This window comes from Adiantum capillus-veneris, chromosome 8 (assembly GCF_014529385.1).
Source record: "Adiantum capillus-veneris isolate H3 chromosome 8, ASM1452938v2, whole genome shotgun sequence".
Taxonomy (NCBI): domain Eukaryota; kingdom Viridiplantae; phylum Streptophyta; class Polypodiopsida; order Polypodiales; family Pteridaceae; genus Adiantum; species Adiantum capillus-veneris.
Window position 1 is genome coordinate 109312262 of NC_140938.1, and position 72089 is coordinate 109384350.

Consider the following 72089-nt stretch of genomic DNA (forward strand, 5'->3'; position numbering starts at 1 on the left):
CTTTGAGAGAGATGGCTAGATAAATGCTAAATCAATTAATTAAATCTCCTAAATTATCATTGGACCCCTTGGGTGGCCAACCAATAGGCTTCAGGCACACCATGAGGGCAACATGAGGAGGAACTTGACAAGTGTCCCTTTTGCTTTCTTTGTACCATGCATGCCTTGTGTGAGTGTGTGGGTGTTCTCTCTCATCCCCCCTCATGTAGGGCCCGCCCCCTCCTCGTAGGGATTGAATATTTGAATTTTTCACACCTCAAGCCCCTCATGCATAGGACCAGTTCCCACCACAAGCTTGGCTCTTAAGCACTTAAGCTTGGGCTGAGTTCTCACCTCAAGTGCAGCCCTAGCATCCCAAGCATGTCAAGCACCTCAAGCATCTCAATCATTAAGCACCTCAAGCACCTCAATCATCAAGCACCTTAGTCATCAAGCATGACAAACAGGACACGCACCTCGAGCTAGGACTTTTACACACATTATTGGAGGTCTTCAAAGAAGCTAACCCTAAGGTCTTATGCTCCATTTGTTAGCCTTGCTCTTTGATAGACCATCTCTCATTTGGGCCCCTTTACCATTGGCCCCGTGTTGAGATAGATCTATAAGCACATGTCTATATCTTAACACTTGTTCCGGTTTATTCTCCCACATTAAGTAATTAGTTTAATATGAAAAACTCATTCAGGTTGGTTAGATATTAGATATTAGATTTTATGACAGTTTAAGAAGTGTGATGGTGGTATTGCCTTGTGTCAAAAAATTTACATAGAGACATTGCTATGTAAGTTTGGACTTGAGGATTGAAACCTATTGCCACTCCCATGGAAACAGGTTTGAAGTTGAGTTTACATGATGCTGGCGATCCTGCTGATGTCACTCTTTATCAAACTGCTGTTGGCTGCCTCATTTATGTATGCAACACGAGGCTGGATATTTAGTTTGCAGTCTCATAGGTCAGCAGATTTATGCATAGCCCAGGGTCTAAGCATTGGCAGGCTGTCAAGAGGATTTTTCGCTACCTTAGTGGCACGTTACATCTTGGCTTGTTTTATCCCAAGAGGGATCATTGCTGCCAGACTTACATGCTTTTTCAGACTCAGATTGGGCTGGTTGATTTGACACGCGAGTGTCCACAAGTGGTTTCTGTTTCATGCTTGGCAGTTCATGTATATCATGGTTGAGCAAGAAGCAACCTACTGTGTCCACTTCGAGTTGTGAGGCTGAGTACAGGGTAGTCTTCATAGCTACGGTTGAGTGTGTATGGCTTAGACGCCTTATGGATGATTTGAGTGTTGGACAAGACACTGCCAACACTATCTACACTGACAGTCAGAGCACGTTGGCAATTGCGAGGAACCCAGTTTTTCATGCTCGCACAAAGCACATTGAGGGGCATTACCACTATGTCAGGGAGAGGCTCTCAGCAGGAGAGATTAGCTTCGCTTATGTGCCAACACAGGACAACCTTGCAGATCTTTTCACAAAGGCACTATCTCGTGAGAAGCTTGAAGATTTCCGCAAAGCTTTGGGCTTACTCCCCTTTGTGGACTGATCATGTCCTCAGGGCACGGCACTTCCCTTTACTCATGTGCCAGCTCTCGTTCACCGCATCACTCCAGGGGGAATTTGTTACCATATACATGTGGTAGTGATGTGTGTGAACACACTAGGACCGTCAGGGCATTTTTTTCCTCTTTAGGAGGTTTTTTCCCGCGAGCATTGTATATACGCCTATCACTCTAGGGCTATCTATCTTTCCATTGCATACTAAGTAACACACTCTCTATTGTGTGCCTTGATCTTCCTTCGTCTCTCCAAGCTGTGTGCGTTTCTCTGCAACCCTAATTCCAACATACTCGTCCTCGTTCAGGTTCTCACCATGCATCTTACGCATCAAAATGTTATGCTTTGGCTATTTCTAGTTTATATGATGTGGAGGAACCTCTTTATTTTGATGAAGCACATAATTTTGAAAAATTGGTGGCTGCCATGCAATTAGAATATGATGCACTTATAGAAAATCACACATGGAATTTATGTGATTTTCCTCTTGGCAAAAGGGCATTGGTACACGAAGTGGATTCACAAGTTGAAACGTAAGTGGATGGTGAGATTGCTCACTACAGGGATCGACTTGTTGTAAAAGGTTATGCATAGCAAAAAAGCATAGATTATGAAGAGACATTTTCTCCCACTTGTCTATACTATTGTTGGTTTTTTGTGTTCATTGGCATCTCATTTTGGATGGGATGTACATCAATCATACATTGTTACAGCTTTCTTGAACGGTGATATATTTGAGGAAGTTTATGTAACGTAGCCTCACGGTTTTGTCAAAAAAGGAAAAGAACATAAAGTGTGCAAATGTAAGAAAGCTTTGTATGGGTTGAGGCAGTCTCCTCATGCTTGGTATGAGAAATTTGACACTTATTTGGTTAAACGAGGCTTTTGTAACAGTCCAATAGAAAGCAGGCTTTGTATGTAAAGCGTGAGGGTGATGTATTTCTCATCATTGATCTATACATAGATGATTAGTTGATTACAGGTCCAAATGAGACACACATTGTTGAATTCAAAGCTGATTTGAATACTACTTTCAAGATGAAAGACTTGGGGCTTTGCATCAATATTTAAGCATACATTTTAAGCGGCAGTGTGGGTGGTATTGCCTTGTGTCTAACAAGCTATATAGAGACATTACTATGTAATTTTGGACTTGAGGGCTACAAACCTATTGCTACTCCAATGGAAACATGTTTGCAATTGAGTCTTCATGATGCTGGTGATCCTGTTGATGTCACTCTTTATAAAAATATTGTTAAATGCCTTATTTATGTATGCAATACAAGGCCAAATATTCAATTTGCTGCTTTTTTGGACTCAGATTGGGCTAGTTATTATTATGAACATGAGTGCCCATGTAATTTTTGTTTCCTGCTTGGTAGTTCATGCATATCATGGTTGAGTAAGAAGCAACCTACTATGGCCACTTCCAGTTCTGAAGTTGAGTACAGAGCAGTCTTCACACCTACGATTGAATGTGTATGGATCAGAGTCCTTATGGCTCATTTCGGTGTTGGACAAGACACTACCAATATCATCTACATTGATAATCAGAGCGCATTGGCAGTTGCGAGGAGCCCAGATTTCCATGATCGCACAAAGCACATTGAGGTGCAGTATCACTATGTCAGAGAGACACACTCAACAAAAGAGATTAGCTTGGCTTATGTGCCAACATATGACAACCTTGTAGATCTTTTCACAAAGGCATTGCCTCGTGAGAAGTTAATAGATTTCTACAAAGCCTTGGGTTTTCTCCCCTTTGTGGAATGATCATGTCCTTAGGGCTTGGCACTTCCCAATACACTATGTGCCAACTTGTGTTCATCGCATCACTGCAAGGGGGGATTTGCTATCATATATGAGATAGTGATGTGTGTGAACACACTTGGGATCATCGGGGAATTTTCCCCCTCACTAGGAGGTATTTCTCTTAGTGCATTGTACATACGCCCATCATTCTAGGGCTAACTTATATTTCCATTGTGCACTAAGCATTACACTCTCTGTTGTGTTCCTTGAGCTTCTTCATCTTCTCCAAGATGTATGTGTATCCCTGCAACCCTAATTCCAAAAGCTAGGAGTTAGCCATTAAAGGATCCTAAGTCACAGAGTTCATTGACCACACAGTCACAAGCTCATGTCAATCCTAGACCCATTATTTGTGAATTATATTATACCATTCGTATGGAGCTAGCTGCCCCCCATTAGTTGTGCATTAGATTCCCCATATGTAGTGCTAGCCGCCTATGACCGTTAGACACAGAGCTAGGAGATTGCAAATTTTATTGTTTGGAGAGAGTTTTGATATCCCTCCTAGTTGTACTATATTTTCCTTGTGGATATCCAAGTACGGAGACCTTAAACTATAATTTTTATTTAATTTTTTTCACAATAATCCCAAGGCTATTACTGGCATGCCCGTTGAGGTGTAGTGCTCCTTGTTTTTCATTATTCAGTAGAACATTTGATGAATGCAAAGGGATGACATTGCCACTTCACACTTCATCAACTATATCTATTGGAGGAGATGTATCCCATGATTACATGTGTACTACTTCCTATTATTTCTCTTGTGGTTTTGGCATTTTGTATTTGACTTCATGGTTTTACATTGTTGATATTGACATATGTGTATTGTACTTGCTGGATAGATGCTTGTATGTTTTTGCACATGTGTAGCTTAATTAGTTCACTTGTTTTCTTATTACATTGAATTTAGATTAAGTACGTCTTGGATTTTTCCTGAATGCATGGTACTTCTCTTCATAGCATATTTTTAAAATATCTTGTAATGATGGAGACTTTGACTATGTCTTAGGTCTATTTAGGGGTCAAACTAAGTAGCACTCTTAGTTAATAATGACTAATAATGACTTAATCAAAGAATTGAAAGTTATAAAATGCTTATTTGTTGTTTATTATTAGTACCCACAAAAAGGGGCCGCTCAAATAAATTCAAGAAAAACAATAAATATACAGCCAATCAGAGTTTGCGTTATGCACAAGAGCCTACCACAAGAGTATCTACAAAATCCAAAAGCAAAAAAACAAAAGGATACTTTCATGAGCTTCAGGTATGGAATTATTAGTTGAGAGAGTCGTGAGAATCTGACCATTGAGAAAGCTTAGGATGCTAATGAATCCCATAATTATGTTATAATCCTTTGACTTTGCTATGAATTAAGTGCTCCATTTATGCTTGATTCTAAACATTTGACTTAATGTATTCAATAGGTAGACATTTGGATTAGTTAATCAATGCACATACATGCATTTTCCTCTGGCAAGTCAATGACAATATTTGCAAGTCACAAATTGTGTAGTTGATAATATTATTTTTGCTTGTATTTGTGGACCTGGATGCTTTTATCTTGATTCATTTCCTTTTGCAATCATATTGTTCAATGCTGAATCTTTACATCATGACATAGCTTTGTCAAGGATGACAAAGCTTGGGAAGGGGGGGGATGTTGGAGGCATCGAACACTAGTAGCCATTTTATCTCCTCCGATCCATGAGCATATTTTCACATTTCCTATGTATAAATTGCCAAAATTTGATCAATTTTAGGGTTAATTACACACAAAGTAAAGTGCAAAAATGGGATTTTTGAGACCAAAATCAGATAGAAAATGCACTATTTGGGAGATGATTATTGGATAATCGATATTATGTTGTGCAAATTTTAAATTTTTGATGCTTGCAAACTAAGTTGGAATGATGCAATTTTTTTGGTAATTATTGTATTAATTTGTATACTTTTTTGTAATTATTGCATTAATTAACAAGAAATTACATTAAAATTACCTTAAAGCCATAATGATGATCTTTGCATGCAAAAAGACCTTGAAATAGTGCTTCCCTTAATGACCGTAACGACCTTAAAGTTGTAATGGTGATCTTGAAATGGAAGCAGATTGGATGACATTTAGAGTGAACTTGAGCACACAAAGGATCTTTCAAACTAATTAGATATAGAGAAACAAGGTGTAATGGTGGTTCACAATGCAGCAACTACAAGCACATGATGTTGTCTATGGACGGAAGAACCAGAGAAAACTGAGAGATCATAGATTTGAATGATATTGTGGGGGAGAGAGAGAGAGAGAGAGAGAGAGAGAGAGAGAGAGAGAGAGAGAGAGAGCGCCAACACACATGTTAGAGAAAGAGTATAGAGAGAATGTCAAAGTTTTCTTTTGTGATAGGTAGAGGGGCAAATAGTGCTTCCCTTAATAACCTTAAGTGTGTGTTGAGAGAGAGTGGCTTCAATGGAAGAGAGAGAGGAGAGGGGTGGAAAAATGACAATCTAAAATTCTAAATCATATATTTAAAAAATAAGTTATCCACCTCTCTTTTTGGGAGAAAATGCCTATTTTAAAAGCCGAGATATCGAAAAAGATTTTTTAGGTTGGGTTCATACAAGCTGGCCGGCACACTGTAACATTTCTCTTTGCCTCTGCTCTCCACATTCACATGGGACAGTAGCATACAATAATAAAGCAATGGCACGAATAGCAGACAACACATGGTAGATAGTTGAGCAGTTGATTGTGAGGTTGTCACAATGTTGCACACAGTTCAACCCTCACTCTCCGGCTTTTGTGTTGAAAAGGAACTCGGCAGCAAGCTTCTTCCGACGATGGGGGGCTCACCCAAACAGTGGCGGGTCCCGAGAAGCTCCTCTTCTCTTTTGCCCAATGGACGTCTGCCAGGGAGGACAACATGCCTCTGCCCCTCACTCTACTGCCACCTCGTTTGAACCCAACCTTATATAGGCCCAACCTAGACCTTGTTCCCCACTACTTAGGTAGTCAAAGCTAACTCAAAGCTTAACACTAGGTTGGTAACCTAAAAGGACATAAAAGTGTCCTTTCAGGGTTTTGAAAAAAACCTCCAAAACCATAGTAGATCCATTCATTTTGTAAAATCCTTTCATGAGGTTATAGTTCAAGGCCTACATCACATGGAAAAAATAAGAAACTTGTAAAATTTATCATCTTTTGATCACACCAAGCCTCCAAAGTTGATGGACGAGTACATTTTCATCAAAACAGTCATTTCTTACGTTTTGTTGCATAAAAATAAGATTAGGGATTTTTGTAGGACTTGAGATAAATTCCCTAGTTAACTTCAATGGGTTGGTGATCAGAACATATGATTGCTTCTCACTCACTATTTTTTGTTTTGCCAAAAGAAATAGGTACAAAAAAGTTGAATTTTTACCATTCTACAAACCTATCATCAAAGTTTCTATAGCCACGTTCAATACAAATAATATATGCATGTTTTCTTAGTTTCCTATTGTCCTTTAGGTTCATAAGGAGCCATGGAGCATGTCAAAAGAATAATACATCTCTTACCAAGGGGAATCTTGGGGACAAAGATGAAGTGCTAAATACAGCAAACATGAAAAAACTGGGTTCAACATTATGAGTTGTAGAATCCCATAGAAACTATTCAATATCTAGCCAAATTTGATCCTTATGACTAGATATGGTTACTACCTACAAAATGCATGTAGTTGTCACAAGAAACTAGCAATATTGAAAAAGCTATACTTGATATACTAGAATGTTTCATTTTCTTCTCTAATTGAAAAAATCAACCATCGTTGTCTACTATGCAAAATAGGGTATTAGGTGCCCCAAAACTCAAGGAATATTAGCTTTATGTTACAATATGTGACATAGAAAATCAAAACTGCATTTGGATATCATGAAAGCCACCAAAAAAATCATAGAAGAGCTAAAATTGGCTAAAAACAAGATTTGACAATTTTTGTAATTTGGTCATAACTTACAACTTTAACATTTATTTCTCCCTAGAAGTATCAGGACATGTTGAGGACTACTAAAGATAGTTCTCTAGCATTATAGACCTCAAAAACATGAATTCTAGAGTGATATAGTTGCAAAAAGTTGAAAAAAACCAAAAACAGGACCCGTTTTTTCACACAGTTTAGGTTGTGAAATGTTGTGCAAGGACAAGGTTAAAGATGGAATTCATATTCCAAAAAAATGTCAAGTTTTTTTCAGCTAATGAGACAACTTTCTAGACAAATAGCACCTCAAAATCCATTTTGAAACTCTTGACATAATTCAAGGAAAATGGTCACTTAACAGGACGTAAAAGTGTCCCATTACCAACCTAGTGTTAAGCATTGCCAAATAAAAAGGCCCTTATATACCCCATTCACTATCTAATGAGATATGAAAGTTTCTAATATGAGGGTATATATCCTTGAGCCTAGAGTAACCCAAGCTTGCATACATGGGCATACATGGGGATTGCCACACCCATTTTATGAGATAATGAAGGAACGTAGGTTTGAACAAAAACATCATGTAGAGTAGAAATAAGGTAACATAGGGAAAGTGGACATATGAATTGTAGTCTATTGGAAATGCATCTCGCTTCATGTATAGTATTAGTTCTCTCCCCACCAAGTCCCCTCCAAGGGTAACATCCTTTCTTGTCAGCTCTATTTCCTCCCCTTTCACATCCTTGATAAATTTTTTCCACTTCGGACCCCATAGGTCAAAATTGTTCATGAAAGGGCTTTGCAATCCTTAAAAGGGGGAACTAGTCCTCACCTTTACACAATGGCAAACAATATGTAAATCCTATGAAATCGAGAATGTTCCACTAATAAAGTGATACAAGTTAGATTGTGTTAATTCTCCATGTAGAACTAGTACTGTACATCTCAAGTTACTTTGGGACAAGCTTGTATATCCTAAAGGTCATGTAACCATAGAGATAGTGATGTGTTTTTCTTTGTTTGAAAGATCCATATGGTGTTGTTGAGAAAGAAGAATGCTCATTGGCATGGCTCGGTGAAGAAACTCCACCACCTCTCGCATGGATGGACGTTGTCGTGGGAATCCACAAGTACAGAGGAGGGCAAGTTTTAGGACATTGGCCACGCTCTCTTTGTCAATGTCGGTCACCTCTAGGCGACAATCCAACACTTTCCAAAAATCCTCTTTGAATCTAGCCAACACTTGTGCTACCCATTTCACAAGCTCTATAGTATCACATTCTAATTCCTTACCTCCAGGACTTCTTCCTGTCAATAGCTCTAATAGCACCACGCCATAGCTATACACGTCACTTTTTTCATCCACTTGCAATGTATAAGCATACTCTGCACAACCAAGTAAACATGTTTAATAGGAGTAACCTCTATCAAAATGTCAGTAATTTGACTTCCATATAAACTAATCCTTTTTGCACTTGCTCCATTTTTCTAGTCGCATATTAGATGAATTAGGTTTTTAGACCTTAACTGAATGAAATTCAAATCAATACTTTTACACACTATCCTTTCTCATTTACAAATCAAATTTTTTGATTTTTCAAAAAAATTAAATTTGACCAAACAGAAGAGGCTAGTGGTCTGAAAGGCTTGGCTTTGCCCTTTGGGTAGGCCAAATAGTACATATATGTTTTCCTCCATACCTTCAAATTCTTGAATCTACCTTTGAGAGGCCAATGCTCTAGTGCCTAAGAGGCTCCCCCATCACAAGAAGTTTTGGACAAATTCTCACAATAACTCTCACATTGTGACTTACTTCAACATCATGAGCTTCTGTGAGGGAGGCACTGCAATATACCTAGCTAGCTAGGTTCGATTGGGGCAGGGGACTGCCGGCCCGGTGGGGGGGAGGGCGGCGGTCCCCTGCCCCCAATCGTACCTAGCTAGGTATACGGTGCCTCTCGAGCAGAAGCTTATGATGTTATGCATTGTATGAAAAATACTGAAAAAGCCTCTGTTTTCCTACATGAGAAAATTTCTAAATCTTCTTGTGCATGCATGGGCCCTCTAAGGGCACCTTTGGGGGGCGGCTTCATTCACCCAAGCTCGATTCACCTTGATCCCCTCTTGCGTTTCAATGACCTTCAATTGAGAGACACACACACACACACACACACACACACACACACACACACACACAGAGAGAGAGAGAGAGAGAGAGAGAGAGAGAGAGAGAGAGAGAGAGAGAGAGAGAACCTGGGGCAATGTATCCAAAAGACCCAACAACACCAGTCATGGCGGCTCCTTTAGCAAGCAGAGATTTAGCCACCCCAAAATCTGCAAGCCTAGCTTCAAAGGAAGTATCCAAGAGAATGTTGTTCGCCTTGACGTCCCTGTGCAAGATGGGGGGAACACAATCATGATGCAAATAAGCAAGCCCCTCTGCAGCCCCCAAAGCTATCTTGAAGCGGGTAGCCCAAGAGCACAACTCACTCCTAAAAGACTTGTGTAGCACATCCCCCAAGCTTCCATTGCACATATACTCATACACTAGCAGCTTTGCCTCCTTGCACTCACATGCACACATCAGCTTCACTATGTTTTTGTGCTGAATCTTGCCCATTGTCTCCATCTCTGCCTTGAAACAAAAGCTCTCATGATCCCTAACTCTCTTCTCTGCACCCACTCCTCCATTCAACGCATTCGCACCCGCTACTGCAACCGCACCCGTATTTCCGCTCAGCTTTAATGGAATCATCAGCTTCTTCACTGCCACTACCTGCCTCCCTCCCTTCAAGCTCACCTTATACACCCTCCCACTCCCCCCTGACCCTATCACATCACTCTTCTCTAGCTTCTCATATATCTCTGCTTCATCAAACCCTAGCCTTTGGAATGGCACAACCACCCACTCGGCGCTTGACGCCTGCCCTATCTTTGCCAACCCCTTTTTCTTTCTGTACACCCTCACCATTAGCGCTACACATAGCACGGTCGCGCATACCGTGAGCACCACAATCGGCACCACCAGATTTATGTTTAAGTTCCCATCTTCTGAATCTTTTGCACTTGCCAGGGAGCATGACTCTGCTGAGATACAAAGCTTTGGATTGCCCTCAAAACTCCTTGCACTGAAGTCACTTGCAAGCGGCTCCGGCACCGTCCCAGATAAATCGTTGTATGAGACATCAAAAAACACGTAGGTAGACCTTGCTAAGATAGTGGGTATGCTCCCATTTAGGTGATTCTTGGAGAGATCTATGTAGTTGAGATCTGGTATGAGGCTTAGCTCTGCCGGTATTTCTCCAGAGAGCTGGTTTTGAGATAATTCAAGCGATGTAAGGGCACGACAACCTGCAATTGATGATGGTATCTCACCAGAGATTGCATTGACTGAAAGGTTTAACACCCCCAGACGCGTCAGACTGCCAATTTCCGGAGGTAACGGCCCGGAGAGCTTGTTCTGAGCTGCAGTCAGCTTGGACAGATTGAACCAGAATTTGCTTATTTCACTCGGAATCGAGCCCTCAATTAGATTTGAATCAAGGAAAATTGTCTGCAAGTTGCCATTCCCATCACCACCGCTGCTATCGCTGAGACTAATCTTGCCAGAGAGGTGGTTGTTTTGGAGATCAATTATCTGCACGCTCGGTAGCATCCAAAGTCCACTTGGAACACTGCCAAAGAGCTCGTTTTCAGCGACCATGAAGCGTAAAACGCTCTTGCACTTTCCATACTCTTCAGGGATTGAGCCTTTGATGCGGTTACCCTTGAGAGAGAGGTATGCCAGACTGTGTCCGTTGCAAAGATGCGGCGGGAAGGTGCCTGTGAAATTGTTATTGGTGACATCAAATTGGAAAAGATTAGAGTGGAGGCCCCATTCAGAGGAGAGGGAGCCAGAAAGGTGGTTATCAGAGACGGCGAAGGTGGAGATTGCGGGGAGGGAGGCGAGGCCATCTGGCAAGGGGCCGGTGAGGTTGTTAAAATCAAGGTTGAGTGTTTGCAGAGAGGAAAGAGAAGCAAAGGTGGAGGGGATAGTACCTGAGAGAGAATTCTTGTGGAATTGGAGGTTTTGGAGAGAAGAGCTGTTGAAGGGGGGAAGGTGGCCAATGAGGTGGTTTTTAAAGAGATATATTTCTCTGAGCTTGGGGAGGTTAGCCAGAGATGGAGGGATGATGCCAGAGAGATTGTTGGAGGGGAGGTTAATGAACCACAAATGCGACAAGTTCCCGAACCAGGCCGGGATTTCACCCACGAGGCCGCACCCGGGCATGTCCCACTCTTGCAAGCTAGACAGATTGGCAAATTCTTGGGGGATTTCTTGAGGGGTGTAGGAATTGTAAGACAGATCCAGGATTTCTAGCATGGAGAGGCGGCCGAGCGACTGCGGAATGCGGCCGGAGAGCAAATTGCCACGCAGGCGAAGCAAGCGGAGCTGCGAGAGGTTGCCGAGGTCGGCGGGGATGCTGCCATTGAAATTGTTGCCCTCCATGTTGAAATCCTGTAGCTGTCTGAGGGAGGAGGTGGAGATGGTGCCCGGCAGCTGGCCGTAAAACCCGTTCATGCTGAAGTCGAGGACGGTTATCTGTGTGCAGGACTGGAGGAGGAAACCGGGAAAGCTCTGAATGAACGTGTTGCTGCGGAGTCGGAGCTCCGCTAAATTTGGTAGATCGCACAGTGGGCTGGTGAGCAGGCCGCTGACGTTGAATTCAGTGAAATTGAGGCCAGTCACAGTGGCTGCACCCGCGTCTGAGCAAATCACACCATGCCACGTGCTGCACACTCCCGCCAAATTGGAGGCGCTCCACCCGCTCAGCCGCTCCGTCTGGGTGAGTGAACTCTTGAACGCCAGCAGCCGCTCAGCCTCCCAAGTGATGTTGGGCGTAGCGGCGCTGCTACATTCGGCAGCGCTGCTAAATATGGCGGCCAACAGGAAGAGAGCAGCTAGCCCTGCCATTTTGCCCTTATCACAATTTGCCGGCTCATTTCGAACTCTCGTGTTTTATTTGCCTCTGATTTTAAAGTCTTGCACCTTTCCGTGAAATCAAACAAGCACGTTTATGAATTGGCTTCTAGAGCACCAGAGAGTTCCTTGACTAGCAGCTGTCTGAGATAGCGAGATGCTAGCAACTACAGTTTAAAGGTTAGAGCAGATTCGCGCGGCTGCGGTTTAACCCCCACCACCCCTCAGCAATTTTGTCTTATGCTCGTAACTGCAGCGCGCATACAAAACGCTTTTGTTAAGCAAGGCGGGGGTAGAAGACGGTGTATGCTCACTTTGCCGATTTCGGCAGAGTTGAGAGTGAAAGGCAGTGTTTTCTGACGCAAGCAAGCGGGGGTAGAACCTTGCCTGTGCGAATGCGCCCTTATACCTGTAGGTACTCTCTCCTTTATCCTTTGGTATTGAAAGAAGCCACCTTCTTTCAATATGATTTCTCCACCCAAGGTGAATATTACGACATGGAAGTCCCAAAAGGGACTGTGTGTAGTCCACAGAAATATGTGGGATACCACTTTAGCTTCACCATCGGCACATAGGATATATAAACTATGGAAGCACAACGCATTACAAAAAATAATCTAAATTTTATGTGCACATGTGAACCGAGTTGCGATTCTTTGAATCATGTGAGCATCGCCAACCATGTTTCTTTACGTGAGATGTTAACAATGGCCGCACAAAGCATAGTCATCAGTTACTTTAGTAGTGGATACTTATGCCTCATGCATGATCACATGGGCACCAAATGTAACTATGAAAGTCTTGATACCCCCTCTCTCTCTCTAAAACCCACATAAACTAGGGATGAATCTTCAGTGAGACCGGCAAGAGTGGTTTTTGATGATGGGCTTTATGATTGCCTTACACAAGACTAATGTTATGACATTGAGTCCCAAAAGGGATCATGGTCAATATCTATAAGTGGGATACCACTTTACCTTCACCATTGGCGCATAGGTTCTATGAACGATGGAAGCACAATGTATTATAAACTACATTCTACATATGTGTACACATGTGAATAGAGCTGTGCTTCTTTGAATTATGTGAGCAGAGCCAACCATGTTTCTTTATGTGAGATTTATCTGATTACAAAAATCACCAGGCTGAGTATAGTTATTAGTTACTTTACTAATGCTTTTGTTTTTTTTTGGGCTTGATTGCAAGTTGTAGTTGTGTCTAGCACGGAGCAAGTCATAAACTTGGTTTTTTTTGGGATGGTTTGATGGTATATCTCATTTAAGGTTTCATCGTCAGGAAAATTTTGGATTCAATTTTGGTCCTTTTGGTGGTAGAGAGAGAATGCCATCCAACAATAGATTTTGACCTATCATAACGGTAGCTCCAATTTATTTCATTTCTATCTTGAATTTTTGCAATTTTAGAAATGATGTTTTAATTGCTTTAGAAAGCTTGGAATTGAAAATATATCGCAATTTGCATGAATTATCCTTTTGCACGAATAGAGATAGGTCGAATGTGACGTAAATCACATTGAATGTAGGTACACTTTTCTAAGTCAGAAAGTTTGTATACACCGAAGGGTGCAACTCTCTTCTCGGCATTTTCTTCGCTGTCTAAACTATAGTGCCTCTTTTCCTTGTCTTCTCTATGTTCCATCACAAACCCCGTAAAGGAAACAACAATGGAGAGCAGGCGACCTCATTGACCATCTACATCTATCAAGTCAGTGGAAATCTTCAACAACTTCGACCTGGACCATGGTCGATGGTTATCGACTAGAATAACCATTGGCAACTAGGTTCTTGTGTAGACAAGAAGAAGAAAGCGGGCGAGTAACCAATTCGTCAATATCTAGAAAGGACGTGTCAAAGGCTTTCGCATGTCTCAGACGAGGAAGACGGTAAAGAAAGTGCTCTACGACTTCTTCTACAACACGCCTCACTCTATCCATGGCTTCGGCATCCTCATTCATCTCCCACTTCCCACACATAATGGTCTAGAGTGGCCAATCTCGTCTCCGGAAACTTCTAAGTGTTTCAGACTCAAGCTCCATCCAAAAATTCAGAAGTACTTACGACCAAATGTTGCAAACAGGCATATTCAAGCTTCATCCAGAACTTCAGAAGTACTTACGACCAAACGTTGCAAACATGTATGTACGTGTCTCTATCTTCATGCCCTTACATGTGTTTATAGACTTCTTCCATGACAAAGAGGTAAGACAAAGACCATGTTCATCTGCAAGTCGAAAAGCTACCTTGCTTTTCTAGATGACGCTTGGGATATCCACAATTCTAAGGCATTTTGTGCAAGGTGGACAAACTGTCAATTATGTGCAAGTGTATGATAGCATCACAAAAATTCATAGTTTCCTTGTACTACATAAGGTGGCATCGAATAAATGATCACTTGGTAGCTATGGACTAGGACCTATGTGATGATGCTAGTAATCCCTTCAGGGCGATTGAAGTAATGTGTGAAAATGAGCTGGTGACAATTGTTAGCGCTAGAAGTAAATTAAAATGTCACCCTAAGACAGGTCCACGAGGATTTGCTTAATGAGATCGAACTCAACATGCCTGCAATTTTATTTTTCAAGTGCAACATGCAAAAGGTATATGTTGCATGTCCAGGAGTTATTGTGTCTATGTAACTTATGTTCTCATTGTGATCATGTTGACTAAACTCTTCTCCCACTTGGTATGCTGCAAGTATCTGAGAGAAAGGAAACTACGGTAGTATGTTCACAAATTGTAGAAGGTAGTCTAGATGTTGTGCATTGTATACCCTAATACAAAGACCAGTTTCACAGATCACTGTAATAAATCACTTCATCATAAACCCAAGACGGCATATGAATGCCGTTTTCTTAACAAGCTGTATGCATCACCTTTGTAAACATTATACAATGATCAATACATAGGAAAATTTGCCTCCAATTTTTCATTCAATGTGTACAAATGAGTACAATTTAGTGAGTGTTTTACTGATCTCCAATAGAAAGTGAGGAACGGGCATGAGGGATAGAGGGTGAGTCACGAGGGGATAATTGATGTGTGTGGGGGGGTGTTCGTTGGTGTGTTGGAGAGGTAGGGGCATCAAACATGGATGGAGGGTGATGAGGGGACGAGGTCCTTGGAGATGTATATGGGGAAATGGGGATGAGGATAGGCTGCTGTATTGCTAAAGGAGCTAGGGGGTATCTCATAGGTTGAGGCCGTGGAGTGGGCCTTGGTGCTGGCGACACAAATGCATTGGACACTCCTTCCGGGCATGTTGTTACAAGGTTGATCATGTTACCGACCAATGGGATCCTGAAAAAATCAACATGCACAACTCTATACTGTGCTAGTTTTCTAGCTTGCAAAATCATTCAACCCTATACATTAGTTTAAGAAGCTATTAATAAGCCATGGATAATGATGAACAAAGAGAAGGTGCTTACGCTTCTGCAATCCTCCCCATACATGCGCTCCAACAAGAGCTTTGTGTTCACTAACACCCTCCAGCCACAAGAATGACTGTCTTCTTGTTTGGAGACCTTGCAACTCAAAATGTCATCTCTTCCCTTATCTCCTCTTGGGTCATTGTCTCTAGAGCAGTTGGAAACTTTTGAGAAGATCTTAAAAAATAGGCATTAAATGTCATAACAATTTTGAGGTTGAGCATTGCCCTTTGTGCCTATGTAAGGACACTCCTCTACCAACTTGTCTAGAGGGGCCACCGCATACAAAAAAAAATGATAGTTGAGAGATGGTGCTAATTGCTATTAGATTGATTTTGAGAAATGTGACTTTAGGTTGGTTTTGACTTGGGCTTGAATATGTGGATGTGAGTTGTTTGGGAAAATCCTTAATGTAGTGATTATTAGCCTTAGGGAAATGACATCAAGGAGGCGACCCTTTTGGCAAAGGGAATTTGCTTTGGTAATGCCAATATTCTTCGCATCTAGCAGCGAAAAAATGGGTCGATTCTTGTTGCATGAAGGAGAATGATGACGTGTAGAAGCTTTGAGGGGCGAGGTGGTATCAGGGTCTAGTCCTGCTGCATGGAGGAGGAGGAGGATTAGAAATAGTCTGTGACACTCAAGAAAGGACTCTATTGACCTTCCCACATTTATGTGGAACCATGTAAGGAGTTTGCAAGGTAGCAATGCTTCCGCTCCACAGCGAAACCAACAAGGCTCTTGTGGGAGCTGAATTAACATCTGTGGTCAAGTGAGATGCATGCTTTCAACATACACAAAGAAGGTAGATTGTTTTGTTGCAATGGAATTAACAACTCTCTTATTCTTCTTCCTTTTCTTCTCCTCCTCTCTCTCTCTCTCTCTTCCCCCCCCCCCCCCCCCCCCCTTTCCCCCTTCTCACAAGTATTCAATTGTTGAATAGTTCTCATGTAGAACGTTAATGTGTCTTTAGATTGTTCCTACATCCTTAACATTTTGCTCTCTCTCTTTTTTTCTACCCCCCCTTCTCCTGGTTGCATCATTAGTTGGGCGTTATATATTTTGTCCTCTCTCTCTCTCTCTCTCTCTCTCTCTCTCTCTCTCTCACTCACACACACACACACACACACACACACACACACACATTTTTCAAAGGCACTCTTGCCTATCAGAATTCAAAGAAATTATAGATTTTTAAGCATGTCACATAGTTTAACTCTTTAAAAAAAAATTAAAAAAAATCCCATAACTAGTAGAAGGCCCGTTAACTGTGCAATCTCTCTCCCCATTCAAGGTGCCAATGTCAAGGTTTGTCTTTTTTTAAAAGCATTTTACCCAATTCAAGGATTTTGCACGAGTGAAAAATGTTATCTACCCTTTTGAAAACACACTATAATGCCAAGAAAAACATAATATCATGTAAATTTGAAGGGTACGGGTGTCCCTAGTGAGACGGAATCGCTATGACCTGGATGGTAAAAAAAATATATATATATATATATATATATATATATATATATATATATATTATATTATATATATATATCTCATGGTCAATGACATGGATAACAACCCCTTCATTTGCATGTATGCCCTCAAAGCGAGTGAAAGTGTAACATTTAATGGCCTAAAATCTTATGTGTAGCGGAATTTAGCATGAACATAGTGGGCATTTCATTAGAGTTGATTCCTAATGAGAATTACAAGAGTGCTTGGGTGGAGAGAGCAACAAAAAGCATAACACCTAGTTAGATAGCATCGACAATACTTTCAAAAGAGAGAGCAATTAAGCTATTGACAACAGTTGAGGACCGGATTTGCATGGAGCCGGTCCCCCCTCCAAAAGGCTTTGTATTATGGTTTCTCCCATCAAGAGAGACATTGTACAATACAATTCTTTGTGTTCCTTCAAGACTAGCTAGTGCAATGAAGATGGAAGCTTCATACACCAAGCAAAACACTTAATCAAACACAACTTGAATTATCCCCGTTCTCAGACCCAAGACCTCACACACCTTCGAAGATGGTGAGAGCTAGCAGGGTATGAGAGTAGATTGAGAGGAAAAAGAAGTATCTTACGAGAAAGAAGTACATCTCCTCACATAATCACTCATATTAGCATAGCTTAGCTTAGTAATTAGCTTGGTAGAGAAGATGAGCATGCATTGAAGCTTGGCTCTTGGTTGGATTTGCATCCACATGCCAAGAGAGTGTTGATGTAAGCTTCTATCTCACAAGCTTGGAGTAGGTGATGAGCTCTCCATTAAAGCTTGGGAGGAGATAGAGTATTTTCCCTTCACACATGGTCAAGTGTGAGAGTGTGTGTGTCAATGCCAAGTAAAAATCAGCCCCCCCCCTCTCTTGGGCGAGCCCTAGCTGCTAAATAAGTCTGGCCTTTGCCTCATTGGACCTCCCCAGGTCAAGCCAATAGGAATTAAGCAGCATAAGTGATAGCCTTTAGACATGTGTCCCCCTTTACCCTTTTGTGAGAGCTTTAGGTAATTAAATAATTAAACTAAACTCTCATTGGACCCCTTTGCCTCCTGGCCAATAGGAATCAGGCAAGCCATGGGGCTCCTGAATGCTCATTGGACCCCTGGGAGACTGCCCAATAGTCTTCTAGGAGACTTAATTCTCATTGGTTTCTTTTATTAAATGTTTTTAAATTAATTAAACTAGATTTACTCTAGCTTAATTCTCATTGGTCCACTTCAAGGGTCTTCCAATAGGAATTGGGCACACCTTGTGGGCATCTGGCCTAGGGAGCTGACATGTGTCCCTCATTCCCTTTGTGTAAAGGGAGCCTGTGTGTGTGTGTGTGTGGCTTTCTCTCTCATCCCCTAGCTTTGGGGCTCGCCCCCTCCCATGTAGGGATGTAGAAAGACTTTTTGGTCACACACTAAGCATCCAATTTTCCCTAGGGTTGACCTTTGGACACAACCTTTGAATTTTGGAACCTTAGCATTTTGGAAGTCTTAATGGGCTGAACCTTAGGGTCTTTTTGGCCCATTGTTTTACATGGCTCTTTTGCAGATGGCCCCCCCTTTGGATCCCTATTTTCCCTCCTTTGGATCCCTACTGTGGCCGGTCTGCTAACTTAACCAATATTCTAGCTTTTTCTCCCTTGGCACTTCCCCACATTAAATGATCAGTTTAATATGAGAAAATCATTTAGGAGAATTAGATATTGATTATTATGACATTACCTCTCTCTTGAAATCATAGTCGTCCTCGACTATGGTGTAGAGAAGATAAAGAGCTTGTCACTCTACTATGGAAGACTGATAGGACTAATGTGCAGACATGCTTGCGGCAGCCTCAGGCTCTCAAGCGCCAAATGGACTAGTCATCCATTATGGAATGATGTCGTAGGGTAACATAGGGATCCTCTACCCGCTAAGAAAAGGACTCATGCATATGCTTTATCTTCTCTACACCATAGTCGAGGACGACTATGATTTCAAGAGAGAGGTAATGTCATTATAATCAATATCTAATTCTCCTAAATGATTTTCTCATATTAAACTGATCATTTAATGTGGGGAAGTGCCAAGGGAGAAAAAGCTAGAATATTGGTTAAGTTAGCAGACCGGCCACAGTAGGGATCCAAAGGAGGGAAAATAGGGATCCAAAGGGGGGCCATCTGCAAAAGAGCCATGTAAAACAATGGGCCAAAAAGACCCTAAGGTTCAGCCCATTAAGACTTCCAAAATGCTAAGGTTCCAAAATTCAAAGGTTGTGTCCAAAGGTCAACCCTAGGGAAAATTGGATGCTTAGTGTGTGACCAAAAAGTCTTTCTACATCCCTACATGGGAGGGGGCGAGCCCCAAAGCTAGGGGATGAGAGAGAAAGCCACACACACACACACACAGGCTCCTTTACACAAAGAATGAGGGACACATGTCAGCTCCCTAGGCCAGATGCCCACAAGGTGTGCCCAATTCCTATTGGAAGACCCTTGAAGTGGACCAATGAGAATTAAGCTAGAGTAAATCTAGTTTAATTTAATTAAAAACATTAATAAAAGAAAACCAATGAGAATTAAGTCTCCTAGAAGACTATTTGGGCAGTCTCCCAAGGGGTCCAATGAGCATTCAGGAGCCCCATGGCTTGCCTGATTCCTATTGGCCAGGAGGCAAAGGGGTCCAATGAGAGTTTAGTTTAATTATTTAATTACCTAAAGCTCTCACAAAAGGGTAAAGGGGGACACATGTCTAAAGGCTATCACTTATCTGCTTAATTCCTATTGGCTTGACCTGGGGAGGTCCAATGAGGCAAAGGCCAGACTTATTTAGCAGCTAGGGCTCGCCCAAGAGAGGGGGGGGGCTGATTTTTACTTGGCATTGACACACACACTCTCACACTTGACCATGTGTGTGAAGGGAAAATACTCTATCTCCTCCCAAGCTTTAATGGAGCTCATCACCTACTCCAAGCTTGTGAGATAGAAGCCTACATCAACACTCTCTTGGCATGTGGATGCAAATCCAACCAAGAGCCAAGCTTCAATGCATGCTCATCTTCTCTACCAAGCTAATTACTAAGCTAAGCTATGCTAATATGAGTGATTATGTGAGGAGATGTACTTCTTCTCGTAAGATACTTCTTTGTCCTCTCAATCTACTCTCATACCCTGCTAGCTCGTCACCATCTTCGAAGGTGTGTGAGGTTGGGTCCTGAGAACGGGGATAATTCAAGTTGTGTTTGATTAAGTGCTTTGCTTGGTGTATGATGCTTCCATCTTCATTGCACTAGCTAGTCTTGAAGGAACACAAAGAATTGTATTGTACAATGTCTCTCTTGATGGGAGAAACCATAATACAAAGCCTTTTGGAGGGGGGGACCGGCTCCATGCAAATCCGGTCCTCAACTGTTGTCAATAGCTTAATTGCTCTCTCTTTTGAAGTAATTGTCGATGCTATCTAACTAGGGTGTTATGCTTTTTGTTGCTCTCTCCACCCAAGCCTCTCTTGTAATTCTCATTAGGAATCAACTCTAATGAAATGCCCACTATGTTCATGCTAAATTCGCTACACATAAGATTTTTAGGCCATTAAATGTTACATTGGTATCTTACTGTAGGAGTTCTTTTTCGTATATGCCTAGAGCTTGCTCAACAGGGTCGAGCCTTCGACTCTCATAGCCTATGGCGTGCCCTTCTTGGAGCAGAACAGCCCCAAGGCAATCACCACAAGCATCACATTGGACCTCAAATGGTTTTGAGAGATCGGTAGTGTAAGCACAGGTTGGGAGAGATAAGCTTTTCTTTAAGCTTTTCGAAAGCATTGTTCTCCTTAGCAGACCAGTATACCTAACATTTTTTCTTTGTTAGGTCATGTAATGGTCCGCCAATTTGTGAGAACTTTTCTATGAAGCGTCTATAGTATGCACACATACCTATAAAGCTTCTTAGTTCATGAAGATTCCTTGGTTTTAGGCCATCCTTTTATTACCTCTAACTTGGATGGATCCATTTGGATTCCATCTTGAGAGATAATGTGACCTAAAATTGAATCTCTTGCAAGAAAAATTCACTTTTCTTTTGATTACATAAAGTTTATTCTCTCTTAAAACTTGAAATGGTACCTGGAGGTGTTGCTTGTGTTCCTCCAATGATTAGAGTAGGATGATATATCATCAACGAACACTCCAGTGAAGGTTCGATGGAGACCTGAACAGTTCTCCATCAAGCGGTTAATGTGGCTGGTGCATTAGTCAAGCCAAAAGGCATGCAATGTATTCGTAAAGACCAAAAATGTAGTACGAAATGCGGTCTTTACAATGTCTTGATCAATCCTATCCATTAGTTGATGATTAGCCACTTTTCAGGTCAATCCTACTGAAGTAGGTCGATCCTTGTAGCTTATCAAATAGGTCTTCTACCCGTGGAACGGGAAACCTATTCTTGATAGTGATCCTATTTAGTGCTCTATAGTCGACACACATACGATATGTGCCGTCTTTCTTTTGCACTAATAGCACAGGTGAGCAAAATGGAGATGAGCTAGGCCTAACCATGCCCTTCTCAATTAACTCATGCACTTGCCGCATAATCTCCTCTTGTTGAGCTTGAGAAACTCTATAAGGAGGTTTGTTAGGCGGTGAACTTCCTGGAAGAAGTTCAATTGCATGGTCGTCATTACCTCGTTTAGGAGGTAGCTCACAAGGGATGTCGTCAATAAAGACATCTTGAAACCCCTTGAGAAAATTGGATAACTCTAATTCCTTTTGGTTGCTTTTATTTTCTTTTGCTAAAGCATTAGGTTCATTTTGAGAATCTTTAACAAAAATCATGTACACGGAAATAGAGCTCTTTATTGACTTGTTGAAAGCTGGTGTATGTACAATGGGGATGGTGTTACCCATCTCCCTAGCATCTATATACATGTCCTTTTCCTTGAACTTAAAGGAGATTCTCCTTTCAGGAAATTTAACATGGGCAGCCAGACGGTCAAACCATGGTGCCCCTAGGATTACATCCTCATGCTTGAGAGGAGAGATAAAGAAGTCCTCTTTGTCCACATAGCCTTGGACATGAAGCCTCAATTTCCCGATTAAGGGAGTGACTGAAGCTTCTTGCCCCTTGAAGGCACTGTCTGCGGGTAGGATATCTCCCATCTCGTAGGATTGTATGCCTAGCTTGGTGGCTAACTCCATAGATATGAAATTGTGAGTAGAACCAGGGTCAAAGAGAATAAAAGCATCATGTTCTCTTACCTTTCCCCAAGCATGGCATAGAGGAGATCCTTTGTGGTGAGTTTGGTGAATCTCCTCCTCTTGGATTTCAACCAAAGAAACTCTAGGAGGATCTTGGCGGTTGTTCTTTTGGGGACAAGCGCGGTACGCATGCCCTTGTTCGCCGCACTTGAAACACCGGTTATCTTTACGATAATGCTCAAGCTCTTCAGGAGAGAGTTTATTCTTTCCTTTGTAAACTCCCTTCTCTTTAGCTTTGTTGGAATTGCCCTTAGGAGACTTTTGGACATTGTCCTTCCCCTTAGGCTCATTGGAACCCTTGTTTTCCGGGGGCTTATTATTTCTTTTACCCCCCGTTTGGAAATTGATTCGCGAGGCCACCATAGTATGGTGTATTACCGCCGATATGGTACGTGGTCTTTGGGAGTTGACATACTCCGCCATTTCTTCGGTTAAGCCCGCACAAAATTGTTGCTTTTGCTCTCCAAAATCCAACTTTTTGAAGACAGTGGCTTTGAGTTGTAGGTCCCAAAACTTGTCTACATATTTGTGGATGGATTCATTGGGAGAGAGCTTTAAGCTTCGCCATTCGGTGAGTACTTTGTCTTTGGCATCGGTGGCCAAAAACTGCTTCATAATGGAAGCTCTTAAAGCCTTCCATGTTCGTGGAGCTTCACCGTTGGCTCGTAGGCTAGACCACCATTGTCTGGCGGACTTTTGAAAGTGCATAGCTACATGGCGTAGCTTAGAGGACTCCGTGAAGCCCTCATCTCCAAACGCCGCATCGAATTGCTGGATAAAGGCCAAAACTTTGTCTGTAGCACCGAAGGTGCCATCATAGGTAAGGAAAGAGATGCTCTTCCCTCCCTCTTTGAATTTCTTCAGCTTGGACGACCTCTTCCATGCGGCATAGGATTTCCTATGGCCTCTTCTTTTTGATGGTTCAAAAGTTGCACCATCACTTTCTTCAGAAGATGAAGAATTTGAAGAAGGTGGAGAAGAGGGTGACCTCTTTCTCGCCTTTTTCTTGTCTTGATCTTTGTCGTCTTCACCATAGCTTTCATAAGAGGAAGAGGATGAAGAAGATGGAGAAGAGGGTGTCCTCTTTCTCGCCTTTTTCTTCTCTTGCTTTCTATCATCCCTCTTTGAATTATGGCGTGGAGAGGAATGTGATGGTCTTCTCCGCTTTGGTGGTGATGGAGAGCGTTTAGCCCGCCGTCTTCGTGGAGCCATCTCCGCCGAGGTGGCGGGAGACTCGCTTCTTTCTCGTTCCTTCGGTGGAGGCTCTTGAATTCTCCTTTGGGAAGTAGATGCATCATCCAGAAGTAAGTTCTTGAGCCCTTCATATGGATTCTCTTCTTCTTCCCGAATCGGAGAGAGACCTCTTTTGGTAGTCTCACAAGGAGGCTTCCTAGGTGTTCTCTCGTCATGGTGATGAGCTTGGAGAATCCCGTGAGCACGGAGCTGCCGTTGCACTTCACTTTGGAGAGATGGATTGCCCATGGCTTGTTGAAGCCTAGAAATAAGATAGTTAACAAGCATTGAAGCATCATTAGTAGCTTGCTCGAAAGCAAAATCAAAGTTATCAACATTAATTTCACTCTCTTTACTATTGTCAGCCATTCTAACAACTTTTAGGTGTAAACTTTTTAGGTGTACTTTGGCACTTCAAGCCCTAGTTGCTACTCCTCTTTACCCCTTTAGAAAAAGCACTCAAGCTACTGTACCCGCGGCTCGAATACCATTAATTGCAAGGAATAGAAGAGAGGGTCTTTCGACACCAAAACAGCACCGGCTCCTGTCAAGCTTCTAATAGCTCAATAGTGGTTAAGCCGTAGGCAAGCCCCGTAGGACTCCACTATTAAGACCATAGCTCTCGACGGTGATGCCCCGTTAACTGCACAAAGGCAGGCGCACTGAAAGGCTGAAAAATCCCTATTCTACTTACTCACAGGCAATTAATAATACCAACCATTTGTAGCTAGCTTGAGGACCTCCCTTCTTGAGCAAGAAAAGAGAAACCTTGAGCTCTGATACCAATGTAACATTTAATGGCCTAAAATCTTATGTGTAGCGGAATTTAGCATGAACATAGTGGGCATTTCATTAGAGTTGATTCCTAATGAGAATTACAAGAGTGCTTGGGTGGAGAGAGCAACAAAAAGCATAACACCTAGTTAGATAGCATCGACAATACTTTCAAAAGAGAGAGCAATTAAGCTATTGACAACAGTTGAGGACCGGATTTGCATGGAGCCGGTCCCCCCTCCAAAAGGCTTTGTATTATGGTTTCTCCCATCAAGAGAGACATTGTACAATACAATTCTTTGTGTTCCTTCAAGACTAGCTAGTGCAATGAAGATGGAAGCTTCATACACCAAGCAAAACACTTAATCAAACACAACTTGAATTATCCCCGTTCTCAGACCCAAGACCTCACACACCTTCGAAGATGGTGAGAGCTAGCAGGGTATGAGAGTAGATTGAGAGGAAAAAGAAGTATCTTACGAGAAAGAAGTACATCTCCTCACATAATCACTCATATTAGCATAGCTTAGCTTAGTAATTAGCTTGGTAGAGAAGATGAGCATGCATTGAAGCTTGGCTCTTGGTTGGATTTGCATCCACATGCCAAGAGAGTGTTGATGTAGGCTTCTATCTCACAAGCTTGGAGTAGGTGATGAGCTCTCCATTAAAGCTTGGGAGGAGATAGAGTATTTTCCCTTCACACATGGTCAAGTGTGAGAGTGTGTGTGTCAATGCCAAGTAAAAATCAGCCCCCCCCCCTCTCTTGGGCGAGCCCTAGCTGCTAAATAAGTCTGGCCTTTGCCTCATTGGACCTCCCCAGGTCAAGCCAATAGGAATTAAGCAGCATAAGTGATAGCCTTTAGACATGTGTCCCCCTTTCCCCTTTTGTGAGAGCTTTAGGTAATTAAATAATTAAACTAAACTCTCATTGGACCCCTTTGCCTCCTGGCCAATAGGAATCAGGCAAGCCATGGGGCTCCTGAATGCTCATTGGACCCCTTGGGAGACTGCCCAATAGTCTTCTAGGAGACTTAATTCTCATTGGTTTCTTTTATTAAATGTTTTTAAATTAATTAAACTAGATTTACTCTAGCTTAATTCTCATTGGTCCACTTCAAGGGTCTTCCAATAGGAATTGGGCACACCTTGTGGGCATCTGGCCTAGGGAGCTGACATGTGTCCCTCATTCCCTTTGTGTAAAGGGAGCCTGTGTGTGTGTGTGTGGCTTTCTCTCTCATCCCCTAGCTTTGGGGCTCGCCCCCTCCCATGTAGGGATGTAGAAAGACTTTTTGGTCACACACTAAGCATCCAATTTTCCCTAGGGTTGACCTTTGGACACAACCTTTGAATTTTGGAACCTTAGCATTTTGGAAGTCTTAATGGGCTGAACCTTAGGGTCTTTTTGGCCCATTGTTTTACATGGCTCTTTTGCAGATGGCCCCCCCTTTGGATTCCTATTTTCCCTCCTTTGGATCCCTACTGTGGCCGGTCTGCTAACTTAACCAATATTCTAGCTTTTTCTCCCTTGGCACTTCCCCACATTAAATGATCAGTTTAATATGAGAAAATCATTTAGGAGAATTAGATATTGATTATTATGACAGAAAGGACGGTGGTAATGTGTGTGCTAGTCTCCACCCAATCGTTCTATCTTATAGACTCCCCCTAGCGTACACACTGTCCGACCGTGCCAGTGACCTTGCCCATAGGGCCCATGTACTTACATTAACCTCCCCTTGGAGAATGGTTTGCGTCCTCGAAAACGAACGTAGGAAAACATTTCTTAAGTGTGGAGACATTCTCCCATGTAAAACCTTCTTCAGGTCTATCTAGCCATTTTACCAACACCTCTCGTCGTCTGACATGATGTCTGGTGCGAAGCTCATGAGAATCCAAAATCTTTTTTGGCTCATGAGGGATGCTTGGCGGTTTGATAAGGTCAACTAACACACCTGTGTCAATGACATTATCATTCTGTCCTAGCTGTTTTTGTCATCGGCTAACATTAAAAACAGGATGAACTCGTGAGTGCTCTGGAAGAGCTAACTTATAGGCCACTTGACCTATACGTTTGAAAATGGGAAACGCTCCACAATAGCGTGGTGAAAGTTTAGCAACTTTTCTCGTCTTCAGACTTTCTGAATGCTCCGAAACTTTGAGGAAAACCTTGTCTCCTTCTTCAAAAGTAGCAAGACGAGGATGTTCATCTGTGTACGAGTCTTATATCGATCTTGAGCTTGCTTAACATTTTGTTGAGCAATTCGAAGGATGTCAAAATGGTCTTGGAGAAAATCCTTCACTTGTTGTATCTTCTCCTTAGCCACCCCATCGTAACGGGTGATCTAGGTTGAAATCCATACAAAAGCATAAATGGACTAAACCCTGTAGTCACATTCTTTGAACTATTATAAGCAAATTCCAATATACGTAAGTAGCCTTCTTAATCGTTTTGCTTCTTGCTAACGTACGCTCGTAGCATATCCTCTAGCACTTGATTAACTCTTTCGGTTTGAACATCTGTTTCTGGATGATCAGCCGTACTTAGATTAAGTTTAATTTTCAAATTTTGGAACACAGCTGTCCAGAAGTGATTATTGAACTTTATCTCTGTCACTAATGGTACTAGTTGGAAGACCATAGAGTTTATATATATGCTCTACAAATAGCCGTGCTAATTCCGATGTCTTAACCGTAGTCTTAGTGGGAATGAATCAATCCATCTTTGTGAGATGGTCTACAATTACCCATATGGCATCATGGCCACGGTTTGTAGTAGGTAGTCCTAATACAAAATCCTTAGAAATAATCTCCCACTTACCTTGTGGAATCTCTAAAGGATGTAAAAGGCCACCTACCTTGAGGCGCTTTGCCTTATTAACTTGGCACTGTTGGCAATTTAGTACGTACTCTTGAATATCATGATGTAAGCCCGACCAATAAAATTGTCGTCGAACTAAGGCATAGGTCTTACGAATACCTGGATGACCAGCACTTGGACTATCGTGACACTCAAATAAGATTTGACGCCTAGTGTCTGAGTCCTTTGGCACACATACTCTACTCTCGTGGAGTAAGTAGCCATCATCCATGGAAAAATTCTTCCATCACTTAAGCTCTTCCTGAGTAGGGGTGGAGCTCTCTGTGTTGGAGTTTGTATCTGCGTGTAGAGACATGTTGATCTAGCTGTTCAGAGACATGTGAGTGTGAGGGATCCCTTTTTAAAATTGCACTCCACACTTTAGTATATGATTGATCTTGTGCACACTGGCCACGTAATGACTCCAAAAATCCACTCTTTAGCCTTCCGTGAAAGCAAGTGAATTAATCTGAGGCATCTCACTTAGTGCATCCGCTACTACATGATATCGCCCCTTGCGATAGTGTAGCTTACAATCATAATCTTGAAGGATTCTGCCCATCTAGCTTTATGGCCCTTCAAGTCTATTTGAGTAGTAAACCATTTGATAGTGTAATGGAATTAGCCTTTTAACTTGAGTCGGAGCGGAAAGTAAACAACATATTGAGCATTTCCTTGAGTATTCTTTAGTGTGTAGATGTATAGTGAGAAAGAAAGTGCTTGAATAGAGAGAGCAACACTTAACACATTATTTCATTAACATGACATGATCAATACTTGTAAAAGAGAGTGAGAGTTTAGAGAAATTGACACCAATAGAGGACCGGATTAGTTGGAGCCGGTCCCCCCTCCAATAGGCATTTGTATTATAGATTCTTCCATGACGGAAGACTTGTTGACAATACAACTGTTTGTATTCCTTGAAACCTTCTTGATGATATGAAGATGGTAAGCTTCACTCACCAAGCATTAGCATAACTACAATAGTAAACATGATTAGCATGAACTTGAAAAATGCCCAGCCTCAATCCCAAGACCTCAAACACCATGAAAGGTGAGGAGAGCTAGCAGGGAGTGAGGAAGAAGAGAGAAGTAGAAGTAGCTCTACTAGAAAGAAATAACCCCTTGCACATAATCACTCATAGCTCTTGTAGAATAATTTAGCATAGAGTTAATGGAGATTAGAGAGATTGATAAGCAAGCATAAGCATTCTCTTGTGTGGATTTGCATCCATAGCCAAGAGCTTGTGGTAGTAGGCACTCAACTTCTCAGGTTTGGAGAAGGAGATGGAATCCTTGATTCACAAGAGTGTGTGAAGGGAAGAATGAAGGAGAGAGAGCTCGTGGGAGGCTCAAATGAGAGAGAGAGAGAGAGCTAGCTAGGTTGACCCCCTTTCCTAGGATTCCTTTGAAGCTGATTGGGCCATGTAGCCCTCTAGCCAATGAGAGTTGGGCTCCCTTTGGGGCAATGTGTGTAGCCTCTTGACAAGTGTCCTTCTTTCCCTTTGTGAGGCTAAGCTAGCACCCCCCTTGCTTAAGCACAGTGCTTAAGCACAACCCCTACTTGCTTGAGTAGTGTGTCTCTACACTTGACAAGTGGCCCCTTTCCTTTCATAAGGATATGGGTCCTTGGTAAGGTGCTCACTTACTATCTACCCCCCCCCCCCCCTTTGTAGGGCTCGCCCCCTCTTTAGTAGCAAGTATTTTGAACTTGGTAAGCAGGCAGCCCCCCTGCTTAAGCACAACCCTAGCTTAAGCAAGCTGCCCCATTGCCTGCTTGGACTTTAGTGACTAAAGAGTAAAATTTTAAAGACTATGTCTTAAAGCTTTTAACACTTACCTTTGGAGGCTTTAATGAAGACAACCCTAAGGTCTTTTGCTACATTGGTTAACCTTTCTCTTTGATAGACCTTTTCTCATTTGGACCCCTTTACCATTGGCCCCGTGCTTAAATAGATCTATAAGCACATCTATATCTTAACCCTTGTTCCCGTTTATTCTCCCACATTAAATGATCACTTTAATATGAGAAAATCATTTGGGTTGGTCAGATATTAGATTTTATGACAGATACTCTTATGGTAAAAAACTACTTCAAACTCGGCACCATATAAATAGTGTCGCCACTTTCGTAAAGCATGAATCATGGCATAGAGCTCTCTCTCATAGACAAAATAATTCTGCTGAGCTCTATCTAAATTTTTACTTTCAAAGGCTATAGGTCTTCCCTCCTGGAGAAGTACCACACCAATTGCTTTATCACTAGCATCAGTCTCTACCACAAACGGCTTAACTGGGTCAACGATTGCTAGGATGGGAGCAATGGCGATACCTACCTTGAGCTGTTCGAAGCTTCGTTTTTGAGCTTCTTCCCAAGAAAAGGTCTTATCTTTTGCTTTAAGTTGATCCATCATAGGAACAACGGTTTTGGCATAGTCACGGATATACTGGCGATAAAATCCAGCCATGCCTAAAAATATTTAAAGCTCCTCAACCGTGTTGGGATGTGGCCATCAAAGAATGGCAGCGACCTTGTTAGTGTCCATCTTGATGCCATAATAAGAGATCACCTGACCGAGGTAATGTATCTCTATTTTAAAGAAATCGCACTTGCTTTTCTTAGCATACAACGCGTGAGCTCGTAGCTGTTCAAACACTAATCGTAAGTGTTCTATGTGTTCATCTTCAGTCTTACTGTAAATGAGAATGTCATCAAGGAAAACCACAATAAATTTTCCAAGATAGGGACGTAAGACACTATCTATGAGTGTCATCATGTAGCTGGAGCATTGGTTAGACCAAAAGGCATAACCAAAAATCCAAAATGCCCGAACTGTGTTCTAAAGGCAGTTTTGGTGATATCTTCTAAAAGGATACGTACCTGGTGGCATCCTAAACAAAGATCTCTCTTTGTATAGTATCTTGCCCCATGGAGTTGATCAAACAACTCATCTACTCTTGACAAAGGATACTTGTTCTTGATGGTTATGGTGTTTAATCCGTGATAATCTATGCACATGCGCTTAGTACCATCTTTCTTTTTTACCAATAGAAATGGTGATGCCCAAGGCGAAGTGCTAGGTCTAATGAAACCATGGGCACGGTAGTCAGCCAACTGACTCTCAATCTCCTTGTTTTCTTTAGCACTCATACGATAAGGTGGTTTACTCAACGGTTTAGTGCCTGGCAAAACATCTATGCCATGCTACACATCACGTGTAGGGGGTAAACCCGGTGGTAAATCACTTGAGAACACATCACTATACTCCATGAGTAAGTGATGCAGATTTTGTCGCGCAAAAGGAGAAAGTAAACTAGAGTTATACTGGGATGGAGAATCTTGTAATTCCTGTAATGTTTGTTTTACAATAGTTGCACGTTGCTCTATAGAATTCAAGTTGAGAGCACTTTGCTCGATAGATTTGTTAACACTTTGCTTATCAAGGTATGCACTTTGCATACCATTACTAGAATTCACCTTACTTTGCTCTTGAGAATTCACAAGACTTGAAGACAAGCAGTAACACAGAAAGACTTCATCTATTAAATCTGCTTTCTGTAAAATAGAAAGCTCGGCTGTACATATAAGAGGTGCAAATGGTATATTTTTCTCAGAAAGCAAAAGCACATGTTTACCATTGGCCATAAAGGATAAGGAGTTGTGTTCATAACTAGTGTACAATGTGTTTCCTAAACCATGCAACCACTCCCATCCCGAAACTACATCAGCACGGTCCATGTTCATAACTTGGAAGTCAAGGGTCATCATATGATCTTGAACAATAAGCTCAACCCCTTGAACTATCGTGTCCCATACTTCTTTATCATTTTCAGAAATCTGCTCCACCACATACTTTTGAGAGCAGGGAATCTGTGTAAGCTTCAATTTCTTGATGAGCTTATAGTTCAAGAATTTATGAATTGCACCATCATCCACTAAAATACGAACACGTTGTCCGTTAATAGTGCCATGCATGCACATCAAAACATGGGGGCCAAAGGTGGGTTGCCACATTGAAGCAAGCACACAACACTTGTGCTTTTCTTCCATGTGAAGAACCTCTACAACATAATATTTAGGAGATGAATCTAATGAGAGGCGTTGCACCGTGTGCATGACCTTTTCTTTGCCTTGCAAAAGAGGACAATCTTTCTTGTTATGTTGGTCCGAAAGACATTTAAAACACAAAGTGTGTCTCTACGCACGCTCAAAATTGGCAGTGCTGAGAGACCCATGTGGAGTATCTTGTGATTGCTTAGGCTTCTTAGCCTCTTGCGGACGTGGAGAGGTAGATTGTCTCTTATTCCTCTTGGAACGTGTGGGAGATCTACCTCGCCATTGGCTCTTAGCCACATTGCTCTTAGCAAAATTATTCTTAGAGTAGAGAACATTTCCTTTCCTCTCTTAGTCATCATCATATCTTTGGGCATGACTGATGGCTTCTTCCAAAGTTTTTGGATATTGGGTCTTGACATGAAGACGATAGTCTTTGTCAAGACCCCTATTAAAACCCCGTATCTTTTGGAATTCATCTAGACCTTCTAGTTTTAATATGATTTTCCGATACTTTGAAAGGTACTGTGTGAGAGAGAGGCCAGCCATGCGACATGAATCCCATGCTAACCAATTATTATCTTCTTCATTGGAGTCCAAAAACTCTTTGGAGAAAGAAGCTTGAAACACAGCCCAAGACTGAGGATGGGCATCTATTGGAAATGTCATCCACCACTTGTAGGCCTTGCCTTTAAGAGATAGACTTGTTTCCATAGCCATCTTTATATCCAGGGTGTGTGTCTCAATCTATGAATATCACTCCATTTGTGTAAGAATGTATTGACCGCATCCTTGTTGCGATCACTCTCTTTCCCGTGAAACTTAGGAATGGTGATATTCTTAAGTAATGCATTGCTACCTTCTGCATCTTTTGAAGCACTTGTTTCTTGGACTCCTTGACTTGTGTGAGCTTGGTTCCCTTGAATCGTGCCACTTGTGGCTCCTTGAGCCGTTTGCAAATTCATAAATTTCACAAGTAACTCCGTAAGATTGGTAACATTTGGATTGAATGTAGAGAGGTTGAGTTCAAGTACGCTTTGGCGATTTTCCAAAGTCTTAAAAGCAGCCATATTTACAAGGCCATGATCTCCTAGATCATCGTCATCATGCATATTAGTGTCAGCTGCACCCGTGGAGCCCTGATTTTGATCTACGTGCTCAAAATCAAACGTGTCTGTAGATGGGATATCCTCACTGGCCATGGTAAACACACACTAATGTAAAGAGTGGAAAAAAAAAACGTCAACTTATACCTTGTGAAATTGAAGAATTTGTGTTTTATATGCTCCGTGATTTGCGTCGCATGCGAACTTTGTCCTGCGGGAATTGTAGTGCTTCACGTGTCGTTCGTCGTAGGAACACTTTTGTTGATTCTTAAAAAAAACTCATCTTTTTTGTGAAGGTTTTTGTTCACTTTGAAGCTACCTCCTTGAGGAAGAAAGAATTTTTGGAGGAAAACTTGACTTCCCCCAAGAAGTGAAAAGGAAAGGTGAAACTACTTCCTTGAAGTTTGAAGCTTTACCTTTCCTTCTAGTTTTCCTTTCAAGTATGCTATCTTTGCTTGTTAAATAGCTTGATGGTAAAGTGTTGGCCTCTTACCCTCATGGGGTGGGTTCATCCCTCTTTCATGTAAGGATTAAACGAGCTTTCCTATGCACGCAACCAACGAAAGCCTTCGGAGCCTCGATGCCGTAGAGTTTGCCTTGGTCGCCCGCCTTGGAGGGCGGAGGTGGGGCGGCTGCGATTGATTGTTGTTGTCTGTCTATGCGCGCTGCACACAGGAAACTATGCCTGGCTTATTTTTGCTGCATAACAGAGACATTGCTTTCTGCGAAACGTGGGAGAGAAGTAGTGCGTCTCATGCACATGCAACTCGCTTTTCCCCTTCTCCAAAAATAGCTCTGATACCAGTGAAAGGGTGGTGGTAATTCGTGTGCTAGTCTCCATCAAACCGTGCTATCTTATAGCCTCCCCCCAGCATACACACTGTCCAGCCGTGCCGATGGCCTTGCCCATAGGACCCATGTCCTTACAGCGAGATACAAGTCGACGCATGTATGTAAGATAGCCTCAAGTTGATGCATAGATAGGAAAACTTTTTTGGAATTAGGGTTGCAAGGAAACACACACAGCTTGCAGAAGACAAAGGAAGCTCAAGGCACAAAATAACAAAGAGTGTATTACTTAGTGTGAAAAGGAAAGATAGATAGCCCTAGAATGAATGGGCGTATATACAATGCACTGGGAGAAAAACCTCCTAAAGAGGAAACAAATGCCTTGATGGTCCTGAGTGTGTTTACACACATCACTACCACATGTATATGGTAGCAAATCCCCGTTGGAGTGATGTGGTGAATGAGAGCTAGCACATGAGTAAAGGGAAGTGTCATGCCCTGAGGACATGATGAGTCCACAAAGGGGAGTAAGCCCAAAGCTTTGTAGAAAGCTTTAAACTTCTCACAAGACAATGCCTTTTGTGAAAAGATCTGTAAGGTTTTCCTGTGTTGGCACATAAGCCAAGCTGATCTCCCTTGCAGAGAGCCTCTCCCGTACATAGTGGTAATGCACCTCAATGTGCTTTGTGCGAGCATGAAAAACTGGGTTCCTTGTAACTAACAATGCGCTTTGACTCTCAGTGTATATAGTGTTGGCAGTGTCCTATCCAACACCCAATTCAGCCATAAGGCGTCTGAGCCATACACACTCAACCGTAGTTGTGAAGACTGCCCTGTACTCAGCTTCACAAGTAGAAGTGGCCACATCAGGTTACTTCTTTCTCAAATATGATATACATGAAATGCCAAGCATGAAACAAAAACCACTTGTGGACACTTGCGTGTCAAAACAACTGGCCCAATCTCAGTCAAAAGCATGTAAGTCTAGCGGCAATGATCTCCCCTTGGGATAAAACAAGACAATATGTAAAGTGCCACTCAAGTAGCGAAAAATCCTCTTGACAGCCTGCCAATGCTTAGACCTTGGGCTATGCATAAATCTGCTGACTTGTGAGACTGCAAACTGAATGTCCGACCTCGTGTTGCATATATAAACGAGGCATTCAACAGCAGTTTGGTAAAGAGTGACATCTGTAGGATCACCAACATAATGAAGACTCAATTTCAAACATGTTTCCATGGGAGTGGCAATAGGTTTGCAATCCTCAAGTCCAAACTTACATAGTAATGTCTCTATGAAACGTTTTTGACACAAGGCAATACCACCATTACACTACTTATATTGTATACCCAAGTAATGATGCAATAACCCCAAATCTTTCATCTTGAAAATAGCATTCAAATCAGCCTTAAATTCAGCAATATCTCTCTCATTTGGTCGAATGATCAACAAATTATCTACGTAAAGAACCACGATGATAAGTGCATCACCCTCATGCTTTACATACAATGTGCTTTTTCTTGGACTGTTACATAAACTTCCTCAAATATGTCACCATTCAAGAAAGCAGTAACAATGTCTGATTGATGTATATCCCAACCAAAATGAGCTGCCAATGCCCATAGAAAACGCACAATAGTCATATGACAAGTGGGAGAAAAACTCTCTTCATAATCTATGCGTTTTTGCTGTGCATAACCCTTTGCAAACAAGTCGAGCCTTATAGCGATCAATCTCACCATCCGGCTTGCGTTTCAACTTGTAAACCCACTTTGTACCAATGGCCTTTTTGCAAGGAGGAAAATTACAGAAAGTCATGTGTCATTTTCTATAAGTGCATCATATTATATTTGCATGGCAGCCATCTAATTTTTTGAATTCTGTGCTTCATCAAAAGATAGAGGTTCCTCAACATCATGTAAGCTAGACACAACCAAAGCATAACAATCTGATGCATAAGATGCATGGCAAGAGCTTGAATGAGTACGACTAGACAAAGGTGTATTCAATTTACTATCACACAATGTATGCACCAAACATTTTGGCATACCTCTAGCCTGCTCATTTTCATCCCTTTCCTCATCAAGTACATCATGTAGATCTACATCAGCAATAGGCTGATCTGTAACATTTTCAAAAACCCCCATAGGCTGTAAAATTGCCTCATTGGAATTTACATTTGAACTTCCACCACTGAAAAGAGGCAACAAAGTGTTATAAATGTCTTGTGAGCTGACATTACTGTCTCTAGTACATGACAACAAGGCCTGAACAAAATCTTTCACAAACACAACATCTTGTGAAACCAAGATACACTTGTTTTGTGGATGATACAACTTGTAACCTTTGATTTCAGCACTATAACCTACAAAAATACATTTGACAGCCTTACCATCCAATTTTGTGTGCTGTGTTTGTTGCACCAAAGCATATCCCAAACAACCAAAAACACGCATGTGCTCAATAGAAGTCTTTCTATCATGCCATACTTCATATGGAGTAATAGACTCCAAAGAATTTGTAGGACACCTGTTTAGTACATAAGTGGCACACATGATGGCCTCAATCCAAAAAGAATGCGGCAAAAGCTTGACTTTTGACCATACATCGTGCCATTTCTGTAAGTGACCTGTTTTTCCTCTCACAGCAACAACATTTTGTTGAGGTGTATAAGGCACTGTACATTGGTGTTTTATCCCAGGACTAGCCAAAAATGCATTAAATTCATGATACATATACTCCCCCCCTCGATCGGAACGGAGGGTGCCCATAGTACATTTTGAGACATTTTCAGTCATAGCCATAAATTGTTTGAAGCATATAAAAACTTCGGACTTTGCTTTAAGCGGAAATACCCATGCATGCCTAGAGAATCATCAATGAAAGTCATGAAGTAAAGGTAATTTCCTAGGACAAGATTTGCATGGGCCCACAAACATCACTATGCACAAGCTGCAACCTGTATGTTACCCTAACTCAACCATCCTTTGAAAACTTAGCACACTGCATCTTACTCAAAATACAGCCTTCACAAACATTTTTGACAGGTTCTTCAAGCGGCAGCAAAGAAGCAACCATATCAGATTTTTTCAAACATAGCAAACGGGAAAAATTCGGATGCCCAAAATGTGCAAGCCAAAGTTTTGCATTTGAATATAGCCTTAGAATCCACAATTGCATTTGCAAAATTTTGCCTACACTTGTCATACAAAGTGAGCTTATACAACCCAGGAGATAATATGCTAGATGCAATAGTTTCATCACCAAAACTGAGATCATGTATTGTACATCTGCCATCCACAAATTTGAGTACAAGACCAAGTCTAGAAAGTGTAGATACAAACAAAAGATTCTTCTTGATCCCAGGTACATAAAGTGTATCAACAAGTGTGAAAGAACTACCATTTGCAGCAGTAAGCACAATCTTTCCAACTCCTTGAATTGAATAAGAGGCATTGTTGGCACAAATAATTGAATTCCCATGAGGAACAAACTCAAGAGAGGTGAATAAATCACGATGTGAGGTAATGTGCTTTGTAGCACCACTGTCAAAATACCACACATGTGAATCTGCAACAAATGACATGCATGCATCATGGACAACAAGATTATAGGTACACTCTGCACTAAAAGCCCATTCTACATCAACATCAACATCACAGTCTCCTTTCATAGAATACTAAATAATAATTGCATTTGTAGTGGAACCAGCATTTGCAATGGAACCACCCTCTTTCTTCTTAGCCTCTTTGGCCTTCAGCTTAGGACATTGCTTGATCAAGTGATCATTAGATGGCAATGCATCTTCTTTTTGTCCTTATCACCAGAATTTCCAGACGAATTGCTGCCAGCAAAAGCATTAGGAACATGAGATTTTCCACTCGCAGAAGAACCATAAGAAGTGGTTGCATTGCTATTAACACCCTTTCTTTGAGCAGCAATAAAAGCCTGTCACGTTGTCTACTCCTGTTTTTTTTGGAAAGTGACTCTTGTAACAACAATGTGCACAATGCATCAAACTTGACAACTTCAGGATTTCCTTGGGTCATAAGTCTCCAAGTACTAGCAAAAGTCTGGTAAGAATCTGTTGAAGATGATGAAACAGGAAACAGAAGGAAGACAGCAACTCAGAGTAGGAAGAAGATGGAGAAAGAGAAGACACAGAGCTTGCGTACGAGATCTCTGTAGTCTGTCTCTCTGTATTAGAATAATAGAGTATACAAACTCAGAGCTACAAAGCTTATATGAAACCCTAAGAGATAAGGTGTCCTTTCACACCGGATGTCCAAGGGGAAAAACTTTTCGGAAAGCTTCAAACTTTTCTCGTGATAACGCCTTCGTAAATAGATCTGCAATGTTATCCTGTGTAGGACAGTAAGTTAGTGTGATCTCCCCTGCATGTAGCCTTTCCCTGACATAGTGGTAGTGAACCTCTATGTGCTTTGTTCTTGCATGAAATACTTGATTCCTTGCAACTGCCATAGCACTCTGACTGTCTGTGAAAATGGTAGTGGGTGCCTGTTGACACTCACAAAGATCTGCCAATAACCTGCGTATCCATACACAATCAATTGTTGCCGTGAAAGCTGCCCTGTACTCAGCTTCACAAGTTGATGTAGCCACTGTGGGTTGCTTCTTGCTTAGCCAAGATATACATGCATTTCCCAAGAAAAAACAATTTCCACTTGTGGAATGTTGTGTGTCAAAATCACCAGCCCAATCTGAATCGCTGTAACCAAGAAGCTGCATAGAACTGTGCTTTCCATACATATCCCCCCTTGGAAAGAACATGGAAAGATTAGGGGTACCTGAAAGGTAACGAAGTATGCGCTTCACAGCCTGCCAATGATGCATACCTGGGATGTGCATAAATCTGCTTGCTTGTGAAACCCCAAATTGAATGTCTAGACAAGTGTTGCCTGCCAAATATATCAAGCAACCAACCGCTGCTGCATAAGTATGTACATCAAAAGGTTCTCCAGCATCGTGCATGCTCAACTTTGATCCAGTTTCTACGGGTGTAGAGATTGGTTTACAATTTTGCATACCAAACTTGTCCAAAATATTATGCAAATATTTTGCCTGCAACATGTATATGCCATCCTCTGATTGCACAAACTGAATACCCAAGTAATAATGTAGCAAACCAAGATCAGAAATCTCAAAGGTTTTTCTCAAAGAATCTTTAAACGCTTCAATTTCATCTGCAGTATTGCCTGTAAGAAGCATATCATCCACATAAAGTGTTAGCATAATGAGAACTCCATCTCTCTTTTTGACATACAAAGTACTTTTTGTTGGACTATTCTGAAATCCCTGGCCAATCAAATAAGTATGTATCTTCTCATACCATGCTCTTGGAGCCTGTTTGAGACCATACAAAGCTTTACGCAATCTACATACCTTTTGCTCTTGACCTTTTACAACAAAACCACTTGGTTGACTTACATAAACTTCTTCCTGCAAATCACCATTCAAAAAAGCAGTTTTGATATCCAACTGATGCACTTTCCAACCATGATGAGCAGCAATTGCAACTAGTGATCTAACTGTGGACGCACGAGAAGTAGGAGCAAAGGTTTCATCATAATCTATGCCTTTCTGTTGCGCATAGCCTTTTGCCACAAGCCTTGCTTTGTACCTGTCAACAGTACCATCTTGTTTCCTTTTTACCTTAAAAACCCACTTTGTACCATTAGGCTTTTTACCTGTAGGCAAGTCCACTAGATCCCATGTATGATTCTTATGAATAGAATCACTTTCTTGCTGCATAGCATCTTTCCACTGAACACACTCTAAAGCTTGTTCAAATAAATCAGGCTCATCTGCATCACAAAGAGTGCTAAAGCAAGCCAAATCTACTTGCTCTCTACCAAAAGTAGTACTAGCACGTGTTTTTCGTGGAAACGGTGCATCCAACTTGCTATCCTGCAAAGTTTTATGAACCCATTTAGGCAAGGTTCTTTCTTCCCTGAGAACTTCTTGCTCTTCACGCACAATTTTCTCTACATCATGAGGTGTCACATGCTGATCAAAAGATTGATCAAGATTATCAACCTTTTGTGATTCTTGATTCTCCACAAAAGAAGGAAGCAAACCTTCAAATACATCATGTGTCTGCATATGAGGTACATCAAAAGCAACCATAGGTTGAGCAGTAGTTTCTGCAAAAATTACATCACGACTTTCAAAAATCTTGTTTGTAGCAGAATTGTAAAGTTTATAACCTTTACTTCCACTATTGTACCCCACAAATATACATTTGATTGCCTTATCATCAAGCTTCCCACGTAACTACTGAGGGATGTGAGCATAAGCAAGACAACCAAAAACACGAAGATAACTGACTGAAGGTTTTCTGTCATACCAAGCTTCATATGGAGTAATGGTCTTCAAGGCACAAGTAGGACACCTGTTCAAAACATGTGCTGCACAAGCAACTGCCTCTATCCATAGATTATGAGGCAAACTCTTAGCCTTGAGCATACATCTAGCCGTCTCCATTAAAGACCTGTTCTTCCTTTCTGCAACACCATTCTGTTGTGGTGTGTATGGCATAGTGCATTGGTGTTTAATGCCTTTCTTTCCCAAAAAATCCTTAAATGCACCTGACATGTATTCACCTCCTCGATCGGTACGAAGAGTCTGTACTTTGCAACCTGTTTCATTTTCAACCATGGCGACATAATGTTGAAAAACTGCAAACACATGTGACTTTGCTTTGAGTGGATACACCCAACAAAACCTGGAAAAGTCATCAATGAAGGTCACAAAATAAAGGCTGTTTCCTATAGATGGCATCCTCATAGGACCACATACATCACTGTGTACAAGATGCAACTTTCGTGTCCCTCTAATTGAACTATCTTGCGAAAATGAAAATCTGTGCATCTTTCCAAGAACGCAACCTTCACATACATGTCTTGGTGGCATCTCCAATAAAGACAAATCATGCACCATATTATGACGTTGTAAAGTCATCAAACTGCCATAACTAACATGCCCAAATCTAGCATGCCACAACTTAGCATCCTGCATGGCTTGAGTCTTTGTTTTTGCAATACATACCTGAATCTGCTTTTCATAACGATCTAGCACAAATAGTCCATTTTCCAGCGTACCTGTAGTGATAAGAGAATAACCATTCTCTCGATCTCGTACAACACATCTGTCATCCTCAAAAATTACCCGAAGACCATTTTTTGCAAGAGAGGATACAGACAACAAATTCTTCTTGATCCCTGGAACATATAAGACATCTGGCAAGCATAAATCTGAACCATCTGAAATGGTAATCAAAATCTTACCAACGCCTTTGATTGGATAAGAAGCATTATTTGCACATGTCACCTTCTTTCCTTCTGGAGCTGCATCCAATGAACAAAACAAATCCTTCCTTGAAGCAATATGCCTGGATGCACCACTATCAAAGTACCAAATCATTTGTGTCTTGTCAACACTGTAAGCAGAAAAATCTGAACATACTACAAAAGCATAAGAATCCTGCACAAAGTTTGCAAACTTTTCTTTAGCTGTAGAAGAATCACCAGAAGGTGAAACAACCAAACTTGACTCTTTCTTCTTTTCTTTAGCAATTCGCTTTTTACACTCACTAATGTAGTGACCAGGTTTCTTGCAGTAGTGACATTTACCTTTCTTCTTGGACTTGTCGGAATCACCTTTAGACTTCTCTGAAGACTGTCCTGCACCAGACTTGGAGTGATGAGCACTCTCTTTACCCTTGTTTTTGTTCTGTACAACAAGAGCATGATCCATACCATCCACCTGTAAAGACTTGTTCTTACGTGATTGATCCTCCTGCAATAGCAAAGCCACTAACTCTTCAAAATGAAGAGGCTCAGGATTATCTCGCAAAGACAGAGTCAAAGAAGTCTGCAAAGTCAGATAAGATGGTGGTAGTGAATTGAGTGTTTTGGAAACCAAGTCCTTCTCTGGAATCACTTCATCAATGCTAAGCAATTGCTCTTTAAGATCCCTGATTTTTGTAAGATTCTCGATGATATCGTCACCTTCGTCCATCTGTATTTTGTCAAGTTGTTTCTTCAAAAACTCTATTCTGGCAGCGTTTCTTCCTCCAAACATAGCTTGCAGAGTGTTCCAAGCATCCTCAAAAGTTCTGCAAAATCTGATATGTGGTGTGATTGTCCTCTTTATGGTTAAGGCAATCACAGCCATAGCCTCTGCATCTTTAGTATCCCATCTCTTTTGCTCTGGAGTGACTTGTGAGGGTTCTGCACCAACAGCTGCACCACGACCAGGCGTGGCAGGTGCAATGCTACTTGGATGAACTTCATCTCCAAATACATAATCCCACAATCCTCTACCAACCAAAACATTTTTGGCCATAAAATACCAAAGAGAATAGTTGGTACCATCCAATTTGTCTTCGGATGTAAACGCACCAAAAATCTCTTTCTCCGTAGATTGAAGCATACTGTGGATTCACACAAGAGAGCAAAAGAACCTCCAAGATATTCACAAATCTCCTCTCCAATGCAAGCAAAACTCTACACAAAATCTCAGCACAAAGCTAAGACAAGCTGCTTCCCAAAAGAACTGTTTACCTGAAGAAAATCTGTCAAAAAGCACACCCTCTTGATCTAAACGCCTCCGAAAAGTAACTTCTGCTATGCTACTCAGAACAAAATTCTGAGGGCTCGAACGGCTTCGAAAGGGGGGTAACACCGTAGGTCACCTGTTCAGAATACTCCCGGAACGTCGAGGATGCTCCCACGAGCAAATTTTCCGAAAACTGCCTGAAAACTGCGATTGCGCGCGCGGACGCGAAAACGCAAGTAGAGGCTCTGAAAATCACCTTGCTCTGATACCAATTGTTGAAGATGATGAAACAGGAAACAAAAGGAAGACAACAACTCAGAGTAGGAAGAAGATGGAGAAGGAGAAGACACAGAGCTTGCGTACGAGATCTCTGTAGTCTGTCTCTCTGTATTAGAATAATAGAGTGTACAAACTCAGAGCTACAAAGCTTATATGAAACCCTAAGAGATAAGGTGTCCTTTCACACCGGATGTCCAGGGGGAAAAACCCAGTGGGAGAAAAGTGCCCCTGGTGAAGCGTGTATACACACTAACACTACTACATGTCTACAAAATCTGGCAAAGCATCAAGAACAGTCTGCACAAGGGAACTGTCTGAAATGACTTCACCTACAGAAATAAGTTGCTCATTGATATCCTTGACACCAGTAAGGAAAGTGTCCATATCATCTTCCTCATGCATAATCTTCGACTCCAACTCTTTATGTAGCAATGCAATTTTTGTCTCACTGTGGCTTGCATAAAGACCAACTAGAATATTCCAAGCCTGATTTTCAAATTTCGCTAAACGAATGTGAGGAGTAATGGTGTGCTTCACAGACAACACAATCAATGCATGATCTTGCGCATCTTTTACATCCCAACGAGCTTGTTCTATTATAGGCAAAACAAATCTAACAACAGTAATCCTTGCAGCAAGACCTGCAACATCCTCAACATTGCCTACATCCTCAAAACTAGGACATACATCAATGCCCTGCACAACATTCTAGACGCTCTTTGACACAAGAACATGTTGCATCATGTAAACCCACATAGGGTAATTGTCCCCATCTGATCTGTCCTCAGTAGCAAACATCTTGAAAACATCTGTGTTGTTGTCAGCCATGGTAAATGCTGCACCTGATGTGAAAAATTCCCAAAAAGAGGAGAAACAAAACGGGAACAACACGTGCTATATAGCACAAACCGTAGAAGACTATAAGGGACCTGTTATGCAAAAAACGGCACCGACAAAAATTCTACACAAAATGATGAAATAGAATGTGCAGTACTGCTTGTAGTGGAAACGGAGGGCAAAATGAGCCCGAATAAAAAATGTGAGCCCGAAAATTTTTGTCAACCTGCGAACGCTCGCCAAAGCTCATAGAAATCGGAGAAAGTGAGCAGCCGTATGCTGGAGCTGCTAGTGACTAAGCCCGAGAGGACGCAACCTGCTTTGATGCCAATTGTTGGAATTAGGGTTGCAGGGAAACACACACAGCTTAGAGAAGACGAAGGAAGCTCAAGGCATGCAACATAGAGTGTATTACTTAGTGTGCAATGGAAAGATAGATAGCCCTAGAATGAATGGGTTATATATAATGCACGGGGGAAAAAACCTTCTAAAGAAGGAAAAAATGCCCCAGTGGTCCTAAGTGTGTTCATACACATCACTACCACATGTATATGGCAACAACTTTCTCTTTTTTCTCAATCTCTTTGAAGAAATACAAATTTGCACAAATTTTTAGAAAATATTAATATTGGTATGGAAAAAGGCCCTTGAAAAGATAAGCCAAATATATCTTTAAAAATCAACATTTTTATCAATTGCAAAATTCCTACTAAAATTATATTTTTCTGCTATGTGCATTTAGATTAGTATTGGGTATGTGACCCACGCATTGTTGTGGTAAAAGAAACATTGCCTCTATTTTCATAGGGCTATCTTCTCTTCTAAGTGGAACACTATCAATACTCTCTTCTTATATGTATATTCTATTGCATTTTCAAAGTGATGCATGACACAACTTCCTTGATAGATTCTAAAAACATGAATATATGTAAAGCATTCTTTGATACCAAGCTTGGGAGATTCTAGTAGACATTATCTTCTATAAGATGCTCCACTTTTATTTGAGAGAGAGAGAGAGAGAGAGAGAGAGAGAGAGTTCTCCTTTTGATCTATCTTGGTTTAGCAATGATACCAAGCTTGATTATATAAACCAAATAAGTAATTAGCATGGTGTGAAAAAAAAGAGAAGTCAATGCAATCATAAAACTTTGTTTGAAAATGGAGGGCCCTAAAAGTGGATTTAACAATGGAAACCCAATTGGATTCAATGTTATTAATCCACTCTCTTACTTGCTTCTATCCTTGCATATTTCTTGGTGTAGTATATATCATAACAACCTACATTGTAGGAAGGATGTCTTTCTCTTGGTCTACCTAGGGTTGGCAGAAGTGCTACCAAGTCCAACAATAAAAATTGGGTAAGTGAGAAAGTTTTTAAAGATGAAGTACCATAACTACTACACTTTGTTATCATAAAACTTTTCATGTCTAAAAGTAAAGTTGTGAAAATATCAGGGCTCATAGTTTCCAATGTACTAGGTGAGGTTCTAGTTTCAAAGACATGGGTGGGCTTAATATAAAAAATGTACTTGACCCTTCCATCTATGTTGCTCTCTAGATGCCTCGTTTGCATCTCTTTCTATGTTCCATATACAAGCATGGTAATAATGTACATCATCACCTAATCACAACAATGCATAAGAAACTTAGTATGATAAGGTGCAAACCACTTCTTCATGTACACTTTCATGCCATTTTCACCTTGAAATGTGATTTGAAATGAAAGAAAAATAAATTTTCTCAATTGTTTATTTTTGCAAGAGTTTTGGCCATTATGCTAAACTGAAGGACATGGTGCAAAATTGAGGCTATGACAAAAAATCATGCATGTCATTGATATCTCTCTTCAAATTACAAAAGCATGTTCCTCTTTTAGAGAGAAGATTGTATTCAACCATTTACATGCCTGAGCCTATTCCCTTTTGCGCAATCTATACCGACCATTTCGCTTAGCTCCTACTCCCTTAAATGTGAGACCAAACACTGAGGCAGTGTAGGCTAGTCTCTTTCTGCATGCACATTATGTCCCTTGAAAATTTAAGAGTATGAGCATGAAACCCTACTTGAGTGCTCAACTTTTGATCACATCAACCTAGCTTTTCTTATATTTTATATGGGACCATAGATTACATTTCTCTCTCTCTCCCAAAAACCTTATGGATTCAATTTGTTAGTTGCCCCCATTATATCCATAGTCCTTAAGCATGCTACATGTCTTTGCTCCTATAGGTCAATCTAACCTCTAAGAACGATGACTCTCTCTCTCTCTCTCTCTCTCTCTCTCTTTTTGAGGTCATTGTGATTGTTTTTACATTATCAAAAATCCCACCCCCCCCTCTCTCTCTCCTTGAGAAAGTATGCAAGCATGTAAACAATTATGTTCCAGAATCAAGACTCATTGGCTACATTTTTTAGGTCTCTTGTGTACTTTTTCTTCTTCTTCTCTTCTCTTCTCTCTCTCTCTCTCTTAACTCATTAGATAGTATTTGTCAGTCAATTATTTATTTTGGTGATGTTAAATGTTCTGTGTGTGTGTGTGTGTGTGTGTGTGTGTGTGTGTGTGTGTGTGTCCTCTCTCCCCCTTTCACAACTGACTAGATACTATTTTTCATTAGATTATCTATTTTGGTGACGTTAAAGGTCTCTCTCTCTCTCTCTCTCTCTCTCTTTCTTTTAGGCTATGCAACATGATGACTACTTGCCAACAATGTTTGGAAATGGTTTGCCTAAGCTTAGCAATTGAGAGTTTAGATTAGCCGGTATCAAACCGAGTTAACATGAAGGAAAGTGAGTAAAAATAGTCAAAAAATGCTCTAAAAGTAAAAAATTTATTAGTTCTTTTGGTGTGCATCTTAATGCAAAAAAATTGTGCATTGCAGGTATATCAAAATGTAAAGGTTGTTTCAACTAAAAAAGACAGATGCAAGAAGGGTCTTGAGGGCTTGTGTGTGTGTGTGTGTGTGTGTGAGAGAGAGAGAGAGAGAGAGAGAGAGAGAGAGAGAGAGAGATGGGGTTGCCACCTTTTGTTGATACGCTAGCCTGTGAGCATTCTCTCTCAACGGCACTATGTAGGGGAAGGAGAGGGTTATGTATTGACAAATGAAGAGTCTAGGAACTTTTAATTTCAATTAAAAAGTTATATAAAGAATCCCAAATTATTTAAAAGATTTGAAGACAATGAAAAAATTGGAATGATACAAAGATGACACGAATAAGTTGAGATCTTTCTTTCTCTCTCTCTCTCTCTCTCTATATATATATATATATATATATATAGAGAGAGAGAGAGAGAGAGAGAGAGAGAGGTGTGTGTGTGTACACACACACACATATATTCTTGAGACCTTTTGCTATTATTCTAGTCTCTCTCTCTCTCTCCCCCACCCAAGGTATTAAATTATTGAAGACTTTTTGCATAGGACTTTAATGTCTCTTTAAATTGTTTTTACACCCTTAAACATTTTGCCCTTTCCTTCTCTTTCCCCCCTTCTCTTTGTCTCATCAGTCATTTGACACTAAAAATTTCTCCTCTCTCTCTCTCTCTCTCTCTCTCTTTGATTTTTGATAGGCAATTTCTATACTATATATAATGGAGCTTAAAAGTTTCAAGGAAGGAGAGGGCATCCATTCAAGGAAGGAGAGGGCATCCATCTGGAAGTGATTGGTTGATTTTAAGTTTAATTTGAAATGCAAAAGTGAAAGGTAAGTAGTAAGATTGCAACTAAAAAAGATTTTTGAGTTTTCACAGGTAAAGTAAAAAAACAGTGTACTTTATCAATACATATTTATTATTTATATTTTATACTATATCTATACTACTTCTTAAAAACAAGTAAAAGGGTCACAGTGGCTTTCTAAAAAAATAAGAAAGTGATAAAGTCATTAGGTTGAGTTTAATTGGAATCGGTGTTCATAAAAGGATTGCCTCAACTTAGTCTTGAGCCGGTTGAAAATCAAAACTAGCCGGTTGCAAACCATGGTGAAGGAAAGTAAAATGATGGAATATCTGAGAAAATAGTTCAAAAATCTTTCAAATTTTGTGTTAGTATTTTCAGTTCGCTTCTTTGTGATGAGGAGAAAATTTGGCCAACGGTTGCTTAATTAAAGAAACTTTCTCGAATATTGATTAGAATTAATTTATAGAATGCAAGAAAAGTCAAGCCGTGAGAGACTGTGAAATGAAATGTGAAATAAAAAGAACTCATCAATGTGTGTGTGTGTGTGTATAGAAATTACTAGAATTATGTAAGATGGAGCTTCACTTTAACATCTAAAACAATAGAATGCAAGAAAAGTCAAGCATGTCAAGATGTGAAATAAAGGGTGAAATAAAAGTGTAATCGAAATGGCCTATTAACTTTGAGAGTAGCGGAAAGGAAATTAGAGAAAGTAATTTTGTGAAATTACTTTGTGAGAATAGAGGGTGAACTTAATTGATGGTAGCAGCATTAACATAGCATTTAGTTAACTTGGCATGAACGATACTTTTGCAAGAGAGAGAGTTTAGAGAACATGACAACATTTGAGGAATGGATTTATGTGGAGCTGGTCCCCCATCCAATAGGCATTTGTATTATAGTTCCTCCCATCAAGAGGCGCTTGGTACAATACAATCTTTGTGTTCCTTGTGACCTAGGTGATGCAATGAAGATGGAAAGCTTCATGCATCACGAGCATAGCATAAACTTTTGTTGAAAGCATTAACTATCCCAAGCCTCAGCCCCAAGGCCTCAAACACCTTCGAAGGTAAGCTAGCGGGGAATGAGGGTAGGGAAGAGGAAGAAGAAACATTTCATAGGAGAAAGAATTAGTTTATCACTTATCATCATTCTTCTTGCTAGCATATATAATAGCATAGTAATGAAGATGGACAAGATGACAAGCTTAAGCATTGAAGCATGGCTCTTAATTGGATTTGCATTCCATAGCCAAGAGTGTTGGTGTAGGCCCTCTACTTCCCTACTAGATTGAAGAAGAAGATGGAGTTCTTGCACTTGGGACCCCCCTTGTAGCTCATGCTTGAAGCTCATTAGACCCCTACCAGACTGACCAATCACATGTAGGATACATTACAAGCAACAAGGGTAGTCTTGGGACAAGTGTCCCCCTTTCCCCTTGGAGAGAAAGGACTTGACAAATGAAACAAAAAACATTCAATCCACTAAATTATCATTGGACCCCTTGGAAGACCAACCAATAAGCTTTAGGCACACCATGAGAGCAACATGAGGAGGAGCTTGACAAGTGTCCCTTTTGCTTTCTTTGTACCAAGCTTGCCTTGTGTGAGGGTGTGTGTGTTATCTCTCATCCCCTTAGCTTTATGGCTCGCCCCCTCTGTTATAGGGATGGGATTTGACTTTTTGGCCACCTTACCCCCAAGCACCTTAGTCAACAAGAATGACAAAGCAACTCAAGCCTGCGTAGTGTTCCCACAAGCACCTCAAGATCCCTAGTCGACAAGAATGACAAACACCTCAAGCATCTCAGTCATCAAGCACGACAAGCACCTCAAGCACCTTAGTCATCAAGCACAAAAATCACCTCAAGCTTGGGCCATGTTCCCACCTCAAGCTTAGCCCTAGCTTACCTAAGGTCAAAGGATTTTTTAACACTAACCTTGGGAGGTCTTTAATGAAGCTAACCCTAAGGTCTTTAAACTCCATTAGCTAGCCTTGCTCTTTAATAGACTATCTCTCATTTGGACCCCTTTACCATTGGCCCCACGTTGAGATAGATCTGAAAGCACATGTCTATATTCTAACCCTTGTTCTTGTTTATTCTCCCACATTAAACGACCAATTTAATATGAGAAAATCATTTGGGTTGGTTAGATATTAAATTTTATTACATTACCTCTCTCTTGAAATCATAGTTGTGCTCGACTATGAGGTAAAAGAGATAAAACCTTAGTCATTAGTCAATCTTGCTTAGCGGGTAGAGGATCCCTTTTTACTTTACGACATCTTTCCAAGATGGATGACTAATCCATTTGATGCTTGGGAGACATATCTACTGCAAGCATGTCTTCTCTTTAGTTCATTTCATTCTCCCAAAGTAGAGTGACAAATTATACTTGGTGTTTGAGAGACGTCATCATCACAAACATGATTCTAAGCATGCATACTACTTATATTTGTGCACAATAAAAAGAGAACTAGTCTTATAAGACAAAAACATTGATCATTTAAAAGAAACATGTACATTTGTTTACCCTAATGTAGCATTGTAAGCATTGACAAGGTTCATACTATCCTTGAGTTGTATTCCTTGCATCCATCTAGCATCTTCAAAAGGATAATTTTTGAACCTAATAAGATACCATCGGATAATATTATCATGTCATAGTACCTTGTCTTCATGCCGAAGGATAGCTTAAAAAACCCTCAAACAAAAAGCATTGTCATACATCATCACGTTGAGGTTGGAGGAGAAAAATGAAAGTCCATGCCGAGAGAGAGAGAGAGAGAGAGAGAGAGAGAGAGAGAGAGAGAGAGAGAGAGCATCTATATATTAAGCATCCCACTTACATATCATGAACCAATTAAAAATACAAGCTCTTGGATGTGCAAGTAGCACACTCACATGCAGTCCTATAGAATGTTTGTGTGTGTGTGTGTGTGTGTGTGTGTGTGTGTGTGTGTGTGTGTGTGTGTATGTGTGTGTGTGTGTGTGTGTGTGTGTGTGTGAGAGAGAGAGAGAGAGAGAGAGAGAGAGAGAGAGAGAGAGAGAGAGAGAACTCCTTGTATTAATTCTTGCAAGAAGAAAAAGGCAATTTCTAATGCCAATAGATGGCTAGAGGAGAGAGAAAACAAAAAAGAAGAAGAAGCTACAAAAGTGATAGATGATCCATGCAGGCTATGATCAAGGCAAAACCTTGTACGGTATCCTAAGCTATCTGCTCCAAGGTTGCCCATTTCATCGTCACCAGCCTTAAAAGTTACCCGTAAGCTCCTTGCATGGACCCCCCCCCCCCCCTCCCTAGATGTCATTCATGCCTTTTTTTCTAGCTAGAAAAGCAAGATTGACTCAAGCAAGGAAGGAGAAGTAATTGGTGATACAGGGGAGTCAATTTTTACAGGGTTGCGTTTTGAGAAAATTGCTCTATTGATGGGGTGTGTGCCATGGAAAATGTGGTGAATGTGTGCCTGTAAAGCCACCAATGGAGTTTCTTGCTACTTTCACAAGCACGAGGAACCAATAGACCAAGTTCTTCTATCTTTCAATGCCATGCAAAGTTATGCTCGGGAATTTTTCCATGTAGTGGTCTTATGAGGAATAGAAAGGGGAAGAAGGGCAGATGAAGAAGATTGGGAAGAAGAATCCCTACCTAATAGTCAATGAGAGGGAGAAAATTATGAACCAAGTGATTTGTATGGAACATATTCATGCATCAATGGATTACATCATTCATCTCTAAGACCCTCACTTCATGGAAGATTCTTCACCTATGATGTGCATTCTGGAATGTGAGCATCAACCAAGTGAGACAAGAGATGGAGTAATAGATGAAGACATGGTTGGAGATGAGAACCAAATAGGTGAGGACAAAAAATGGTAAAGCAATGGAGCACAAGATGAAGATGGAGTTTTATGTTGCAACTCTTGGTTTAGAACCCAATTGTGCAGTTTTTTGATGTGAACATTACCTGCTTCTTATTTTCTACCTTATGATGAACACTTGGTGTTGACAAAGAGCGGAACAAGAAGAAACAAGTGTGTGTGTGTGTGTGTGTGTGTGTGTGTGTGTGTGAGAGAGAGAGAGAGAGAGAGAGAGAGAGAGAGAGAGAGATGATGTGTGGGAATCTAGGTATTAATGGGGTTATGTTCACATTTCAAAACTAGGCACTCACTTAATATAGCTTTCAAAGATGGTCATAAACTCCCTCTCTCTTTTACTCCTTTAGTTGGAATCTTGGATGTGTTTTATTTTTCATGGTTTGCAAGTGATATTGCAAAGCTCATCATCAAGCAATGTACAAGATGGGGTGAAAAAAAGTTATGAATAAAAAAACAAAAAAGTTTCAGCTTGCAAATAAGGATAATTGTTGTGTCAAAAAAGAAAAAGCATTTTGAAGGCTTTGATTTCTATTGAAGTTGAGCGTAAATTAAAGGTGCAAGTTGAACAACTTTGTTTCTCGGGCTATATTGGCAACTGAGATTAGTTTCCCTAAGTACTAACCGGAAAAATAAAGGTGCAACTAGAAAAAATTTGTTTCTTAGGCTATATTGGCAAATGAGCCTAGTTTACATACGCTCTAACTGGAAAAATAAATGAGCTATATTAACAACTTTGTTTCTTGGGCTATACTGGCAAATGAGCTTAGTTTACATAAGCTCCAACTGGAAAAATAAATGAGCTATTGTAGCTTTTTAATGGGGTAGTAACTTATGTGTAGCGGAAATTAACATAGACATAGTGAGCATTTCATTAAGAATAGATTCCTAATGAGCATAGCAAGAGTGCTTGGTTGGAGAGAGAGAGAGAGAGAGAGAGCAACAAAAGCATAACACTTCGCTAGAATTAGGCATGAACTATACTTCAAAAAGAGAGAGAAATTAAGCTATTGACACCCGTTGAGGACCGGATGTACATGGAGCCGGTCCCCCCTCCACAAGGCTTTGTATTATAGGTTTCCCCCATCAAGGGAGACATTTTACAATACAATACTTTGTGTTCCTTCAATAACTTTCTGATGCAATGGATATGGAAGCTTCAAGCACCAAGCTTACACTTGCAAACACAACATCAATTCCCTTACGGTCTCCAAGACCTCACACACCTTTGAAGATGGTGAGAGCTAGCGCGGTATGAGAGTAGATCTAGAGGAAGAAGGAGTATTCTTACAAGAAATAAGTATGTCTCCTCACATAATCACTGATAAAAACTTAGCATAGCTTAGTAATTAGCATGGTAGAGGAGATGAGTATGCATTGGAGCTTGGCTCTTGGTTGGATTTGCATCACAAAGCCAAGAGTTGTTGGTGTAGGCCTCCCTTCTCACAAGCTTGGAGTAGATGATGAGCTTTCCATTAAAGCTTGAGAAGGAGATAGTCTTCTTTACTTTACACATGAGATTGTGTGAGTGTGTGTGTGATAATGCCTTGCAAAAATCAGCCCCCCCCTCTCTCTTTTGGTCGACCCCTCTTGCTATTTACTCAAGCTGGCATACTCTTGGCCCTTGAAAAGCTTAGCCTATCACTTGAGATGCCAAGTCAACAGCCTTGTGACAAGTGTCCACCCCTTTAACCTTTTGTAAAAGCTTAGAAAATTAATTTAATTGTCTAAATTCTTATTGGACCTTTTGGCCAATAGGAATTCGTATTGACCTGATATGTGTCCTATTTGCTTTTAGGTGTAAAGGTAAGATTGTGTGTGTGTGTGTGTGTGTGTGTGTGTGTGTGTGTGTGTGTGTTCTGTCTCATCCCAACTTGCCCACTCTGTTGTCTTCTTGCTAGAGTACTTTGTTGACTTTACAAGTTAGCACTTTAGTCACTAGGAATGGTTCCCATGGCCTAGGACCTGTAGACTAAAAAGTTGGAACTTTACCCTATGGAAGTCTTAACGGAGTTGAACCCAAAGGTCTTTTTAAACTCCATTGATGCACTTTGCTCTTTAGCAAACCATACCCATATGGATCCCTATTTTCCTTCCTTTGGATCCCCTGTTGAGACCGGCCTAGCAACCTCTCCAATATCTAGCCTTTGCTCCCCCTGGTATCTCCCCATATTATAAAATGATCAGTTTAACATGAGAAAATCATTTAGGAGAATTAGATATTAGTTATTATGCCATTACCTCTCTCTTGAAATCATAGTCATCCTCGACTATGAGGTAGAGATGATAAAGCCTAGTCATTAGTCTGTTTGCTAGCGGGTAGAGGACCCCTATTTTACCCTACGACATCATCCCAGAATGGTTGACTAGTCCATTCGGTGCTTGAGAGCGTTAGCTGCCGCAAGCATGTGTGCACCTTAGTCCATATCAATGTTTTATAGTAGAGTGACAAGCTCTAGTTGGTGTTCAGGAGACATCATCTCTCCACAAACATGATCCTAAGCATGCATATTCATTAACACGTGCGCACTCTAAAGAAACAGAGAGTGTTATAAGACAAAAACTTTGTTCATTTTAAATTTTTTTACATTTGCTTACTCTAGGGAAGCATTGTAAGCATTGAGAAGGTTTAGATTATCCTTTAATTGTATGCCTTGCATCCATCTAGCATCTTCAAAAGGATAGTTCTTAAACTTAATAAGACACCGTCGGATAATCTTACCGCCTCTCAATACCTTGTCTTCATGTCGAAGAATGGACTCGGGCTGCATCACCTCTTCTTGGTCCTCGATCTTCGGTGGGTCTTCAATAGTTGGTTCTTGAGGTGGCTCTCCTTTCTAAGGCTCTAGTAGGCTCACATGGAAAGCATTGTGTATGAGCCAATGGTTGGGCAACTTGAATTGATAGGCCATCTCATTGATTGGTCTAAGAATTTGGAAGGGACCATAGTACCTTTTTGCTAACTTAGCATAGTGCTTTTGGTGTCCCATAGGATTCTTGCAGGTCGTGTGCCTTAATCGAGCCTTGGGAAATTTAAGCAAGACCCAATCATTTTCTTTAAAGGCTTGGGCTCTTCTGTGCTTATCAGCAGCAACATCCTTTTGCCTTTGCTTTGAGATAGAGATAGCATCCTTAGTATTTTAGAAAGATTGTTGTAGGTCTCGGCTATACTCATCTGCAACGAAGATCTTCTCGTGTATCTTAAGTAGCAAGGGACTTTTTGATCTTTCCTCTATCACCTCAATAGGTGCTTTTCCTATAGAAGTATGTATAGTGTTATTGTAAGCATACTCCACTAAGGGTAAGTACTTCTCCCATTGGGACCTTTGATCCACTTTCGTTACATAGGCTTTTAGTAGATCAAGGATTGTCAGGTTAGCTATTTCACTTTGGCCATCCGTTTCCGGGTGAAAGCCCGAAGAGAAATTTAGCCTTGTCCCTAAATTGTCAAAGAGATCCTTCTAGAAATTACTGGTCATTCTAGGATCTCTATTCGACACTATGGACATGGCAAGCCGTGGTACTTGAAGATTTGTGATATAAAGAGGGTTTCCATTTGATGGGCTTTGATAGTCTTTTTGATAGGTATGAAATGTGCTTGTTTTCTAAACCTATCTAGTATCGTCCATATTCCTGTATTTCCATGGATAGACTTAGACAATCCAAAGATAAAATCCATGGATATGCTCTCCCATGGTGAATTAGGGATTGGCAAAGGTTGAAGCAATCCAAGTTGCTTCCCTCTATCAAACTTCGTCTTTTGGCATACCACACATTTTGAAACATACTCTTGTATGTTTGATCTCATGGTAGGCCAATACAAATATGTTTCTATTCATTTTAGGGTAGATATTCCTCTATGCCCCGCATAAGGAGGAGCATGAGATTCATACATTACTTTCTCACGTAGTGAGTTACTAACGCATAGTCTATTGCCATAGAGTAACCATCTTGTAGAGTAAATGGTTCTTCTTTCTTCCCTAGTGCAAGGGCTGAAATCACATCTCTAAAATCGGGATCTATAGCGTACTCATCTATCATAGAAGATATATCATTGTGAGTTGCTATGGAAATCGCATTCACTCTCAGTCGTCTTGAGAGTGCATTGGCTACTTGATTATGCTTGCCAGCAATTGAGCAATATAAAAATGAAATTGCGAAAGGAAATTTGCCCACCTCATTTGTTTTTTGGAGAGATTGGTCTGCATCATGAAGTACTTGAGGCTTTGGTGATCTGTCCGTAGAATGAAAGGGGTCCCCAATACATAGTGCTTCCATGTGTCTAAGGCATGTAGAGCTGTAAGGAGTTCCTTTTCATATATGCCTAGAGCTTGCTCAAGAGGGTTGAGCCTTCAACTTTCATAGGCTATGGCATGCCCTTCTTGGAGCAAAATAGCTCCAAGGCAATTACAAGCGTCACATTGGACATGAAATGGCTTTGAGAGATCCGGTTGTGTAAGCACCGGTTGAGAGATAATCTTTTCTTTAAGCTTTTCAAAAGCATTGTTTTAGTTGGTAGACCATGTATACCTAACGTTTTTCTTTGTTAGGTCATGTAATGGTCTCGTGATTTGTGAGAAATTGTCTATGAAGCATCTATAGTATGCACACATACCTATAAAGCTTCTTAAGTCATGTAGATTCTTTGGATTAGGCCATCCTTTTATTACCTCTAGCTTTGATGGATCCATTTGGATGCCATCTTGAGAGATAATGTGACCTAAATACTGAATCTTTTGTAAGAAAAATTCACTTTTCTTTTGATTAATATAAAATTTATTCTCTCGTAAAACTTGAAATATTAACTGGAAATGTTGCTTGTGTTCGTCTAATGAATTAGAGTAGATGATTATATCATCAAAGAACCCTCCAGTAAAGGTTTGGTGATGTTTGAATAACTTCTCCATCAAGTGGTTAAATGTGGCTGGTGCATTGGTCAAGGCAAAAGGCATGACAATGTCATCATACAGACCAAACGTAGTGTGAAATGTGGTCTTTACAACGTCTTGATCAACTATCCTTATTTGATGGTAGCCACTTTTTAGGTCAATCCTACTGAAGTAGGTCAACCCTTGTAGCTTATCAAATAGGTCTTCTACCCGTGGAACGGGAAACCTATTTTTGATAGCGATCTTATTTAGTGCTCTATAGTCGACACACATACGATATGTGCCATCTTTCTTTTGCACTAATAACACTGGTGAACAAAATGGAGATGAGCTAAGCCTAACAATACCCTTCTCAACTAACTCATGCACTCGCCACATAATCTCCTCTTGTTGAGCTTGAGAAACTCTATAAGGAGGTTTATTAGGCGATGAATTTCCTGGAAGAAGTTCAATTGCATGGTCATCATTGACTCATTTAGGAGGTAGTTCACAAGGGATGTCGTCAATAAAAACATCTTGAAATCCCTTGAGAAAATTGTATAACTCTAATTTCTTGTGATTGTTTATATTTTCTTTTGCTAAAGAATTAGGTTCATTTTCAGAATCTTTAACAAAAATCATGTACACGAAAAAGAGCTCTTTATTGACTTATTGAAAGCTTGCTTATGTGCAATGGGTATGGTGTTACCCAACTCCTTAGTATCTATGTACATATCTTTTTGTTTTGAACCTAAAGTAATTTTTCGTTTCAAGGAATTTAACATTGGCTGCCATGCAATCAAACCATGGTGCCCCTAGGATTACATCCTCATGCTTGAGACGAGAGATAAAGAAATCCTCCTTGTTCACATAGCTTTGGACATGGAGCCTCAATTTCCCAATTAAGGGAGTGACTGAGGCTTCTTTCCCCTTGAAAGCACCATCGGCAAGTAGGACATCTCCCATCTCATAGGCTTGGATGCCTAGCTTGGTGGCCAACTCTGTGGAAATGAAATTGTGAGTAGAACCAGGGTCAAAGAGAATAAAAACATCATGTTCTCTTACCTTTTCCCAAGCATGGCATAGAGGAGATCCTTTTTGTGATGAGTATTCTCTTCTTGGATTTCAACCAAGGTAGCTCTAGGAGGCTCATTACGTGTATTCTTGTGGGGGGAAGAACGACAAGCATGCCCTTGCTCCTCGCACTTGAAACAATGGTTATCTTTACGACAACGATCAAGCTCTTCAGGAGAGAGTTGATTTTTGCCTTTAAACTCCCTTCTCCTTAGCTTTGTTGTTGTTGGCGTTGCCTTTAGAAGACTTTTGGACATTGTGCGTCCCCTTGGGCTCGTTACGGTCCTTGTTTTTTGTGGGTTTAGGTTTCTCTTAGCCCCTTTTTGGAAATTGATTTGTGAAGCCACCATGGTATGATGTATGACTGCAGATGTGGTGCATGGTCTTTGGGAGTTGACATACTCTACCATATCTTCAGTTAAACCCGCACAAAATTGTTGTTTTTGCTCTCCAAAATCCATCTTTTTAAAGACAATGGCTTTGAGATGTAAATCCCAAAACTTGTCTAAATATGAATAGATTCGTAGGGAGAGAGCTTCAAACTTTGCCATTTGTTGAGTACTTTGTCTTTGGCATCAATAGCCAAAAACTGCTTCATGATGGAAGCTCTTAAAGCTTTCCATGTTCGTGGAGCTTCACCGTTTGCTCATAGGCTAGACCACCATTGCCTGGCGGACTTTTGAAAATGCATAGCTACATGGCGTAGCTTAGAGGAATTCATGAATCCCTCATCTCCAAACGCCGCATCAAATTGTTGGATGAAGGCCAAGAATTTGTCCATAGCACTAAAGGTGCCATTGTAGGTAAGGAAAGAGATGTTCTTTCCTCCCTCTTTGCACTTTTTGAGCTTGGACAGCCTCTTCCATGCGGAATAGGATTTCCTATGGCCTCTTCTTTTAGGTGGTTCAAGAGCTGCACCATCACTTTCTTCAGAAGAGGAAGAGTATGAGGAGGATGGAGAAGAGGGTGACCTATTTCTTGCCTTTTTCTTCCCTTGTTCCTCCTTGTCTACACCATCACTTTCTTCAGAAGAGGAAGAGGATGAAGAAGAAAGAGGGTGACCTCTTTCTCGCCTTTTTCTTCTCTTGTTTTCTCTTGTCCCTCTTTGGATTATGGTGTGGAGAAGTATGCAATGGTCTTCTCCGTTTAGGGGGTGATGGAGAGCATTTTTTCCGTCGTCTTCGTGGGCCATCTCTACGAGGTGGCAGGAGACTCACTTCTTTCTCGTTCTTTTGGTGGGGGCTCTACCATTGAAACTTGAGTTCTCCTTTGGGAGGGAGATGCATCGTCAAGTAGTAGATTGTTGAGCCCTTCGTACGGATCCTCTTCTTCTTCCCTTATCAGAGAGAGTCCTCTTTTGGAAGTCGCACAAGGAGGCTTCCTAGGTACTCTCTCTTCTTGGTGGGGAGTTTGGAGAATCCCATGAGTACGTACCTATCGTTGCACTTCACCTTGGAGGGATGGATTGCCCATGGCTTGTTGAAGCCTAGTAACAAGGTGATTAACAAGCATAGGGGCATCATTAGTAGCCTGTTCATTAGCAAAATCAAAGCTATCAACATTAATTTCACTCTCTTTACTATTGTTAGCCATTCTAACAAATTATAGGTGTAAAATTTTTAAGTGTACTTTGGCACTTCAAGCCTTAGTTGCTACTCCTCTTAAACCTTTAGAAAAGCACTCAAGCTCCTGTACCCGTGGCTCAAATATCATTAATTTCAAGGAATAGAAGAGAGGGTCTTTCGCCACCAAAACAGCACCGGCTCCTGTCAAGCTTCTAATAGCTCAATAGTGGTTAAGCCATAGGCAAGCCCCATAGGACTCCACTATTAAGACCATAGCTCTCAATGGTGATGCCCTGTTATCTGCACGAAGCAAGCGCACTGCAAGGCTAAAAACTTCCTACTCTACTTACTCAATTGCAATTAGTAATACCAACCATTTATAGTTAGCTTGAGGAACTCTCTTCTTGAGCAAGAAAAGAGAAACCTTGTGCTCTAATACCAATGCAATTTTTTAATGGGGTAGTAAGTTATGTGTAGCGGAAATTAACATAGACATAGTGAGAATTTTATTAAGAATAGATTCCTAATGAGCATATCAAGAGTGCCTGGTTGGAGAGAGAGAGAGAGCAACAAAAGCATAACACCTCGTTAGAATTAGGCATGAACAATAAATCATTAAGAGAGAGAAATTAAGCTATTGACACCCATTGAGGACCAAATGTACATGGAGCCGGTCCCCCCTCCATAAGGCTTTGTATTATATTATAGGTTTCCCCCATCAAGGGAGATATTTTACAATACAATACTTTGTGTTCCTTCAATAACTTGCTGGTGCAATGAATATGGAAGCTTCAAGAACCAAGCTTAAACTTGAAAACATAACATCATTCCTCACGGTCTCAAACCCAAGACCTCACACACCTTCATAGATGGTGAGAGCTAGCAGGGTATGAGAGTAGATGTAGAGGAAGAAGGAGGATTCTTATGAGAGAGAAGTATGTCTCCTCACATATCAGTCATAAAAGCTTATCATAGCTTAGTAATTAGCATGATAGAGGAGATGAGCATGCATTGGAGCTTGGCTCTTGGTTGGATTTGCATCACAAAGCCAAGAGTTGTTAGTGTAAACCTCCCTTTTCACAAGCTTGGAGTAGATATATGATGAGCTTTCCACTAAATCTTGAGAAGGAGATAGTCCTCTTTACTTCACACATGAGATTGTGTGTGTGTGTGTGTGTGTGTGTGTGTGTGTGTGTGTGTGTGTGTGTGTGTGTGTGTGTGTGTGTGTGTGTGTGTGTGTGTGTGTGTGTGTGTGTGTGATAATGCCTTGCAAAAATCATCCCTCTCTCTCTTTTGGTTGACCCCTCTTGCTATTTACTCATGCTGGCATCCTATTGGCCCTTGAAAAGCTTAGCCAATAGCATTTGGGATGCCAAGTCAAGAGCCTTGTGACAAGTGTCCACCCCTTTAACCTTTTGTAAAAGCTTATATAATTAATTTAATTATCTAAATTCTTATTGGACCTTTTAGTCTTCTAGCCAATAGGAATTAAGCAAATTTATAGGCTGCTTATTTCTCATTGCACCTTTGACTGTCCCATATTCATTTAGGGTGATTAATTTTCATTGGTTCTTTTATCAAGAATTTCTAAAATAAGAAATTGAATTTACACTAGCTTAATCCTCATTGGTGGACCTCTTTGTCCATTCAATAGGATTCATGCAAAATTGGGGGTTTTGTTGCATGCCTAACATGTGTCCTATTTGCTTTTAGGTGTAAAGGTAAGCTTGTGTGAGTGTGTGTGTGTGTGTGTGTTGTCTCTTATCCTAGCTCGCCCACTCTCTTGTATTTTTGCTGGAGTACTTTGTTGATTTTACAAGTTAGGACTTTAGTCACTAGGAATGGTTCTCATGGCCTAGGACGTAGACTAAAAAGTTGGAACTTTACCCTATGGAAGTCTTAACGGAGTTGAACCCAAAGATATTTTTAAACTCCATTGATGCACTTTGGTCTTGAGCAAACCATCCCCATATGGATCCGTATTTTCCTTCCTTCGGATCCCCTGTTGAGACCGGTCTGGCAGCCTCTCCAATATTTAGCCTTTGCTCCCCTTGGTATCTCCCAAAATAAATGATCAGTTTAACATGAGAAAATCATTTAGAAGAATTAGATATTAGTTATTATCATAGCTATATTAACAACTTTGTTTCTTGGGCTATATTGACAAATGAGCTTAGTTTACATAAGTTCTAACCGGAAAAATAAATGTGCAAGTAGAACAGCTTTGTTTCTTGGGCTATATTTGCAAATGAGCTTAAGTTCTAGCTGATGATGTTCATTTGGTTTTTATTTTCAACATCATGAAAGAGAGATTATCCACAAGATGGAATGTACAAGACATGGTCATGATAGAGATGCAATGAGAGATGCTCCATTGGACCCAACTCATGCAAAGAAGGATCAAAATCTAATCTACTTTCCTATTGAGCTTGAAAAAAATAATGCAATCTCGAGATAACCCCATGTTGGTTGGTCTTAGCTTTCCCTCCCAATCATGTATGGTAAAATATCCTTGCCAACTTGCATCCTCCTGTCAATGTTGCTGCCTAATAGCCCTTCCATGCGTCACCATATTGCGGCTACATGCAATTATGTCAGCCCTATCAAGAATTTAGAACCATTCTTGGCCATGTGACAGATGATGAGAGGGCAGGGGTTGGCAACTAGAGGCTACAACTGTAGCTGCACTTGTCACATTGGTCACTTATGAGAGGGAGGGAGTTGATGACTGAGGTTAGCCCGCTGCATTTTTTGTAGCTTGAGGCATCTCTCTCATCCGATAGCTCCACGTTTTTGGTCTTTCTCTCTCTCTCTCTCTCTCTCTCTCTCTCTCTCTCTCACACATACACACACACACACACACACACACACACACACACACACACACACACACACACACACACACACACACACACACAATGTTAATTTAGTACTCTTGGTTTTCTTGTTTTTTTAGCTTACCTTAAAAAGGATCACACGTAGACTTAGCCCTTCTTTCGGGAGCTGCGGGGTTTTTTCTGGCAATGGTAAACACATACACACAACTCTTTAACCATGGATGCCTAAATACTTGAGATCCTACTTAAAACCACTGCCATATTTTAGCACCATGGGACATAGCCCTTGTAATTAACCTATGACCTGTGGAGGACCTGTGTAGTATCACTACCTCTGGCGTGGCCGAGCGTGATTACTTTTTGAGAGTTCCTCTTCATTACACATCGAAGGCGGCCTTACCATTCCCACTGTGGATCTCCCCACTCATGGATATCTGTGCGCTTAGCAGGGCAACCACACACACACACACACTCCATGAAGGTGGCCCTGCTCACTTATGGCTCCCGCTTATGACACAGGACCGGAAGTCCCTCCTCCTTCCCCTATATAAACAGATGAGGGCGCATCTGTGCCCCTTACTTAGCCCAGGTTGTTCTGTCTTGTTTAAACTAAAGTACCTACTGCTTGCTTCAAACACGGAATTATGGAGCTCACTACTCATGTTTCTCAGGTTTTTTCCTTTCCATGCTTACTTTGTTACTGGTTTTTTTAAAAGTTATACATACATCAGGTTCTGGCCGATTAGAGCAAGGTAAGTATAAATGGATGTTGGATGATTGGCATGGTGATGGGATAATGACCACTACTGCTGCTGTAAAAAAAAAAAGGTTTTCTGTCTATAAAAAACACATCCTACTGTTGAATTTTTATGGCCACTGTGCACAGCAGGACTTAATTATGTTCCACCATTTGGTCTATGGTCTTGAAATTAGAAATAAACTTGGGGATTTTATGTAGCCTTTGCAAGATATTTTTGTTTGCAGACTTTTTCATAAAGTAGTGGTTTATTGGCAATAACTTCATGTCATGTTGCGTTTTTTTATGAATAATGGGGACTATTTTTTGGGTTTTTTAGCACCGAAAGCCCTGAGGACCATGTGATACTGGGCATACTGAATTTTTGAGTGGGAATTATATTAAGCTTGGCATCAAGACCACTGTGGCTTTAAGCTTGGTATAACCCACTATTCTGGGTTAACTAAAGTCCACTGATGTTGAAGGTAAGTATACACACTAGTGTTGAAGGTAAGTATACGATGACTACCGCTTGGCTTGGCATTTGTATGGAAAGTATCCTATCGATACTTGATGGAGCTTTGGGATGGGGGGTTTACCCCGGATGTGTATTAATTCTTTCACTTGGTACTGCGCTGCTGCAACTGGGTATCATGTTGACTGTCGCTTATGAGATCTTGTAAAAACCCTCTGTATGGGTGGTGTATTGAACTTTTGGGCCGTATTTTTTGCCCATGAACACGATAATGTTGCATATTTATGGTAAACTTGGAGGGAATATGGCTCGGTTGCATTCTATGTATGGACATGTTTGATATTAGTTTGATTGATTCGAGACAATGCAATACTCTATTTGCATTCACAGCTTGACCTTGTCTTTTTGGTTTTAAACAGTTGGATGGGCTAGGATACCACTAAAGGTCTCTACCACTTGTCTTGCTATGACATTGTGACTTATGAAATTAGGAAGGACTGGACTCCATTTGAAACATAAACATTATCAGTTCTAAACATAGAACAAACTCGATAAACAACATTTTGGCTTGTTTACTGATGGAACCTCTTTAATTTAGCATTTAAAAACTCAAGTAGTTTGTTTTTTGGGAGGAACATATCACTTGGAGTAGAAGGGGGAGTCTGACACTTGGATTAGAAGGGGTGATTACCTTCTAAACAAAATAGTTCTTTTTGACTAGAAGCACTGGAATTCTTTAAGTAAATGAGAGAAAATATATTTATTTGGTTATACTTCCGACTTAGCTTGTAAAAGGTTCTAAAAGAAGTTTTGTAAGATGGACATGGATAACAACTGGTATAGTCCATTAATACTTGTACAACACATCCAAGGCTAGCTGAATTTTGTCTTGTTTGAATGGATGCAGGTAAGGACTCTATCTTATCTTGGAAGGGTTTTTTTTTACTTTGGTAATCTGTCCTACACTAGATGGAACACTCACTTATGATTTGGGAAGTTCTTTTACTATTTGTATACTGAAAGGGGACCTCTTTTCTACAATCATTGTACTTAAATAATTCTAATACTGAGTTGTTTTTGTACTTATCTATTCTTCGCTCCATTGCCAGCTGTCTTTTGAATCTAAAGATTCAATTATGTCTTATTATCTAAGATTAAACATCTACACAAACATCCTATACATAAGGTTTTTCTTTCTAGAGAAATCAGGATACTGGCTTTGGAAATTATCTTCGAAATTGAGTTCTAGGTTGGACCCACAGTTTGTAATCCCTTGACTGGTTGACTGGTGTTAGGGTGTCTTTCATAGACTCTTTTTCTGGTTCCCTTGCTCATGGCTACTATAGTCTTTGACTTTGCCGGTGTAAGGTTTGTAGGCCCAAAACTACAATTACTGTGTCTACTTTTATTTATGTTTATACAGTTCCCTTTTCAAAACTGCATACCATATAGAAAGACAGCTCGCATGAGCACTAAACACAACTCTGAGAATCATGCAAAGATCAAACAGATTAAGCTATACCTTAAGGACCGTAAACCAAAGAATGCTTTGGTAGTTAGAACTAGACCCTTCCTCTCTAGGAAAGCCAAAGATTGTATTACTTACTACGGTAAATAATAGTATACCTCACCACAATTTTTTTGAAATATTGCAGACTCTTGCTCTCTCACAAGGATTGGAATTGACCTCGGAGCCCCTCTCAGTAGTCACTTCTCTTGTACTCAGATGTATTAGTAGCTTGGATGCTTCTCTACTAATATATGAATCGACTCTTACCTCTGACAAGAAATTATCTGTCTTACATATGTTGTTTTTTAATGATTGGGTCAAAATATTGTCTACTCTGAATAAAGACTCCAGGGAAGGGGTGAATTTAATTACCCAATACATAGCCCAGCTTCCCCTACTTTCCTCACAATACTAACAGGAGCTTGCCCTTTTTTCTTCCTCTGGTGCTGATCTGTCTAACTTTCTAAGTAAGTTGTGTGGTCTCAATCCCTCTTTTGTTTATCTGTACACCGGCTACTCCAACTATTCCACAAACTAGTGGTATCTTTTGTCGGAATAGTGCAGCCCTTGAAGCTGTTAAAGAGTTTCAGAGTAATCTTTGTTCCCTTAATGACTCTAACCTCTTGGAGATGGTGCCAAAAATTTCTAAAGTTTTTTCTGTCTTACCTATTAGGAAAATTGAAATTGAATCCCTTCGGGTTGACCATCAGCTTTGGGTCCCGCCCAACAAAGCATTCTTAGCACCAATTTTGAGTGAAACTTGGGTTTACCTTGCCAACCTCCCTACCTCTACTGTGGAAGACTGCAGACTCAAGATTTTAAAAGGAGGACAATTTCTAGACAAAAGGGAGCTTATCAAAGCACCCTTCAACCTCAATCTCATTGACCACTCCAAATGCCCCTCCAATATAGGCCTCTACATCCGTACCAAAGGAAACATGGAATTTGCCAAGAGTAATCCAGATTTTTACACTGAATCCATCTTGAATGTCTTTCGACCTTATGTAAAATGTGCCTGCAGATTTCTTGACCCTAAAGCCTCTTGTGAATCCAACATCATGCGGTTCGGTCATACCATTTGGTTTATTTTCAACCATCTGGACTTACTCTTTCTAAAAAAACCTGCGGATTTTCACCTCTCCCTCATTTGATCTTGGTTAGGTGGCCAAGCTAAGCAAATTGTAACTGCGTAGATTGCCTTTAACATCTTCCATGGATTAATGCTGGATATCCTGAAGGAGCTAAAATTTGATGAACCTGGGATTTACTTAACTACTTATGCTAACATTAAAGGTGTTAAGATCATCACTAGTTTATTTAAACCTTGTATTAATGAGGATGACTTCCCTGCTCTTAAAAGACCCAAGTCTCTTACTACCCCCAACTCCTTCACTTCCTTTCTAACACCTAGATCATCCTCTAACCGGGGAAAAGCTCGTAGCTACACAAGGGGTAGAGGCATGAGTCCCCCCATCAGGAATTTCCCTGAAATGTAATCCTTGGTGATATTGCAGAGTTACTACAAGCCCTTGTGGAAGAAGTATGCTCGACAAAGTGAATCCGGACAATGGATTCATCTACATACACTGTCTCTTCCACAATGTACTCTTCGATTGGATTCAACCAAAAAATCTTTTTTGTGAGTGCTTTGAATTGTTTTGGCAATCACAAATTACTCGATAATATACTCATAGGATGGAAGTATCAACATCTCGTAAAAAATTTAGTTTATACTAATGACTTTCTTCGACAAAATTCTATTCCCCATTGTACACGCTTTCAATTTACCACCTTTTGCAGGAATTTTGAGGCTTACGGTAAACATGTTTGTACTTGTGATCTTAGCATTATTGGAAATATTAAAATACATAGAATCTTGGTCAAAGGGCTCAATCATATACCGAACTTTCCCAAAAACCCCTACCTTGCTCTATCAGCTATACTAAGCTACCTCACTGACCTTGTTAGTGCTCTCCAACTGGAGATAACTGTCCTATCGGACTTAAGGGAAGTTGTGAAGGAATGCTTCCTTCGTAAAATATCACAACCACCTAGAAAATGGGTATCCTCTGATGAATCATGGCTTACATCTCAGCTAGCTTTTGATTTTCAAAAAATCTCTGATAAATGGTTTGTTGTTGGTCTTGAAAAAATTTCTAATTGTCCCACTGTTATATGAAAATACCTTGCTTGGAAGGTCGCCCGCGATCGAGTATTTGGAAAGGAATTCTGTAGCATTAATTCCACACTACAAGCAGTTACCGATAATATCGCTAAACACTTAGGGAATCTAGGCTACCGTGTACTGAACACTAAGTTACTTGTATTATTTCCCACCTATAAAATTCATAAGCATAAGTTCAGATGGATATCTGATGCTTCCAATAGTATCTTTACTGATATCACCAGGGATATTACGCTATGCCTTGACCTTATACTAGCCAAATTTGAGCTTATTTGTGCCACCAAACAGAAAATCTGCCAAGACTTCTTACATATTCAGTACAATCCCTTTTAACTTACAAGAAACTCTACAGAAGTCTCGCTTAATCTTCCTCAGTAAATCTTCCACATTTTTACTGTTGACATTACACAATGCTACAAAAACATTCCCCTTGAAGGGGATCTTGGCCTTAAGACCATTCTTGCCAAGGAGATTAAAATAGCCTTCTCCAGTGCTAGAAAGAAGAAACTTTTCTACATCTTTCTTTCCAAAAAACCCAGGTGGATATAAAAAAAAATCACTTATTACACTCCTTACACTTCAATGAAGCCAAGCTTTGCTTTTACATCTCCTGGCTGCTTTGTAACTGCACTATAATTTCCGACGGTCTATGCTTCAACCAATGCCTAAGCATCCCCATGGGATTCTCTTGTTCTCCACTTATGTATAATATTTACCTTGCTTTCTTTGAATACAATTTGTTTCTCAGAACCATGGAATCATGCAAAAATATTTTTTCACAGTTCAGACATACCTTTAGATATATGGGTGACCTAGTTTGTGTCAACAATAGAGACTTCCTCAAAGAAATTTGTCTGATTTATCCCCACTGCCTTACAATTGAACCCACATCTTTACATAAGATCGTCACACCCAATGAGGATTTTTGCACATTGATTCAATTCCTTAATCTTTCTATCTCCCTTCATATCCCATCTGTTGGTGGATATGACCTAAGGTTTGTTTGGAATAGGGATCTCTTGAAATTACCACTTGTGGAATTCATAAAAAAGACTAACAATAGGCCTCACAAGGCTGCTATTAGCTCATGTGTCAGCCTGCTACACTTGATTTGATATTCTTCCTCTGATTCTTTTCTTGCTTGGAAGGAGGTTGATCTACTAATCAAATAGTATTGCCTTAACGGGTTTAATAGAAACCAGGTCTGCAACATTATTACATAGGCTCTCACCCAGCATAGTTGGCCTGTGTTACACTTTAACCAAGAGATTCTCATTTCTCTAATAAGGTAGTAGGCCCATACACAATGGGTCTACTACCAACCCATTGTGTATGGCGCCTGGGTTAGGGCGGGTACACACACACACACACACACACACACACACACACACACACACACACAGTGTTACTTTAGTACTCTTGTTTTGTTTTTTGTTTTTTTAGCTTACCTTAAAAAAGACCTCACCTAGACCTACCCCTTCTTTCGGGACCTGCGGGGTTTTTTCTGGCAATGGTAAACACATACACACAACTCTTTAACCAAGGCTTCCTAAATACTTGAAATCCTACTTAAAACCACTGCCATATTTTAGCACCATGGTGCATAGACCTTAAAATTAACCTATGAGCTGTGCACTATTGCTACCTCTGGCGTGGCCGAGAGTGATTACTTTTTGGGAATTCCTCTTCATTACACCTCGAAGGTGGCCTTACCATTCCCGCTATGGATCTCCCCACTCATGGATATCTGCGCGCTTAACAGGGCAACCACACACACACACACGCACACACGCACACGCACACGCGCATGCGCACGCGCACGCGCACGCGCACGCACACACACGCACACACACGCACACACACACACACACACACACACACACACACACACACACACACACACACACACACACACACACACACACACACACACACACACACACACAAACACTCCATGAAGGCGGCCCTGATCACTTATGGCTCCCGCTCATGACACAAGACCGGCAGTCCCTCCTCATTCCCTTATATAAACAGGTGAGGGCGCATCTGTGCCCCTCACTTAGCCCATGTTGTTTTGTCTTGTTTAAACTAAAGTACCTACAGCTTGCTTCAAACACGGAATTATGGAGCTCACTACTCATGTTTCTCAAGTTTTTTCCTTTCCCATGCTTACTTCTTTACTGGTTTTTTAAAAAGTTATACATACATCAGGTTCTGGCCCATTACAGCAAGGTAAGTATAAATGGATGTTGGATGATTGGCATGGTAATAGGATAATCATTACTACTACTGTCATTAAAAAAATGGTTTTTTGTTTAAGAAAAAACACTTCCTATTGTCGAATTTTTATGGCTGCTGTGCGCAACAGGACTTAGTTATGTTCCAACATTTGGACTATGGTCTTGAGATTACCAATAAACTTGGGGATTTTATGTAGCCTCTGCAAGATATTACCGTTTGCAAACTTTATCATAAAGTAGTGGTTTATTGGCAATAACTTCATGTCAGGATGCGTTTTTTTATGAATAATGGGGACTATTTTCTGGTTTTTTCAGCACCGAAAGCCCTGGGGACTATGTGATACTAGGCATACTGAATTTTTGAGTGGGAATTATCTATTAATCTTGGCATCAAGACCACTCTGTCTTTAAGCTTGGTATAACCCACCATTCTGGGTTAACTAAAGTCCACTGATGTTGAAGGTAAGTATACACACTAGTGTTGAAGGTAAGTATACGGTGACTGCCGCTTGGCTTGGCATTTGTATGGAAAGTATCCTATTGATACTTGATGGAGCTTTGGGATGGGGGGTTTACCCCAGATGTGTATTAATTCTTTCACTTGGGGTACTGTCGCTTCTGCAACTGGGTATCATGGTGTCTATCGCTTATGAGATTTGGTAAAAACCCTTTGTATGGGGTGGCGTTTTGAACTTTTGGGCCGTATTGTTTTCCTATGAACACGATTATGCTGCATATTTATGGTAAACTTGGAGGGAATATGGCTCGGTTGCATTCTATGTATGGACATGTTCGATATTATTTTGATTGATTCGAGACAATGCAATACTCTATTTGCATTCATAGCTTGACCTTGTCTTTTTGGTTTTAAACAGTTGAACGGGCTAGGATATTGGATAAACAATATTTTGGCCTGTTTACTGATGGAACCTCTTTAATTTGGCATTTAAAAACTCAAGTAGTTTGTTTTTTAGGAGGAACATATCACTTGGAGTAAGGGGAAGTCTGACACTTGGATTAGAAGGGGTGATTACCTTCTTAAAAAAATAGTTCTCTTTGACTAGAAGCACTGGGATTCTTTTAAGTATGAGAGAAAATATATATATTTGGTTATACTTCAGACTTAGCTTGTAAAAGGTTCTAAAAAAAGTTTTGTAAGATGGACATGTATAACAACTCGTTAGTCCATTAATACCTGTAAAACACATCCAAGGCTAACTGAATTGTTGTCTTGTTTGGATGGATGTAGGTAAGGACTCTATCTTATCTTGGAAGGGTTTTTTTTAACTTTGGCAAGCTGTCCTACACTAGATGGAACACTCACTTATGATCTGAGAAGTTCTTTTACTATCTGTATACGGAAAGGGGACCTCTTTCCTACAATCATGTACTTAAATAATTATAATAGTGAGTTGTTTTTGTACTTATCTATTATTCGTTGCATTGGCAATTGTCTTTTGAATGTAAAAGTTCAATTATGTCTTATTATCTAAGATTAAACAGCCACACACACACACACACACACACACACAGAGGCAACTCACCTACTGTAGTTTTCTCACATTATATGTTGAGCTGATCAATAACTTGTGATGCCTGAAGACTATGGATATGGCATCTATAAATTTCTTGATTAGATGAGGGAGAAAGATTTTTCTAGAGTAATGCAAGCTCACAATGTGAGGAAAGCAAACTTGCATGTGATAAATAGATGAGCACTCAAGAAGATAATGATGCTTAGACTCTTGAACTGGCAAGGTGCATACTGTGCATACATGAAGGGACTCTTCCCCAAAGCCCCAATGCCGCATCTCACATCAAAGGAAGTGGAAGCTAAGCCGAATTGCTGCTATGTTATGGATTGTGGATGAGGGAATGGGCTCAAGTTCATAAGTGTAAAAATGGTTTTCTCTCTCAAAGATGAGCATGATTTTGTAATTGGGGTATGGTATATATGGGGTGTGTGATGCAAAAAGTGTGAACCTCTACTAGATGGACAAATGGATGCTAGCATAAAAAAGGGCTAATCAAGCCTATTCCCAAATACACTCCCTCTTAAAGAGCCAACAATCTATTTCAATGACGACACTAGCTTACAAGATCATGAGCCCATAAAGTTTTTTTTTTGGGGGGCCAAACTCACAATTGTGAGTAGATGTAATAAATACTTTCAAAGAAATGTACAAAGCTACCTGAAGCTTGTGTCAAGCCTTGAGGGATCTCAAAATACAACAATAAGCTATTTGGCCCCGACAAGAGGTGGACCGCTACCCATGTTCTAGTTAGACCCTTTCTGTCAACACAACACTAATGGCCCTAATCCACTCGTTCGAGTCCTTGTTTTTACCAATGGAGATCATCACTTCCCCATTTTCTTTTACAATCTCCGGGAAGCTAGTTATTGAGAGGACATTCTCAAACCCACGACAGTTCCTGGCCTTCCAGACTTCCTCAAAGTAACACAATCTAACAAATTGTGTGCACACAAGCATCACCTGAATTTTCATCCTCTTCCCTCCAAGGAACAAGTCGTTCTTGAAAACTCTAATTTCCAGGTCTTTTGTATCCATTTGCAGATCTTCCATACTAGACAGCTTATAGTCAGGCACTCTCTCAACAAGTGAGGGAGGTCCTCACTAGCTATTTTGCAATCTCAGCATCTATTTGAACCAATGCCTCTGGCTTGAATCTTTACTCCTATCGGTAGAGCCCCCCATTGAAAGCGCATAGGCAGATAGACATGCCAATAACCACCCAACCATACCTATATATAGGCCCTTGGCCCTCTGGCTCTTAGCTATATATAGCCCCTATACCACATGTGTATCCATTGGCCCTTGGCCAGGGCCGTGCCCTCCTATAGTCCTACCCTTGGCATGACATTACTCCCCCCTTGGAGAAGCATTTTTGTCCACAAAAACAAAAGTGGTAGGATCTTCATAAGAACACTAATGTTTTCTAGAGTGGTATCCTTCATGGATCCAGCTGTTCGTTTGACCAAAACACGGTGCACTAGGAGGTTCAATGAAATCAAGAATAACATCTTGATTTTGCACATTGTTGCCCATTTGCAACCATCTAGTGTGTAGACTCCATTTAGAACGCACATGAGCATGCTAATTGAGTTATCACAAACATAATGTATCTAAAAGAGTACCGCTTTTCACTTTCCGTGAAAGTAACTTGCTAACTAACTCATCAGCCAAGTGTAAGTCCTTGACTTGTTCTCAAATTTCATCAGTAAACAACCCCACCATAACTAGTGTTTAACGTTGAGAATCTAACTTATACATGAAGAGACTAAACCTAGTCGCAAACATGCTTTAGCTGATGGTAAGAAAACTCCAAGTAGAGCAATAAATTCTTATTAATTGGCTAAGACTTGTTGTAATGTTGATGGTAAGTCTTAGCCACTTACTAGCTGAAAGTTAGCACACCTTGGATCAGGCTGACTCACGAGCAAGCTTTCTTTCAACTACATCAGTTGAAGCTCTAGAGAGTTGGGCTATGGGGACGTATGGTTCAACCTCCTGGACATGCAATGTCTTGGGTTTTATTTCCTTAGGCAATATCTCAGGGACTATGGCTTGAGTGGTAGGGCTAAGAGTTGGCTTTTGCGTTGTAACACCCCCAGTCCCCCAATCAATAGTGCATTTGGTGGCTATCATCCACGTGCGGCCTAGGTTTATATTACCCTCCATAGTTCCAGTAGGCATGACCAAAAAGTCTTGAGCTACAATTCCATTGTCATAACTGACAGAAGTGTGCCAGATTCCAAAAACCGTAGTTTTTTTCTTGTTGACACCCTTGACTTGGATAATACTCTCAGATAGAGGTGGCTTCCCTAGCTGACACCACACCCCATAGGATAGCAGATTATATTTAGCACCCGTGTCCAATAAGGCGTTATATAGCACTTTTCCATAGGCACTATTTAACTCAATAGGGTATCGTAGAGGTGTGTCAGAGTCCAACCCATCCTCTTCGATTTCCATGTGTGCATAAGGGGCTAGAGGCACATACGATCGAGGCCCCATATTAGGTACTACGACACTAGGTAGTGGCACTGCGCTAACCGTAGAT

The 72089-nt window shown here is 40.7% G+C and overlaps 1 protein-coding gene across 2 annotated transcripts; it reads right to left on the reverse strand.

The window, feature by feature from the left end:
- Window positions 1-7771: 7771 nt before the first annotated feature.
- LOC147452752 (uncharacterized) lies at window positions 7772-12523 on the reverse strand. 2 transcript variants are annotated; one of them, XM_086518348.1, is made up of 3 exons: window positions 11366-12523; window positions 9581-11281; window positions 7772-8713 (listed from the first exon to the last, which is right to left on the reverse strand). In XM_086518348.1, exons 1-3 carry the CDS (start codon window positions 12279-12281, stop codon window positions 8310-8312), a joined length of 3021 nt encoding a protein of 1006 aa, XP_086374474.1. In that variant the 5' UTR covers window positions 12282-12523; the 3' UTR covers window positions 7772-8309. The 2 variants fall into 2 exon arrangements, with proteins under 2 accessions (XP_086374474.1, XP_086374473.1); XM_086518347.1 differs by having other exon boundaries at window positions 9581-12520.
- Between the last annotated feature and the right edge of the window lie 59566 nt (window positions 12524-72089).

Excerpts from the sequence above, each read along its gene's own strand:
- LOC147452752 (XM_086518347.1), bottom strand. The coding sequence starts at position 12,281 with ATGGCAGGGCTAGCTGCTCTCTTCCTGTTGGCCGCCATATTTAGCAGC. Across the intron at positions 8,714-9,580 it reads TTTTGGATACATTGCCCCAG|AGTATGCTTATACATTGCAA; the intron begins GTTCTCTCTCTC and ends TTGGTTGTGCAG.